The 72,089-nt window shown below is 41.2% G+C and overlaps 2 long non-coding RNA genes across 2 annotated transcripts; both read right to left on the reverse strand.

The window, feature by feature from the left end:
* Positions 1 to 4,195: 4,195 nt before the first annotated feature.
* LOC119705795 lies at positions 4,196 to 32,255 on the reverse strand. Its single transcript, XR_005258329.1, has 3 exons — positions 31,958 to 32,255; positions 8,124 to 8,317; positions 4,196 to 4,389 (listed from the first exon to the last, which is right to left on the reverse strand). It is a non-coding gene; the product is annotated as an uncharacterized LOC119705795 (long non-coding RNA).
* Positions 32,256 to 39,629: 7,374 nt separating this feature from the next.
* LOC119705792 lies at positions 39,630 to 48,109 on the reverse strand. Its single transcript, XR_005258327.1, has 3 exons — positions 47,961 to 48,109; positions 43,578 to 43,706; positions 39,630 to 43,104 (listed from the first exon to the last, which is right to left on the reverse strand). It is a non-coding gene; the product is annotated as an uncharacterized LOC119705792 (long non-coding RNA).
* Between the last annotated feature and the right edge of the window lie 23,980 nt (positions 48,110 to 72,089).

Consider the following 72,089-nt stretch of genomic DNA (forward strand, 5'->3'; position numbering starts at 1 on the left):
ACCTGGAGGTGCTGGGGACACGGAGCTGTCCCTGAGCCAGCAGAGTGTCCTGGAGGTGCTGGGGACACGGAGCTGTCCCTGAGCCAGCAGAGTGTCCTGGGGGTGCTGGGGTTCATGGAGCTGTCCCTGAGCCAGCAGAGTGTCCTGGGGCCAAGGAGGCCAAGGGTGCCCAGGGGGCATGGGGAAGAGCCTTGGCAGCAGGTCAGGGGTGATCCTGCCCCTGTGCCCAGCCCTGGAGGCACCTCTGGGTGCTGTGTCCAGCTCTGGATCCTCAGCACAGCAGGGGCAGGAGCTCCTGGAGCTGAGCAAGGGCCTGGAGCATCTCGGTGCCCAGGCAAGGCTGAGGGAGCTGGGGCTGCTCCGGCTGGAGAGGAGCCCCAGCTGAGAGGGGCCCTCAGCCCTGGGTGTCCCTGGGTGCAGGGAGGGGCAGAGCAGGGCCCAGGCTCTGCTCCAGGCCCAGCGATGGCGCCAGAGCCACGGGCAGGGCCTGAGCCCAGGAGCTGCCCCTGCCCAGGAGGCAGAACTGCTGCCCTGGGCAGTGCCCAGCCCTGAGCAGATGGTGCAGAGAGGCTGTGCAGTCTCCTCCCTGGGGATATTGCAGAGCCACACGGACACACTGCTGTGCCCTGTGCTCTGGGATGGCCCTGCTGGAGCAGGGAGGTGGCACCAGAGCAGCCCCTGTGGGCCCCTCCAGCCTGACCCAACCTGGGGCTCTGTGAGTTCCTGTGGGGCAGTTTAGACTCCCCATGTGGAGAGAGAACAGGCAGGATTAAGTTACATCTGATTTTGCCCAGGATGTCTCGTCTAAAAGCATGGCCTGCTCTAGGTGAAGACATGTTAAAGTACAAATCCCATTGTGTACAGTATTCCCTACACAAAGGTGTGAAAAGGGAGCAAACATCTCTCCATATGGTGGACTAAGTGGATTTGTTACCAAAATGTCCTGACTGGGCAGCCTTTCCTTGGTGAAGGGTCTGCTCTGGGAATGGGCTCCATGCTGTTGAAGTCCCTGCTCAGAGCACTGTTCATTGAAGGCACTGAGGGAAAAAATAATGTTTGGCACACAAAGCTGGGTTTAGGTGCAAAATAAGATATTTTAATACCTATGACCTGGCACCCATTTACTGTTTGGGCTTCAGAGTGACTCCAAAGTCCTGCAATGTTGGTACAGTGTAGTTCTCACAAAAGCTAGAAATAAAAATATATGTACCACACTCCCTTTAGTGTTTGTTTTCCTGGCTGTTGTCACATGAGGAGAGTGGCAGCTCTTGTGACCTCAAAAAAAAAAAAAATCGAACCTAGTGAAGTAGTGGAAAACCTCATTGTTGTTTCAGGCTAAAATTTTCATCCTTGATCATGACATGTGAAATGAGGACCTGCAGCTGTGGTGTTCTTCCAGCCTCCCAGTAACTCACCACTGTCCCTGCTCAGCAGTGGGAACATCCAAGAGTGCAACAAGTGATGACATCAGCCTGGAAGATCCATATTCTGATTTTTCACAGATTTTTAATGTTGTACTTTTCTTGGTTTTTTGGGCTTTTTTTGGTTTGTTGGTGGTTTTTTTTGTTTGTTTGTTTAACAATAAGAGAGATTACAAAATGAAGATTTTTTGTTCCATCTCTCTGGAGCAGGGATCAGCATTTTGGATCAGCTCAAGACCTCATACTTGTCTTGTTTTAGAGAACTTTGACATCTGGACTGAAATAGGTATTTTACAGGATAATACCAAGTATGTAACTGCAGAATAATTAATGTCTCTTCAGCTATATTTTCTGACTCCTCTGAGCTGATATCCAGATGATGCGTGAAGTCAATTAACCTGGCATATAGTATATTCAAGGCACTGTAATGATTCTTCAGACACCTTTCTATTTGCTTGGTTTTATATACACTTCTTAATGATTGCCAAGCCCCAAAAGACTATGGGCATAAATTGCCTAGGAAATGGATGAAAATAATTGTTTTTGTTAATGTGCTTTTTTTATTTGATGATCTATTCAAGTTATTTTAAGAGCTTGTGGAATTCATAGGATAGGCTTGAAGTGCAACATATTTTGTAACCTTTCTGTGGACAACAAACTGTACAAAATTGCTTGTAAAGTATTTTTAACAATTCAAGTGTTATTAGGAACAAAAAAGTACTGATTTTATATTTGTGGGCACAATAAGCGTTTCCTATAAAATAATAGGCAAAGGAGGAAAAAGAAAAGTGTTTCTTTTTGTTAAAAGGGCATTTCAGAAGGATCTACTAAAGCATATATGAAATTTATTCAATCCAGAGGATTTTCATTTCTTTTTTGAGAAGAATTAGGAAGAAGAAAAATGTGCCATTTATTTTCTGTCAAGGGGAGAAAAAGCCATTTTCCAACAAATTCCAAACAATTCTAGATCTGAGAAAAACAAGATACCTTTTGATCCATGGAATCAAAGAGAGACATCTCAGCAAAGCAGCAGGTAAGGCTGTAATGGCAGAGCAGTTATTTCATCTGTTTACTTCCTGTCTCATCTGCACTGAGCTATAAATTCCCACAGTTTTGTGGACTCAGAGTGAGATGGGAAGCAATATTTTACCTCTCTCTAGGATGAGTGAGAGCAAACTGGAGGAACGTGTCCTGTCTGGGGCAATGCACTTCAAGGAGGAAAAGTAGTTGTGGCCGATTCGAAGAAATCTCCCAAAACAGCTTCAAAAGATATCAGAGCAGCTTTTGAATAAAAATATAAATGAATTAAGGTTGTTTAGCCTAAGGGGAAGAGCACTAAACACAGAAGAGTTTCAGTTTTATTATTCAACAACTTCTTTGTAAAAGAGCAGGTGTGTGTTCGTTACTCTATCACATCCACCCTGGAGATGATGGGAATAATGCAGTTACAAGTACAGCTTAGGTCAGACACAAAGAGAAAACTGCTCTAATGGCTGGGCAGGCTGTCACTGGGAGAGAATCCCCAGGGACCTATGGAGTCTCCAAATTTAGGAACAGTTCACCACAAAGCTGACAACTGTCTCCTAGGAAAGATGTAACTGTGGGCTGTTTGGGGAGATAGTAGAGGATTAATGCATGTCTTGTGCTCCTATCCAACCTCTGTCACCATGATATTTCATGAAAATCTCTTTGCCAGGATTTTTTCTCCTGAGAAGCTGAGAAGCCTCAGAGGAAAAGAAAAACAATAATTATTTGCTGCTGTGGAATGCAACAGGTACATCTTTGATTGGTCCATGTAAGTTGTTTCTACTTAATGACCAATCATTGGTCCAGCTGTGTTGAGGCTCTGAGCAGTCATGAGCTTTTGTTCTCATTCCTTTCTATTCTTGTCTAGCTTCCTGATGTATCCTTTCCCTCTGTTCTTTTAGTATAGTTTTAGTATAGCAGTTTCAATATAATATATATCATAATATAATAAATCGGCCTTCTGAAACATGGAGTCAAGATTCTCATCTCTTCCCTCATCCTGGGGACCCTTGAACACAGCCACACTGTTAGGGTTTTTTCCTCGTTCTACAGATTCTGATTTTGTTCCCAGAACTTCATGTCCCTTTTGAGTGCAGAATTCAAAATGCATTTGAGAGAAAGGAGGGATGAAATGGAAACCCAGATTTATTCCTTGAAAATTGTATCCACCAATATTATGGGACAGAGCTTGCAAGTGGCCTGTCTGACTTGAACATGGGGCAGCTGAATTTCATAATGGATGGAATTTTATAATTTTATTACCATCATCATCACTATCTCTTTTAGAGAAAAGAAATTAACCTGTTCTGGAGACCTGCTGAAATGAATTTCATATTCTGTAGAAAGTTTACTACTAAGAAATAACCCGATGGTGCTCTTTTAAATAATTTAAACTTCAAAGCCATTCATGAGTGAGGCAAGTGTTTCTCATAACTTATAATTGTTGTATGACACAAATAAGTTCTCAAGAGATATGAGAAAGGTTCACACAAAATGAAGCAATGGAGGGACTGAAATACCACTGGAGCTGAGCTAATGGGACAGTGCCTTCTTTGGGCAAGAAGACATCTACTTGCTCATGATGTAATGAAAAATAACATGTTCTGTCAGTCAAACCGTAGACAAAATCCAGCTGAGAATTTTGGACATGCCTTTCTGTGGGCAAAATTGGGAATGTTTTCCTATGACATAATTTGATTTTTGCAAGCATCTACAAGGTAACCATATCACACATCATTTCAGGCAGAACAAAATCAGCTTTTATTATTGTGTATGTGTCTTGTAACAGTGTGGAAATGTTTTTGCATCATTCCTCCTGGACTGAAAAGCCAGCTACTTAGTTTTCCCTAGGGTGTGTGGAAAACTGTGCGCTGCAGTCCTTCTGGTGTCACCTTGAATTTCAGTGCACTCTGCAGCTTTCTCTTCATAGTATTTGCAACACCTGAAAATGAAGGTTTCCATTTAGTGATAGCATAATGATTTGGCAAACTGCTTCTAAAATGTTGAAAGCACAGTCTTGGCTGCTCAACGGCAGAGGCATGAGGAGACAAATGGTCACAGTTCTTGATGCTGCAGTTTTTTATACAGCAGGAATTGGCCTTTGAGGAACGAGTTGGCCACAAATTCCTTTCTCATTCGGGGCAGTTGTTGAATCGCTTGACTTGTTTTCTTATTGACATCTGTAGCAATACCTGTTCCCAGGAGACCCTGAACTAAGTGAAAATGCAAATATTTGGGGAATGTCATATCAGCCACACTGAGAATTCCTGAGTGCTGCTCTGTGTTGAAATGCAATATCTTCCAGCACCTTCTGCTCACAGGGCAACTGATGTCCCCAGTGCTTGGCCTCGAGGGTTGTGATTCTGAGATTGTGTTCCTGCATGTTTTTTAACTGAGCACATGGATTTTTTTCAGGACTAATATTAATGTGGGTGCTCAAAAAGGGAGGTATCCTGGAAAATATAGTTCAAACAATTAATCTGCTTGAAGGCTTGGGAAGGGGAGGAGGGAGGGAAGGGCACAGCTGATTGTCTGTGCAGCCAGAGAAGTAAAGGGATCCCTTCCCTGAAATAAAGGAGTGCAGGTCTTGCCTACTGCACCACCTGTAGCAAAATAAAACTCATGGAATATTTCCTGGAGTTTCTACTGGATTTATAGGACACTGGGAAATAAAAGGTGCAAATTGTAGTTATTTATTTTTTCTAATGAGTGATGAGACCAGGATAGACTGATTTTGCTTTCTATTCTGGAGCATTCAGCTGTTCAGTTTTGCTGCTATTGTGAGCAGAGAAATCACAGAAAATGGCTGTTTAATTGTCTCATATTCTGAGATTACAGTCCTGTGAGCTTTCTTATGAAACAGGTGTATTTTCTGTCTTAATTTCATTGGACAAGTTATCTTATAGGCAAAATAGGAAATATATTCTGCAAAGAATTAATTATTCTACTGGGGTTCATATAGTAATTGTGGAGATAAAACTTTAAGTTTATCTCTGTACGTAAATCAGTGAAGTTGACTTTATTTTTGGTTTTAATTCAGAGGTTTGGGAGGGTCCTTGACATGTTATAGATTCATCTAATAGTCTGGCTTTATGGATATATCCACATTCATATGAACAATCAGAACCTGCTCTCTTTGTAACGCACTGAAGGAAACAGTTGAAACTTAACATTACTCAAGTAGCATTGGATTTTAATTAATAAACACATGGAACAACTGTTCAGATAGGAATGCTACTTTTTCTAGTGAAATAAGTAAAATAAAGTGCATTGTGTGAATGATCACTAAGACTTTCTCCTGGACTGTGCAAGATAAATATTCATTAAGTGAGCTCAGCAGTTGCAAGCAGAAGATAGGCTTAATCAATATGGAAGGTTTTGTGATAAAGAATTGTTGTATTGATAGCTTGATGTGACACCTGAGAGCCTAGAACTGCTGTAAGGAACGACTGGGAGTCAGAGCAATTCCTGGCTGGATTCACTTGGATCTGTCTTCATTTGTCGTGCACTGAACAATTGTGCTTTGCTGCTGTTGGTCCTGCATCAGACAGAGCAAGAGTCCTCCTCTGCCTCCCCTCTTTAATGCCATGGCTGATGACACTGATTTCCACTCACAGAACTTTTCCATGCTCCCTCTTATCCCTGTGCGACCCCCTGTCAGAATGACTGAGAATGTTTGCGAATAACCACGGGGTTATTAGGAAAACTCATGCAGAATTTGCCAAGGAAGCAACAAGAAATAAACTTATTTATGTGTTACACTTGCAGGAATAGAGGAAGAGTCTGGACATAGATCTGAATCCTGGTTTATGAACTTTTTCCACCTAGATCTCAAGGTAAGGAGTAATGATTTTTAAATAATAGATGTAATACAAGAAAGAAGCAAAGAATTTCCCTTCCAAGCTGTCACACATATGGTCAGGCAGTGACAGATGAGGAAGGGAACAACTGGTACCTTTTCATTTCTAATTTTGATTTTATATTAAAACACAGAACATGATCTGAATCTCACCTGGAGATCTGTACTAAAGGATGAGCCAGGGACAGAATCACACAGAATCACAGAATAATGAGGTTGGAAGAGACTTCTAAGATCATCAAGTCCAACCTATGTCCTAACACCTCAACTAGACTATAGCACCAAGTGTTTATCTCAATATCTGCAAGCGGAATTAACTGTTGTACAGATTATTCATTCAGAAAAGCACACACAGCATTACAGTATTCTTCACTTCATAAGGATACCATATGTAATTTAGTGAGTAATTAAGACTCCAAGTGATCAAAACAAAAAATTTGTCAGGATGCAATTTTCCCACCAATGTAATTGATATCTTTGACCTTAATTTCAGATGGAAAGGAAAGGAAGGAAGGCAGATGCCTGTATCATGTACAAACTTGCCACTTTCCTTCACTAATCACCTAATTTCACGGTAACTACATCTCCTATTATTAACTCTCTTTATACGGAATTTCTCATTGTAGCACATTACTCCAGGGAAGTGACTCCACCTTGTTCCGAAGTACCATCCCTGATACACTGTGGATAGGCCAAATTTGACTAAAATATTCTGGTTTTCTCAAATTGCGAATGTGTTTCTAGTTTCTTTGCAGAGGAGTGGGTCAGGATGGGTCTAAAATATCCTTTGCAATGCTCTGGTGCTTCCAGTCCCATCATGGGGCATGACAGTTGTCATTTTCTTACTTTTGATTAAAGTTTTTTTTTCTGTTTCAGACATTACTGTTGTCAAATTGGAATTAAACAAGGCACATCCTTAAGTGAATATGCCTGTTATTGGAGAGATTTTCTGGGGAAAGACTGTTACAGAATTCAAAGCTGGGATCTCCATGAAGTGCAATTTAAAAATTAGTTTTAAGTGCACTTCACATCACTTTGCTCACAGTGAGAAATATTTCCTTGGTTTCACACTGGAAAAAGCAAAATGGACAGGCTTGTGTCATGGAGAGTGCAGCAGCAGGATCTCCACTCTGTGTTCAGCCACACTGAGACCATAGAAATTTAAAGAAGTAACACACAAATAAAATACTTATAAACCACATGTATTAGATTTTGATCCTTACATTTAGCTCTGGCTGGGATCCTAAATCTAAGATTGCTTTACACTTGATTTGCAAATAGAGAAGTTTGCAGAATTTGCCAGAATTCAGCCAGAATACCCAACTTCCCACAAAGTTTCCAACGTTCAATTTGGATGATGTGCTACAAGATCAACTGCTTTCTAACTTCATTTCTCCATTATTTGCAGCAGAAATGTTATTAGATATGGATTTCAGTAATGTGATTACCAGTGAGTGGTAATTTTGAAGGATCTGTGTGGGAACTGCTGGAGGAATTATTGTGCTGCTGAAATCAAACTGTCATTCACATTTAACCTAATCTTACACTAAGCTATTCTGAATATTATCAATGCCTTTCCATTCCTTCTGAAAAAAAAAAGAAGGAGGTAAAATGTTTTAAGTGATGGTTTGTTCCCTTGTTTTGTGTCCATGACAAAATAAAACAATATAATTCAATTTTCTATAATTAGAAACAAAGGAATCAAAACTTCCTAAGCATTTTGAAGAAATATTAGGAAAAAAAGCCATTGATCAAAGTTCAGGAACTACTCTTGATATGGTGGCCAGGTTTTATTTAATATTTAGAACCTTGTATACCTGAGAACTTCCTGTGGAGAATGTGTATCATCTCTGTGTTCCTGCAGCCCATCTTCGTGGGGATGTTTTCCAAACTGCTGCTGGTCTCAGATGACTGAAATGATGGCTTTAAGAACTTCTCTGTGGTAAATATTGGAGTTTGTTTGTGTTTGCTGTGCTGGTATTTTCTTCCATTTAACTGTGCCCTGTAATAGCTGCTAAACAACAGTTTATTTAAGGTTCAGTTGGGAAATTCAGCCCCAAGCTCAGGGTGAATTAATCTGTAAAAACAGCAAAGCCCCAGCAAGGCGAACCCTGATGCACTTCAGATCTTTCACTGTTGCAGTGCAGGAGTTTCCAGATCACTCCCCATTCCCTGTGCTTTGGGGTTTTCCTGCTTTATGACTTGCAGTGCCTTCCTGTCCCTGTCCCTGAAAGCAGGGATTGCAGTGCTCTGTCTTTGGCCAGATTTGTTTCACAGCCAGGACTCCCAATATTTCTTGTTTCCTCATCTGTTTGTGGTTCTGGGATTACTCCTGAGCACCTCCACCTCCTACTCCCCAAACCCCAGAGCAGGACCCACTGGTGCACCCACTGGTGCATCCCTGTGGAGCATCCCTTGGTTCATCACTAGACTGGATATGGGGGCTAGTAACAAGTTGGCACAGTTAAATTTAGATACTGAGCCTCCACTTCAGTCCTCAAGCAGAACAAATTCTGTATTTGCCTCCATTTATCTGTGTTGCTTGATCTTTCACTAGGACAAGTAATAATTCCCCAAGGATTGGAGTCCATGGTGCTCCTCTTCCAAGGAATTTTAAAATGTGACCTTGCAGAAAATTGTCACTTTTCTTCAAATTTTTCTCAGGTCGCTACAGCTTACTGAATTACTAGAACTGACCATAAAGAATGAGTCTTTTGCAGGGAGAAGTCTGCAATAGCTGGGGTTTTGGAGGTTTTTTTCCTTAGCTAGGGTCAGATTTTGGCTGTAATTCCAAGTGTCATCAGCCATCCCACTGACAGCAGAAAACCATAACAACTGCATCAACACAGCTAAACCAGTCTTGTTTCCACATCTGGCAGCTTTACTTCAAATACAGAACAAACAGCAAGAACTGAAATTTCCACAGTAATTTCTTACTTGATAGAAACTTGAAAACTTTTACATTTATGTTGCAGCTCTTTGCTAGGGAAAAAAAATCATATTTATCTTGTTCAGCTGACAGGTTTTGCAAGATAATGGCATTGTGGTAATGTTTCAGGTTTCCTGTTAATATACATTTATTGCTTCAGAATCACACCTCGAGCCCTGTCTGGTGATAAATGTTAGGTGATAACAAGAGCAGATGACTCAGTTTATAAACATGCTGCTGTACAAGGTATCTGCTGTGTGTTTTTTTAATAAATGAATAAGATAATGAATTAAGTTACTGAAACATGTTTTGAGGTGTTGGGGTCTTTGGTTTTTTTAAATTCTGTAGCTTAAAAAGTAATTTTGAAAAAATGGGAAGTGAGGAGTTTTGTGATGTTTGGAATATATTTTCTCTATCAAATAGTCTTATTAACATTTGAACTGGTTTTTTTTAACAGTTTCCTTCTAACCTGACCAGAAAAGAAAAGCCCTGATTTATGGTGTCCCATAAGGATTTGAAATGTTGTCTTACAGGATTTAGATTGTTTGGGGGTTTTTGTTAGCTTAATTATAGCACTTTGTCCTAAAATATTGGATTCTGATTTGCTTGAATAACTTGACAAACTGGTTTTTTTTCCTACTGAATTTGTGCAAAAGCCACACTGATGGCCAAATTATTTGGGCTCTTTATAAAAGGGGAATGGATGTGCTCCTTTTGCTGTGATTCATGAGCTGGGAATCGTCGAGTCAGCTCTTGGCTCTGGGACACTTTGGGTGGAGCAGAACATCATGAAGTGGGATGGGAGGTCTTGTAGTTCAGGGGATACTCATGAACAATTTGCAAACATCTGTCAGTCCTCAGGAAAAATATTCCAAAGCTGGTGTAGCCCTTGAACTAGAGGATGAGTAAGGTTGTCTAAAAATTGGAACCTTAGACTTCTTGTACCTCAGCTGCAGTTCATGCACTACATGAAGATAGAGGTGCTACCCTCTGGGTGAGTTCTTTTAAAAATGTAACAATTGTAAATGTTTCATAAACGGGAGCCATTGGAACACCTGAGCTAGAAGCCCTGAAATTACAAAAAAAGCAAAAATATGAAAGAATATGATCTGACATATATCTGTCCAATGAGGTGTGTGTTGTTCCCAGCATCCATGCAAACCTGGATAGGAAGGGTATAGACTAAAGCACTGAAAGAAGGGGGACAGTGTTGGAAATCTGCTGTAAAATAAAAAAAGTTTAATATCAAACAGCTTATTTTTAAATAGTAACTGCTCCTGTGTTATCTTGGGCATCCATTTACTACTATTGGCAGTCAAATCCTGAGGGTGAGCTTATAATTTAATGCTTTACATTAAAGAACTATTCTCATCTAGCACATTTGCCTTGTAGCCTCTGCAAATAAATAACAACTGTGCCATGAATCACAGGTCCGTGAGCGCCACGGCCAAATGGCTAAAACTGCCCGGGCCATTTTTTGTAGCAGACGAATAGGAAACATTTATTACAGCCATTACAGACAGCCAAGTGATTTAAGAGCCAAAGAGGTGACATTTATATAATGTTAAAATTCTTTTAACTCTGGGAAATAAAATAAGCAAGGATCCAAATGGCTCTACAGCTGCACTGCAGCCCCACAAACCTGGGCATTGCTATAAACCCAGACCATCAAGTGGAGCTGAATTTTACAGCTGCACATTTCAGTGCTTTATCTTGTTGTCTGACTTCAATATCCTCAAACTTTATGCTGTTTGAAGCACCAATAGAGATAAAATTTCTTTCCTTGCACCTTGCTTCCTTTGGAAGTTAGAAAAAAAACTTGGTAAGTGACAGAAAACCCTTCAAAAACCCTCCACTGTATCACTGCAAAACTGTTTCAGAAATGATAATATTGATAACTGGTCACAGCTGCTTCCTTGGGCATTTGTCGTCATATCAGACATTGTTCATGCTGGTGCCAGGAGTATGGTCTGGAGGGGAAGCAAAGATTTATTACTAATAGTGCTCATTCTTCTGTTGTCACAGAATCACTGGGATTTGCTCTTTGAACTGGGCTCTACAGAAAGAAAGCCACAGATATTGAACTTCAAAGCAAGAGATAACTGAGAGAAATAAATGTTCCAAATGGTGGAGTGTATTCTGGTAAGCACTTGGGAGACCAGCCTTAGTGAGAGACTGGAACAGAGACTGCACTGAAGTGAAATAATTGCTCAAGGGTTTGATGTATTTTCTGCAGGCACTCACACGTCACCAGAGTTCTCTGGAAATGGTTTGAATCGCTTGTCTTCCACACATTTGGCAGAAATCACCAGGGGATGTGGGGGTGTTACATCTGTTCATGGCTAAGGATGGCCTTCAGAAGAAGATTTTTACTTGCCTTCTCAAAATCATTTAGAGTTACATCTGCTTCTTTGCAAGGTATCAACTTCCTTACCAGGAACTGCTTCATGGTTTTTAATGTTGTTGAGTTTTCACTTTGTATTTCATTGTAGGTTTAGAAAACTACATCCTATTCTTCGTGTGCTCTGTAAAGGAGCCTGTTCAGTGTCTGAACATGGGAAACTTGCTGAATTTCCCCAGGGCTGATGATCTTATTACTTTCTATTAGTTGAATTAATCCTCCTGGGAACCCTTCAATTTTTTTACCCCTTAAAACTTTCAGAGCTCCACATTATTATGAAAGGTTTTACTGAGCTAAAGTTGTTAGGACAGGGTTTAATTTTGCAGCCCTCATATTTACAGCCTCATGAGGCTGCCTGGTTTGCCCTCCAGTGCATAAAATATGAGACTCTGAATCATTCACCTCCAGGAAGCACTTTTCAAAACTGGGGAGAAAATTTCATAGCAGCAGAATGTGAATTGATGTGTCAGTGAATGCCTCTCCCTCCTTATCTGTTGCGTTATCTCTTCCCAGCCTCCTTTCGAATGATCCCAGGACCTGCTGCTCCAACTGTAACTCTCAGCAATGGCTGAATTCCACTTTTCAGCAGTAACTGTCTCACTCTTTTCCTTGCAGCTCGAGCAGGATCCTTTTCAGCTTGCAGATGGGTTCCTGGCTAAGAGGAAATTGTTTTTCCACTGCCATGTGGGTCTCTCATCCACAGTGTGCAGCACTTCTGCTTCATAATCTTTCTTGTGAGGGAGTAATTTGGTTTAACTCTCTTTGCCCCTCTTTCCAATGCCAGGGCTGTGCTGTGTGATAACACAGGACCTACAGCACAAATTCCTTCATCAGTGGTTTCTGTGGCTCCAGACAGATCTTTCACAAAACTGTCTTTATTCAGGCAGAATCTGGGCTATTTGGTGGGCTCTGTGTGCAGTAGTTTCATGCCAAGGTGTAAATCAGATTAAGACAATTGAATGCTGTGGGAGATTTGATGGGATAAGGAATGAAAGCCCTTGCTCTGAGAGGAATAGTGGTGTCCGTTTGTGTGTTCAGGACTCTACCTCAAACTGTACCTATTCCAACACTGAATTCCATTGTAGGATATGGAATGTGTTTCTGACACAATAGGGGTGTATTTCTAAAATTGATCTGGAATGTAGATTAATAATATACTCAGTACAGATTTCTCTGTACATTTATTATACATCTCTTCATTTTCTGCAGGAGCAGAAATCTCTGCTGTAATTCCAGCTCTAGGAAGCTGACAGGGCTCAGAAACGATAATCTGATTGCTGCACTTGCAAAGCATCCCCCCTTCTAGGACCAAAGTCAAGGACAACAAAAATGCCAAAGGAATTACTATAAATTACATCCTTCATACTCTACACATCCAGGGGTAGTGTTTGTCCTCAGTTGTGATCTCTCATCATTCAGTGAATGTGCTGGTCCTGCAAATGCTTTAACCCATGCAGGACTCTTAAGGAATATTCCCAGTAAATACCATAATGGATCACATCAGTTACCAGACTGAAACCACTCTTGATTTCCAAATTTTTGACAGGCTGACACCATTGAGGCTGTTCAGCCTGGGGAAGAAAAGGTTAAGTGGAGACCTGATGGCAGCTTTCCAGTATCAGAAGGGGCTACAGGGAAGATGGAGAGGGACAATTCTTCAGGAGCTGCAGTGACAGGACAAGGCAGAATGGGTTCAAACTGCCAGAGGGGAAAATTAAATGGGATATTGGGAAGGAATTGTTCCCTGGGAGGGTGGGGAGGCCCTGACACAGAGTGCCCAGAGAAGCTGTAGCTGTCCCTGGATCCCTGGCCAAGGCCCTGGCTCCCTGGATCCAAGGCCAGGTTGGACAATGGGGCTTGGAGCAGCCTAGGATAGTGGAAAGTGTCCCTAGCCATGGCAGGAGATGGAACTAAATGATCTTCAATGTCCTTTTCAACCAAAACCATTCTATGATTCTAAACCTCAGCCGATTTGAATGGTCCTGCTTTTTTTCAGTCATAGTTTTAACTCAAATATTCATGGTTTTTTAAAATGTGTGCTTGATGCATCCAGATAATATAATGGGCAATGATTGTACTTCCCCATCATCCTGAGAATATGAATTTCCGCTCCATCAAACCTCTGCTGATGCTTCTTTAATCCACTTTAACATATGAAAAACAACTTGAGAAGGTTGTTCAGTCCTAAAAATGTCTTCTTCATAAACTTTTCTTTATTAATATCGGAGCAGTGTGACTGATGCAGAGATTTCTGAGGGATGCAGGCAGAAGACACGTATCAGCTGGGGGCGCTGCAGTCAAATTTGTGGTGTTGCACTGGAACTCTCCAGTCCCGTTTGAAAGTGTCACTCACTGAGTGCTGTTGTCACCAGCACCTGGAGCCCCTCAGACCTTGGCTCTCTGAAGCTGTGATAAGCTCAGCTGGATTTTAGTGTCTGACAGAGTTGCCATTCCATTACGTCATTGCGTATCCAAGTCTCACATCTGTCTGCTCTGGAGGGCAGTCTTCAACTTATAACACTTCAGAAAAGAATTTTTTGACTGTGGAAATCGATAGAAAATGCATCACTTTTTATTCAGAGCACACCCCTGCACTGAAACGCAGAAAATGCAACTTGTGGAGTTAAATGTTTGCTCTGGGGTGCTGGAATTGCTATTTCTTTGTCACCAAAGACTTGAGTTCTGTCCTTCATTTAGTTAAAATACTGTTTTCTGATATATTTGAAAGCTATTGATAATCTGTCCTTAAATTACAGATTAAAAGACTGTCCCAGACTTACAGACTATCCCAAATACATCTCCTGCTCTCAAGCAGATAAAAGGAACTACCTTTTCCACAGCATGTTGTTAAGTTTAATTTATTGCTATGAGAGTCTGTGGAGCCTGGAAGTGTAAATGGGTTCTAAAAAGGGTTTAGCTAAATCTGTTGGTTGCTACTAAACAGGGTGATCTACAAGCAAGTGCCAGCTCTGAGAATTCCTGAACTTGTCATCAAAGATGAGAAATACCCTGCAGAAGGATTGGTTTCTTGGGGTGGTGTGAAGAAAAGTGTCTTCCCTCACGCAGAGAGATGTTCCACAAACAGGTCTGGTATTGGTTTTCCTTGGGTATGGCAAGAAGTGAGTAAAAAACCAGCATGTGAGTATTACAGCACCAGGTGTAAAGCTCCATTCCTGAGGTAGTCCCACAGAAAGTGAAACCATTTCATTTTAACCAAACCATTTTTACAACTTGAAAGAATATCAAGTAAATAAGCAGATGATACTAGATTGGAAGGAGTTGTTGACTGGAAGGCAGGGAGGCCCTGAAGAGAGATGCTGACAAATGAGAAGGCTCTGAATCACCAGCAGTGTGATGTTCAACAAGGGAAAGTGCTGGATTCTGCCCCTTGGATGGGGCACCCTGGATGTACAGGCAGACTGGGGATGGAGAGGCTGGGGAGTAGCCATGGAAGGGACCTGCGGGCCCTGGTGGATGGTCAGGTGCACCTGAGTCAGCAGTGCCCTGGAGCCAGGAGGAACATCCCTGTCCTGGGGGCTAAGGCCCAGCAGCACTGGCCAGCTCAGGGGAGGGATCGTCCCTCTGGGCTGGGGTGGCCTCACCTTGAGTGCTGGGGCAACTCTCAGCACCACAAGGTGAAAAAAACCACATGAAACCATTAGAGAGTTTAGAAAAGAGGCCATGAGGATGGTGAAGGGCCTGGAGGGGCCACCCAAGGAGAGGCTGAGAGCAATGGGGCAGCTCCAAGCTCCTCTTCAAGCCACTCCACCCAGGAGTGGCTGGAGCTGGGCCAGGGCAGGCTCAGGCTGCAGAGCAGGGAAAGGTTCTGCTTCCCGCAGAGGGTGCTGGGCACTGCCCAGGCTCCCCAGGGAATGGGCACGGCCCCGAGGCTGCCGGGGCTCCAGGAGCCTTTGGACACCAGGGATGGACAGGGGGGATTGCTGGGGGGTCTGGGCAGGGCCAGGGGCTGGATCCATGATCCTGGGGGGATTGTTGGGGGGTCTGGGCAGGGTCAGGGGCTGGATCCATGATCCTGGGGGGATTGTTGGGGGGTCTGGGCAGGGTCAGGGGCTGGATCCATGATCCTGGGGGGATTGTTGGGGGGTCTGGGCAGGGCCAGGGGCTGGATCCATGATCCTGGGGGGATTGTTGAGGGGTCTGGGCAGGGCCAGGGCCTGGATCCATGATCCTGGGGGGTCCCTTTCCTCTCAGGATATGAGATGAGAATATCCATCTCTGTGATTCTCTCATTCCATGACACAAACAGTTGTGCTTTTTCAATAAGAATGGCAGTAGCACATTGAGGGGCATTGTTCCTCTTATTCCCAAGGCAGGCAGAAATGGATATTTGCACAAAAATAAGATAATTCTGGTCTTTATAAAAGAATAAAATGAACTCTTAACAATTTTTAATCAAATGGCAAATAGCAGTATCTTATTAGCTAATAAATTCACCGAGAATTTAGGGAATTTAATTCATTAATCTTAAATCTCTGCATAGACAGGAGGTCATTGAGATAATGAGTCACCTGAGGCAATAAAACTCAGTAGAAATCAAGCAGCCAATTTTTGTCAGAGCCTGTGAATATTTCTTGCAGGAATCCTATCTTTCTTTTGAGAAAAATATTAGCACCTTCTGGACTCTTTTCATGTCAGAATGCTGGAGAAACCACATGCAGGACTGGGTCTCTGTGCTCTTTCAGGCATTCATGTCTTTTTTTGATGCTGAATAATTCATGAAGAGCATTTGCTAATAGAAACATTTCAAACAAACATTCCATCTAAATTTGGCTGTTTGTTTTAACATTTAAATTCCTCAGCAATTTGAAGCGTGGCTTTTTGTGCATTTATCTTCTTCCAGTACTGCTTTTCCCACTGGAAGAAACATCCATTTCTTCTTATTTTTTTCTTTTCAATCTAATCTTCAAATAATTGCATCAAATAAGCTTTTTTTTTTTTTTTCTTAGCATATTTGGCTTTTCGAATTTTCAGTTCCTACACAAGAGTTTGGAATCAAATTACTAAATTGTGATGTATTAGAGTGTGCATGTGGTGGGGTGATGTGATGGAATTCAGGAATACCAGCAGGGAAAAATCAATGTTTATCATGATCTTTTCTCAGTGTGAAATGGACTGAGAAAGGATGTTATGTAGCATGAAATCATGTAGAATGACCTTGAAAGAATTTAGAAGGTAATCAGGAGCATTCTGTCTGAGCCTGCAGATTTATTGTAGCACAAAGATGCTATGAGTTCACCTACTATACTCCTAAGTAAACAGAAGATTTATAATGGACATCTGTGTGATTAAAAGCTCAGTCCCCAGAAAAAAGAGAACACCTCATAATTTACAAACTGAAAAATAGCAACTGAGATGTCAGAGACATTCCTCATTCTTGGAATTAATTTCATATTAAGGGCATTTAGAATGGGGCTTCTTTCTCCACGTTGGAGGGAGTGATTAAATCTTTGTTTACTCTGCTTTTTTTTTTCTTTCTGATTCTGAATCTATGTATGTGATTATTATGGAATCTTTGCATGCAAAAGAGACTTGGGAAGATATCCTGCCATTTTAGAGTCTATGTGATCATCAGGAATTTGTTCTTGGTCCAACCACCACAAGACAAATGTTTGTCATCCAGTTATCCTCAGTCTGGTCACAATTCCTACATCTCCTTAACTTCCCTTCTGTGCCTTTATCCATAAAATACAGTATTTCTTAAGAATTCAATGGGAAGATAATGAGCATCACTACTAAATAAACATCATGTGAGCAGGAGATTTGCCTGTGGATAGAAATAATTCTGAAAAATATAATAAACTGGCTATGTTCACAGTGATGCTACAGAACAGAATGTCCAAATCCATTCCATTCTGGAATATTTTCAAGATGCCTTGGAAAACTGCAATTGACCCATATAACCTCATGTTTTGAAAATGTCTGAACATGCTGTTCTTCTGTATTTGAAAAAAAAATTTATTCTGGAAAATCTGTTCTTGCTCTTTTCATTAGTTTAAAAGTAATTCAGAAGCTCTTCTGCTTCTGCAGGTTCATTTCTCTGTCACTTAATTTTTGTTTCTTTTTATTAATTGGTGTCAGCCAGGTGATTTTCAGCTGCCATCATTCTCCCATCTGCCTGCATGGCCTCCTCTGCACGTCTTGTCTTAATGTTATTTTTTGATGTGATTCTTCATGTCCTCCACTTATCCAAACCCAACTGCTAAATGAGTGATACAGTATTTCTAACATTTTCATAGTGGTTATAGATGTAATTAACTCACAGTTGTCTCAAGGAATGTTCATAACATCATGTAGCATTTTTGTCTGTATTTTTATAACAAAAATCTAAATTCAATTCTTCCTATCCACCACTCACCATCAACTCTCAGGCACGACAGTCTATTTATTGTATGAGCTGGAACAGCTTTGAAGTAGAGGGTTATTTTTTTTCAAGATGTGCATATTAAAATATTTCATGTATTTGAACATTCTTCTACTAAACAGGAAGAACATTTTCAAGGTATGCACTTAAAATGGAAGCATTAAGAACATTGGTTTGCAATGGTAAATCTTGATTACATATAGATTCTTCCTTTTCTCTGTCAGCTGTAATGATGTTATAGATGTGTATTAGGGAAAGCACATTATTTTCCATTCAATTGTGTGAGTCAAAATAGATTTCTGTCTTTTCTCATCAAAGAATAGCTTGACTAATTTTCTTAGGCAATATTTTATGGAAGAGGTTTAGCTTTGAACTTTTTTCCATACTGGAGATTTTTTTTTTCCTAAGCTGAGAGCTTTACCTATGTTTGCATTGCAGAAAGTGTGAGAATGAAATGTTGGTCCTTTCACCTGTCATAGATTAACATTTTTAGGCTGCTCTTCATTGCAGTAAGAGGAAAAAAATAGTCGCTCTTATTTCCATCTAGGATGCTAATCTTTTCAGATGGTGGCTTCGAAAAGGCCCAGACTGAATCACCCAGGCCACTTTTTAATAATCCCTTACATTGATGTGCTGCATTTATGTTCTGCTTCAGTAGCCTGAATTGCAGGGGATCAGAATGTCAGCTCTGGGGTGTGAGTGGGTTGGAGACAAAGAGGCCATTCACCTTGATGTTCAGGTGGCAACAGACAGCATTTATTCTGAAGTCCTTCTTTAGAAAGGGCATTTGAAAAACCTGGTCTGGATACTTTCATTGGTCTGATCTCTAAGGCCCTTCAGGTTCTGGCTGGTGAAATGCCTGCAGCCTTGGGAGAGATGTGACTGGGCAAGGCCCCTGTCAGTCAAACCAGGGGCTGGTTAGTTTGCCTGGCACAAACCAGTTTGTATGTGGCAACATTGGACGTTTGTGAAAAGTTGTGCCTAAACACCCGCTCCAGTGTCCAAGAAAAGTTGTTAACAGCATTTTAATGTGGAGGGGGTGGAAAGGGAGGTGACTTAACTGTGAGCTCAAAAATCATAAGGAGCAGCCCCTGAATAAGAATCATCTTCTGAAGCCATTGCTTCCCCTCCCATGATGAACTGTGGAATCATCACCTTTAGTAACTAAATGTAAATATCTCTCTTTTTCCTCTGTACTGACTTGTGATGCTCACCTGTGCCTAGCTGAATGTTTTCTCCTTCTTGTCCTGGCTGTTCTGCTGGGCAGAATGATGGCATTTCCATGACATTCCCAATCTTCCTCAGCCCCATGATTTCAATTCAAGTGATTTCGTTTTTCCATGTCAGAGAACTACAGGACTATGCAGCTTTTATGCAGGTGAAATTTGCATTACCCACAAGCATTCCTCATAAAGTACACATTTCAATTAAAGTTTCTGCTTCCTTATCTTAAGAAGGAAAAAAGTCTTGTATTCAGACCCTTAGTGGAATCTCCAACAGGTAATTCTGCTACAGATCCACTATATCCTTAAAAATTATCTACCCTTCACTGTGAAAAAACTCCCCCAGCAGAGCAGCACAGACATAGAAATAACTATCTTCTAAATTTTCTATCAATGAATATTGTTTTCTGTCATCACAATTGCACCATGAAATATGAAAGTTCAATTTCCTCTTCATTTCCTTTTAATAAAACTTCTGCTCATTTCATTTTTGAAGAGAGATTGGATCTAAATTACTTTGACTTCTTCTGGCCCAACTTTGGTGAATGTTTCAAGAGAGAATCTGAAACCCTTTTAAAACCCACCAAAGAGATCAAGGGCTGTGTTCTGGGGATTTAGTACTCACATTCTCATCTCTCTTTCAATACAAGTCTTTTGCTTTTAGAAGTGGCAGTATTGATTCCAAGACAAGGTTTCAAGAAGTATAAATATTGCACCCACTGATGCAGCTGCTGTTCAAAACTTAACAAACAGCAATTTTCCGTTAAAACGGTAGGAAAGGGAATTAACTACAGGGAAATATGAGCAAGATTACTTATCAGCAGAGCCATTTGATGTTGTAGACCTTATTAATCGTTCCCAGTTTCCAAAGAGAGAATTTGGGTGGATGAGATCTGTATGATCTTTACAATTGTACCTACCCGTGATCAAGTAAATGGAATTAAACCAAAGGGAAAAATAAATAGGATAAATCAAATGCAGATTTCACAGGTTGGCTCTTCATGCAAGTTCTGGTTTTTTCCTTTTGGTTTTCTTAGATAAACATGGGAGTTTTTACTAAAATTACATCAACAATTCAGAGTAAATTCAGTTAATGCATTAATAACTTGAGCTTCTGGGTCATGGATGTGCCTGAAGTTAAAGGTTTCTGGGCCGAAGAACACAGAACCATGGAATGGTTTGGGCAGGAAGGGGCCTAAAAGCCCTTCAGTGCCACCCCTGCCATGGGCAGGGACACCTTCCACTGTCCCAGGCTGCTCCAAGCCCCAGTGTCCAACCTGGCCTTGGGCACTGCCAGGGATCCAGGGGCAGCCCCAGCTGCTCTGGGCACCCTGTGCCAAGGCCTGCCCACCCTGCCAGGGAACAATTCCTCATTCCCAAGATCCCATCCAGCCCTGCCCTCTGGCATTGGGAGCCATTTCCCTGTGTCTTGTCCCTCCCTCCCATTCTCTCTTCATCTTCCTTGTCAGCTCCTTCCCAGCACAACAGAAGCCTGGCCCTTCCCATTACAATGTGGATGTTTCACATTGTTAATTCACTTCAGCTAAAAAGTACGTAGTGAATGCTGTGGAATTGATGGAATTTCTGCTAAACCTCTCTGACAGAAATTTGGTATTTCCACTATTTTCAAAGATATATTGGGACTGTCAAAGCAGCAGTTCTCTCAGGGTGCATAACTTCCTGCACATGTGTCTGCATTAGTGAGGCAATGTTTGTACTCAAGAAAGCAGATTTTTTTTTTCAGCCTTTGTTGTGGGATCAAGGAAGAGGCACTGTATGTTCCAGCCATTCTGGAAATGATCTTTCATCCCTGGATTGTATGGTATGTCTGACAATGAGTCCCTGGTTATAATTACTCTTTGGGCAAATCACAGCCCTCTAATTTTTTGTGACACATAAATCCAGGCAGGAGATGTGTTTCTGTCTGTGCAGAAGCTCAGTATTTGCAGAACTAGCTTTTGTGTGTGCGTCCATCAAGGAGCACTGTAGACCACAGATCTTTAGGAGTTGCTTCAGCATAGCCAAGGCTGGTATGTTATGGGTGAAGCTCTGTGTGCCCATGAGGCTGCACCTGTGAGTGACACCAAACATCCTTTCCTGCAGTCCATCATCTCCATTTACAGCAGTGCCCCAAGTCACATGTTTAGAATTTATAATCCAAGGTAAATATGTGAACACAAGATTTTGCTAAAGGCTGTTTCCCATTAAATTGATAATGAGTTTGAATTCTCCAGAAATCATATAAGACAGTCCACTGGCTCCACAGCGATGTGATCACAACTGTGTTAAACTATTCCAACAACTCTCTTGTGCCCATGAAGTCAGACAAGTTTGGAACAATATTTTATTTCATTTTCAATGTATAATTGAGAAATGTGCTCTTAATTTTATTTTTTCTTTGTTGGCAAACTATTACAGAAAACCCTTCATTTGATAGTCTTGGATTGGCGGAGGGAGAAAAGAGAAGCAGGACCTCAGACCTCAATTTCCCTTAATATCATAAATCAATTTCATACTCATTTGTGTTCAATCTCCATTGGAAATTTGCATTATCCAATCAAAACTGAACAGGTCTTTCAGGGACGATCAAGTGTCATGTAAAAATTCAACAGGAAATTGATGCAATAAATCAGTAAAAGTACAACTCATATATGGAGATTTTAAACCCATCTAAATTCTATTAAAAACCTGTAATTCCTATTTTACACAAGAAGGAAACTCGGGAACTGTAACACCTCTAAGAGGCTTCTCAAAATGCACAAACTAATATTTAATCATTTATCCTTTTTGTATGTCCCAAATTAAGTAGTTTAACTGAAGTGAGTACGGCCTTCATTTCTACTTCGGATGAGGAGTAGTTCACAGAGACAGCATTATCTCATCATCATCTTCTAATATTTAGTTGGTAAAAATATATTCTGTAACTTTTTATTCTGTTGGATTACATTTTGAAATATATTTAATAGAAGAAGGGTTTCTGTGAGTCACAGTGGATCCAGACACAGATCAGGACACTTGGGCATGTGTTTATATGTGCTCTTTGAAAAAAAAGAGAGGCAGCAGGAGGGATGGAAAAGCAGGAGGAAGCAGACAAATGGCAATGGAGAAAGGCAAAGCTGTCTGCAGTGAAGGAATTAGTAAATTCCAGGTGATGAACTCTACATTTTCTGCTTTGAAATGAGAAAAAGATGTGAAGTAAGGGTGTGCTTCTTCCTGTTCAGCAGAGGCAAAAGGGAAAAGAGAGTATTAGGTCTGAATGATCGATTGATTGATTGATTGATTGATTAAAAAATCAACAGTTAATGCAGAAACAAGAGTCAGTGAGGCACCTCCAGTCCTATCCAGCTCCAGTTCAGGGGCACAACTGCTCTGAAATAATTTGCTGTCCTAACTGCTGCATTTGATCTTCCGGATTTCTAGGATGTTCCTCATCTGGTGGAAGAATTCCTGCTGAAGCAAGAGACAGAAGCCTGGAATATTTATTTAATATCAAGAAGTAATGCTGGAAAAATTCCACTGAGGAAAGAGTCTTCAGAGACATTTGAAGCACTGTATGTACTTCATATTTAATTATATTTGAGTGATACACTTGCAGTTGGTGTCTGTGATAAAGCAGTTCCTTAAAGCTCTAAATGTAGTGTTGAAACAAGGCGGGAGAATCAACCAGAAACCCACTGTATCTAAGTGATTGCATAATAAATGTCTTGCTTTGAAAAATTACATAAAATCTCCAATATTTATATATTTTAGAAGGGCTGAGCTAAAATTTAAAATTATATTAGAAGACAAACTTTTGGTTGTAACATATTATTTGAACTAATTTAAACTAGTTTTGTTTGAAGGTCGACCTTAACTTTAGGTATAATTGACCTCTTGGTCTCTGTGTATTTGCATCCCTGAGTTTCAAGAACTTGTGAACGAGTTTCATTTTCACTTTAAAAGAAGTTGTTCTAGGGGAGGCTCATTGTAACTGGCACATTGCTGCTGCCCACATTTCTCTGATATTTCCTCAAAACATGACTCATACTTAATCAGAATAGGCAGGGTATCTTTATTACTTTGGATTGTTTTAGGGAAAGAAACAGATGGTGGTATTTGAGCTGTCCAGATATAGAAAACATGGCCTTGCACCATCAGGCTGTCTTTGCATCTTGTTTGCCTTTTTACAGACATAATTCAAAATAATTAGGCAAGTATTTAAGGTCCTGCCTAAGTAGCAAAGTGGAGCAATAACATGTGCTTGAAGTTATCCATCTGGTTGGAAGCTTCCCAAAGTTAATAATTATATGGATGAACCTTTCCACTTTTGACAGAAGATGAGTCTTTGTCTTCTGCATCTGTTTAAATCTGTCAGCAGTTAGCACCAGGCAGGACTAACACTTTACTTATTTAGGGAAGGAAATTTAAGCTTTAGAAAGTTCTACTCTGAGGAAATGAAAGCTGTCTCATTCTCATTAATACATATTCCATTTCCTTTTTTTCTCTGCTATTGCTCTTATTTCCCTTTAAAATTTCTGTGAAGAAAAGAAAATTAAAAAACCAGATATTCTTGCTTATGACAACAGGAAAACTGTGTCAAATATTCTTGGGTTTGGGGAAGTTTCTTGGCTGATAAAAGGTGCTCACATTAATCAGATCTGTTATACAGTGTGAGGGTGTAGAGGTAGGTAGGAAGTAGATCGTAATTCTACTTTATGTTTATGCAGATGAATTGGACCAAAGCAGAAATTGTAGAGGAACACAAATTAATACTTCATTTGTTATTATATCACTCTTGTAACAAGCTGACGTGAGAGATCAGAATAGCACAATTCAGACTTATTTACAGTCTCCTCACTTTATCACTCGGTAATGCAATAAATAGAATTGGTGTGTGTGTGGGGGGGGTGTTTAAACCACACTTTTAAACACTTATAATAAAGCTCCTTTTTTCTTATCTCGTGCTGTGAATGAAAGTCTGCCAAGATAAGAAAGTTCTGTTAATCAGAATCTGTTGACACAGTATTTTTTAAAAAGTGTAGTCATGGATAAGAGTCATGGGAGTTTTGGTTTGGTGCTGATTATATTTCATACAAATAAATAATCTGTGGTGGCATTTTAGAATTGGTAATATTCCTTTCTCAATAAAAATACTTCTTAACCTTTTTCTTAGGGGTTTTAGCAAAAACTCCCTGTTTTCTGTGTACATATAGAAGTACACTGGGGGAAAATAGGAAAAGCACAGCTCACTATGAAAGAATGCTGGGGTAATATCTTTTCAATACTTGCTGGCTTTATAAATCCTCTAATAAATTACAAAGTAATTTAGTCATACTCCATAATTGCATGCTCTTGAAAGAATAAGACTTTAGATCCAGGCTATCTCCTGCTCAGAATGCAATGATGTTGTGTATCACACACACAAATTGCACACAAGCAAAATAACGGACCTGAGGCTGCCAAGCAGTAATAAATAAGGAGTACATGCTTACGACAAAGGGCACATTTTATCAGAGATTGAGAAATGTAATTTGACTCCAGCACACAGAAAAGTTGAATGGTGATTTTTCAAAATTTTTTGGGACAGGTTGAAATAACTTGTTTTGAAGTTTTGTTATCGTCACCAAAATTAACTCATTTGGGATTGACTTCTTAATTCCAGTTGATAAGAGCGGCAAAAATGAATTTTCTAAACCTTGCTGCTTCAAGATAACTCAGTTAGGTATGGAGAATCCTGGGAGGGGTGGCTATTTGTGGAGTCTCAGCAGCCCAGAGCCCAAGTCTGGTCTGGGTGAAGGGTGTAGAGTGTGCTTAATAATCCAGTCTTTAACTAAACTAAAGCAATGACCAAAGCACTGTTTATTTGCTTGAATTACCAGGACTGGGGATGAACAGTTTTCTTTTAATGTGCACCAGATGTTGTTGCTCTTTCAAGTCCCTGACAGCCATTCTGATGTGAAATACTTGATCAGGGCTGGATCTCTTTCTCTACCAATATGTTCTCCCCAACCTCAAGATTTCTACTGTGGCTTTATGTCATTCCTAAAGAAAGTTTTGGGTTTAGTCAAATAGGTTTGGGGGACAAAAGAAATTTCTAAAGTTTACATTGCTTTAAAAGAATGCACTAAATTGCTTGAGCCCCAAATTTGGTTATTTGGTGTGACTTTTTCATATTGGCAGAAATAGACACACAGATACAAAATAATTCCTATATATGGAGCCAAAATTGCTTTTTATGCCACCACAAACCCCGTTTTAGAGCACACATTCAACATGGGAGACAATAAATCATTGTATTACATGAATAAAATCCTCTTGGCAATTCACTGGGATTTTATGCATGTAAAAATATTTGATCATCTGTGCTCATTTTCATTTTAAAAATGGAGTTCTTGTGGAGATGAGAAAATTTCTAAAATAATCAGCTTGCTGTCCTCTAAAGCTCCTCTCAAGCCGACTACTATGTTGCCTGATTAATGTTGAACTTTCATAGTTCTATAAGGCCAAGAGACATCTTGTGGAATGGGAGTCACTTTTCAACCATCTGAGCTGGAAGAAATGAAAAGAACTTGTTTTTTTGTGAGACATTCAGATTTGCCATCTTTTCATCTCAGAAAGCAAGGCATAATTCCATCTTCCCAAAAGTTTTCAAATTGATTCATTAGAAGGACAGGCTTTAATTAATTTAAAACATATTTCATATTTGCTCAGCTGTTAAATCCGAGATATTCTGAAGACTGTGGGAAAATGCCCACTTAAGACTAAAATTAGCTGGTGTCACTCTTTGTTCCATCTGTGTTCTATTTGACTGCCAGAATGGGGAAAGAAAATAGAGGTAGAAGGTTAGGAGTGAAAGCACTTATAAAAAGCAGTAATTATTGATCTTGGTGGTGTGTCAACAGCATGTTCAGCTGCTCCTGAGAAGAACCAAACGTTCGGGACGACTTCAACCAACTCCTGTGCTGTTCCCACCTCGGCAGGGAAATCACAGAGTGAGCACTGGCAGAGGGATCCCAGCACTCCTTTGGATGTTATCTGGTTGTGCTGCTACTCAGAACTTCTTCTGGGCCTCATTTGCAGACAGTGCTGCACTAAAGGCATCTCCAGTGCAAATGGTCTGGCATGGCTCGTCCTTCACACTTCTGGAGAGCGCTGTGTGACCTCGGATGTGCTGGCAGTGACAGCAAAGCATGTTCTGTTCAGCACTGGCTCTGTGGTTGAAGGCCAGGCTACTCTGCCTCCTCCAGAGCAGCCCTGTGACCACACACACTGCCCCTGAACCGTTTGGCACACAGAGCTCCACAAAAACAGGAGGTTTATAAAATCACTCGTATTTGTTCACATTGTAACTCATTAGTTTACCCACCTCAATGTCATTAAACCAATCTAAGTTTATAAGTTTAAGGGTTTTTAAACTAATGCTAGTTTATAAGTTAAAGCTTAGAAGTATATAAGTTTGTAATATTTATAATCAATAGAAGTGTAAAAGGCATTTGAAGGGAGGTGTCAGAGGATGGACCAGGCTCTGCTCTCTGGTCCCCAGAAATGGGACAAAAGGCCACGGGCAGGGTCTGAGCCCAGGAGCTGCCCCTGCCCAGGAGGCAGAACTGCTGCCCTGGGCAGTGCCCAGCCCTGAGCAGATGGTGCAGAGAGGCTGTGCAGTCTCCTCCCTGGGGATATTGCAGAGCCACACGGACACACTGCTGTGCCCTGTGCTCTGGGATGGCCCTGCTGGAGCAGGGAGGTGGCACCAGAGCAGCCTCTGTGGGCCCCTCCAGCCTGATCCACTCTGGGTTTCTGTAGAATCAACCTTCACTTTTCTCTTACACATCATAAAGTAAGACTAGTCTCCTTTAATGCTGTTCCCTATTTCAGATGGAATTTGCTTCACAATATATAGACTAACATGGTTATATTTTGGTATTCCTGAAGTTGGAGTTGTGCTAACTTTCAGTCTTGATATTTTTCTTCTGCTTCACTAATTCCTACACATTTCTCATGAATTCTTAATTAATCCTTATCTTTCTCTTTTACTGATCATCTTTGATTTAATATGGTCCAAGTCTGGCATAGTCCAGGATCTGAGGAACTGCCTGCTGTGATATGACTATGGATGTCTTAGGCCTGACCTATACAAAATCTGCATCTCTTCTGGGACATTCCACATAAATTTGGTTGTCTACAGAACAACTTCAGACAAAGCAGTTTACATATAATTTTAATCCTATTTTAAATCCCATTGCATCTGTTTCATTTTTTTAGCAGTAGAAAGAAGTAGGGCTAAAGCTCTCCATGCTTTGCTTCTTGCTGTTGTCCTAGAAGGGACCATTACAGATCATGGAACCATGGAATATCCTGAGTTGGAAGGGATCCCCAAGGAACATGAATCCAGCTGTTGTCCCTGCTCAGACCCCCCAGCAATCCCCCCTGTCCATCCCTGGTGTCCAAACGCTCCTGGAGCTCCAGCAGCCTCGGGGCCGTGCCCATTCCCTGGGGAGCCTGGGCAGTGCCCAGCACCCTCTGGGGGAAGCAGAGCCTTTCCCTGCTCTGCAGCCTGACCCTAAAAGGTTTTGGGTGGAAACCGGCCCCGGGAAGAACTGGAGGGCTGGTGGTAGCTGTGGCTGGAACCTCAGTCCTGAGGGATATTTGTCAGGAAAAGGTTTTTTCCTCATACCCAAAAGATCATGGAGGTGGATTGCCACAAGAAATCTAAATGTGCTTTTATAAGGAGAGGGGGTGTTTAGGTTGGGTTTTAGCTGTGAAGCTGAAGAGGTTCACTAGCTCAGGAAAGGCGCAAGGCAATCTGAAGCTTTCTAAAGTTAAACCTCTCTTGTGTCTTGCTAATTCCTACACATTCCTCATCCCACCATTTAGCACAGAAAGTGGCTTCCTTCCAACATTGACTTTCCAGGTTTAGACAAACTTATTCATGTTTGGAGTGTTCATTTTCTACATTTTACATTAATACCCCTCATATTCTCTTTTTCTTTGGGAATAGAGCAGGAGAGAATCCTGCCCTGCCTTTCTTGGCTTGGGACCACAAAAGTGCTGTGAAAGCTGATCAGAGGATTGTTCGGTTGTTTCCAAATCACATCAACTAGCACACTTGGAGAAAACAGGTTAGAGATAAATGTAGCATTCTCAGGGAAATTAATATGTTCAGCCTCTCTAGAAAATGTATTACTTTGTTTGCTTTCATTTTAGATGAATATAAAAGGACCTTAAGACATTATACATATGCATATTTAGTGTGTGTGAAATTTATGTTTCTCCATTACATGGCATTCTGTTTCATATTTTAACCTCGAGAGTCTCTGCTATAAAGGTGGAGTTAATTTCCAATGCTGGTAATTTCACTGGGTTCGATTATCTATTGCATTATATCATAAAATTTTCTGTGATCTCAGCTACCTATTAAATAGGGACCTGGGTGAGTGAGAAAAAGTTCTCAGGTGGTATCATTATCAAGGTAGATTCCAGCTGTACTGATATAAAATAGAACATATTCTTTGTGGAAAATGTCAAACAAATAGCTGCAGGCTGGAAAGCATTTTCTTACTATTTCTGATGTTTATAAAGAAATATGACCAAATATTTGGAAAGCCACAGTTCTTTATGGCTTTTTCCCTGAGGTGACATGTTATAACACCAGGCCTACGTGGTGCTTCCTGCAGCAAATTACAGCCTGATATCTTAAATTATAGACCAAATTACACGTCAAGTGAAGCTCAAACAATACCATGTCTTTTTCTTTTAAAAATCCACTACCTGGAGCAGGAGAGCTTTACAGATTTAACCTCCTGGAAGATTTTAAAGACATTTAAAAATCATTAAACCTGTACATTACCACACTCCAAGCATTAAGAGTTGTTTACATCAGAATTTTAAATGTGCACCAGCATTTTTTTTTTTGAGGTGCAGGTGAAATTACTTAGTTATTTGTCTTTGTGCTTCCCTGCATGATTTCACTGCATCTGTAATTCCCGACAAGGATGAAGCACTGCAATCAGATCTCGATGACAGAGAATGAAATATATATATACAAGGGGAAAACTCAGGCGGGATGAGGGGGATCACATGGGGAGAGCAATGTCTTTTCCATCATTCTGGTATTTCAGGATATTTTGTTTCCCAATCCAACTGTTGAATGTTCCTCATAAGTATTTAACTTCTGCCTTTGCCCCAGGGTACTATTTTGCAGTCTAACTATACTTTCAAAAAGATGTGTTTCTCCCTGTGAGCTTTTTCCCTGTGAAACATTTCCTGGTACAGTAAAAAACCCTTTTGAAAGCTGTCTTCAGATAAGCTGATCAGAACACCTTCTTTCCTGTCCATTCTTGTAAAAACAATGCTCGACTACGAATTTCCTTAAGAATCTCTAAGCAATTACAGTAACAATTTAAGTAAAAAAGCACTTTTATAGAATGCTGACAGATATGAAAAATGCAATAGAAAGGTAATTTTGAAGTGTCTTATTTTTAAAAAAAACTTTCATTCCTAAATACATGTTTTGTTTAAATTTATATTTTTTTATATTCACAACATAAGTAAAAAATTCTTTCATAGCAGCACAAGAAAAAAAAGGAATTTTGACATAGAAAACTAAATTTAGGCAGTAAAAATGGCACATTTTTGTGAAACAGTTAAAAAACCCTAATCTTTTAAAGGTTATGATGGTATTGATATTTTGATATAGAATTTATAATGGAAGGATTTTCTTCACTGCTTGTGTTTACAGAAGACTGGTGCATATGTTGAGGTGGAGGAATAATTTTAAGAAAAAAAATCAAATCTTCCTACAAAATGCCAAATTTTTGCTTTGACCAATTTTTTGCTACAACAGTCTTTAAAAATTATATTATCGTTTATGAAGTGCTTTTAATTTCATTCAACATTTTCACTTTATGGGAAGGGTAATTTAGTGATCAAGTCTTTTGAGTGTGACCTTAATCCAGTTCTTGACTGAATAAGGGTCTGTAATTGGAAAAGTCTGCTAAACAGAACCCAGATTTTATAATCAACAACCCTATTTACTGAATCACTGATGAGTAGAAGTAATTCAAAGGGTGTCTGCACTATACATTGCTTTCTAGATATGGATATGCTATGGATATGGATATAGATATGCTTTCTGGATGTATAAAATACAAATATGAGGAAATACACTGCATTTTCATTTAGAGAACCAGTTCCCAGCTGTCAAAGCAATCTGGCCTTAAGAGAACTGAGTTTGTTCAGCTCTTGGGGAAGTCAGAGAGAGATGCAAATGGCAGTGCCCTCATTTGATGGTGAAGACACAAGCTCCAGGAACCTTCTGTGTGTTCAGTTTAGAATGTCAGCCCTAATCAGCGCTACTGTTGGCACAGCCCAGAACTGGCTTAGAGATCCTGGGGAATAGGAAGGGAAAAGTACGGCAGAGTGCGCTTGGGTGTGGTTTTGGCCTCTCCTCGTGGTAGTCTGTGGGTGCCACAGCAAATTGCCAGTTCAGCAGCCCTTTGGGCAGGAATAGACCCCACTTCCCTCTGGACTGGGGCTGTAATGCACCAAAAACTCCTGTGAATTCCCTGCAGGGTATTGTGTTTATCACTTAGCCTCTATGGCGGGCTGTTTTCAGTCCAGACTTACTATATTACCAGCTGCAGTCCGATAAACCCCTCTAAATGAACTAATTTGTCCTCTCTGTTTGAACTCTGTTTTACAAAATCTGTTCTTTCTAGTTCTCTTCCTGCACAATTTAATTATTGTTTCTACTGACACTCACTTTACTGTCTTACAAAAGTCTGTGCCTGTTACAGCAAAAACTCTGATATGCCCACAAACACAGACACACGCACATCTCTTCTTATCTCAAATTCACAAGAGTCAGGGCTTGAATTGCTGTGGGGGGGAATTCTTGGAATTCCTTTAATTTGTTTTATAACAGTTAAACACAAATTACCATACTGTAGTTCTTTTGTGTAAAATGCTACACTTGTTGCAAACAAAATCCTAAAATTTCTACAAACACAATCATATAATCCCAAGAATCAAATTACCACAATGCAGGGGAATAACCCCACAAACTCACCAGGAAAGGGGTTATCTCTCTCTCAAAGTGCCCACTTTTTTTCAACACAACACAGCACACAATACTTTATCATTTACTCACGTCAGCTTTCTCTGGTCCTCACACACTCTGAACACAATCAAAATAACAGCACACAGTAAAATTCCAGGGATCAAGTCTAAACTACTAGGGCAGAGGAACTTCCTGAGTTCGTCTAGTCACGGTTAAAATGTGCACAATCTACACAAATCACCACCTTTAAACACTATAAATGTCTTCAGCCAAATGCTTCTCTGTGGAGCACAGCCTGCCCCAGCCAGCGCCTCACGTCTTACTCGGCCACTTCAGTCGCAGGTGGAAACCCCCCCTGCACTGTGGGTATACACTCACTCGCTCGCTTTCTTTTATACACTACGCATTCACACGATTACAAACACACTAACGTTAACGACACAATGCATTAACCGTATAATGTCTGGACACCGCAAACCCACAAACGACACACGGGGTCACTCGACCCACCCGCAGGGTCGCTAGCAGTCGCTCTACCGAGCAGTGAACACCCGTTTCTAGTCCAGTCGCTCTGTTGAGCGCCCTGCCTGCAGGCACAGGCTGAGCACTCAGACGTCTCTGAGTGACTTATTCAGCAGTCCTACCTCTCTGCCCCACCAGGGCCCTTTGATATACACACCGTATCCTTCCGCACTCCAGGTCCTTCTCTGTCTCTGCAGGAGGCAAGCTGATATTAGTGGAGCTCCTCTGGGAAAATCCCGGGGCATGCCTCAGGAGGTCCGTCTCCCCTTCTACCCCTGCGAAGACAGAGACGGTCTCCTGCCTGGCTCGCCAAAGTGATTTGCAGAAATAAGCAAAGTCCACAACCTTTGTGAAAGTTGTAAAGCTGGTATGCTTATTACAGCGCTGGATGCATGTGTGGACCTCTCCCCTCAACAGACACGTGTACTTCTGGGAACTCTAGATCCTTCTTTATGTCTCTTTTAAATACATATGCATGCAATTTTACAGTAGGTTCATACATATTCATTCTACTGATTTTGGTGACACTTGCTGCTAATTCTTCTTTATTAGAAAGAACTCCTGGGTCAGGCTGCTCTGCTCTGTCTGCCCACTTTATCTCTTGTCCTTCGGCTGAAGCAGTCCCTCCGAGCATAGGCCCTCTGCGAGAACAGGCAGTCAGACTAAACAGCAAGCTGCAGACTTAACTCAAAAATCTACATTTCACTTAAATCTAAATGGATTTCTACTCTGGAAAATTTCTACTTTGTCTCACTACAGGGCAGGAGGAGGAATCCATGACTCTGCAGGAATCTCTTTGCTGCTAAATTGATTTTCTTGGCTTGCGTTAACATTTCCACAATAAAAAGTAGATCTGCAGGAAAAGGAAGCCATTTTTAGGGCTTTATTAAATTAGAAAATAGAAAAAAAAATAAAAATAGAAAAAATAGAAAAAATGGATAGAGAAGGGGGAAAAAGAACTTGAACGTGTGTGTCTTTCTGTGTGTGTATTTATTGAAACAACTTTCTTTGTGTCTCATTCTGGAGGTAATGTACAAATTTTTTCTATGGATATCATTTGTGAAAAAATATGTTCCAAATTAGATGGAAGATGTTCCCAATTATTCTGGGAAGGTGGTACAAGATCTGCTTGTTTCCAGAACAAAAGCATCTCTCTGTTTATGGCACAGGTCCCTCAGTGCTTCAGCCCAATAACACTCCAGTGAAGTAATGGGCTGTCTGTGCTAATGATGGAAAAACTCTGAGTGGAAAAAAAAAAGAAAAAACCCAATCCATGCAGGTCCCTAATGATTTCCAAAAAAAGATCCTGGAGCCAGGCACACAAAGTCAGAAGGGCATAAAATAAAATAATTTTATAGCAGTCTCTTGCAGGGAAGGTCAGCTGAAAGGGAGCCCCAGCCTCCTGCTCCCCAGGCTGGTGGGGCAGCTCTTGGACCTCACTGCCTCTGGAAGAGTTTCCCTCTGAACAGCTTTGGAAGTCAGAGCTCTGCACACAGGTATTAAAAGTCAGACTGAACAAGGGCACATGAAACAGGTTTGACTGTTGTGGTTTGTTTGGTTTTTAGTATCAGATGATAGAAACTAAAAATGTCAGGGAAAAGAATTTCTATGAACAAAAAATAGCAAGACATCAAGAAGAGAAGCAGTTGGACAAGCAAGATACAGTAGAAACAAATGAACACAGGCCTGGAAAATATCTGTCTGGGTCAGCCCAGTATCCAGTGCTCATGGGGACTTGAGATCAAAATGCCTAAAACAGAAACAGAATTTTCAGTTTATGATAAAGAAAACCACAGTCTGGAGCAATCAGACCGGAACATCTCGTTTGTAAGTTAAATTCAAGGCATAGCTCCAGAGCATTCCAGGAGAGCCTGTAGATTACTCTAACAAAATTTTAATAGCTCTTTTGACAATGCATGAGGGATTGGAGGAATAGGGTTGCAACCTTTTTTTAAATTCCTGTTTTGAGAGATTCTTAGCAAGCCAGGAATAGAGTCTGAGAAGATTTAATTCTTCTGGAGCACAGATGTTAAGGGTGATAAATAAAGGATGCTATCACCAAGCAGCAGGACACACAGAGTGTATGTCAATAAAATCTACCATGACATTCACCCAAATGGAGTTTGTGGGCATTAGAGAGACTTCTGGAATCATGGACAGTGCCAAACCTAAGGATTCACATCTGCTGAAGTGCATGTGGATGGTGGTGTTCAACTTCGGTGTTCAACAGATCAGTGAGAAGGTTGAAAGTGTTCATCAACACCTGACTAAAAATGTTTAGATGTCTAATATTAAATGTAATTCTGAGCCTGAAACACAAGCAAAAAGTTAAATGTAACAGCCTATACAACTGTATATCATAACTTGAAAGAGAAGGTAAGGATCTTCCTATACCTGAAAGGATTTTTTAACAGCTTTATGCTTATACTTGAGACTGTCTCTGAAAAATCTAAATTTTTAAGGGCTGAAGAGTTTGCCTGATTAGGTCTTTTCAGATGTCTCAAAATTAGATACAAAAAAATTCAAGCAGTCATGACTTTTATGTGTCCCTATAACCCATCTTGGGCAAACACTGATAATTTAATTTTAATGATTCCTATATTCAGTGATGCAGTCATTGCTTTCCTGGTATTGCCATGAGACAAAGATGTTTATTTTTCTGTTGACTTAATTAGGATTTATTTGAACTCCTGTCTCGAAAGATACGATTAAGAGATGTACACTGGGAGTCCTCAATGAGATTGTTCATAAAAATAAAGGCAGATGATTATTAGCCAAGTATTTTAAAAATCCAGAAGAGTGATTACATTTAACTTGGGGTAAAGGTGAGTAGGGCCTCTGTTTTTACATCAGCTGTGCCCTGCACTGAGGGAGCTTCCCTGATTATCCTTGAAAGCCCCTGTGTTTTCTAATGAATTGAAAAATAAATGGATTTGTGTGTTTTTCCAGTGTCTGAATTCAGTAGGGTCACATGTAGGATAAAATTAATGCTGATACCTATTTATCCCTATAATGCCTTTAAAGTACATGAGAAAAAGTAAAACTCCTCTCTATGTACTGATAGCATGCTTGGGGTAATATATTCACATTTTAACTTGGAGCCAGATCTGATGGTTTAAATGACTAAATGTTAAATCTGGTATTTACACTTGGACTGTGCAAAAGTCAAAGGGAACAATTTGTCAGCTCATTCATATTTTGCTTCTGAAGCCAGTTAACTAATCTGTCTAACAGAGAAAGAAGTAAGATAAATGGAGGCTATTCTGTTATGTAGAAAAGTGTACATGAAGATAAATTTTTCACATTTTGCTTCATTTCATCTGCAGTTATCAGGGGTCGTAATTGCTTCTGAGCACTCAAGGTGCTCTTCAGGTTGCTTCTGTAATCTGAAGGGTTCAAGCTCTTTTGGCAGACCACTGGCCAGCAGCCCTGGAATTTTTTGCATTTTTTTTTCTGTATGCTACTTTAGAAAAAAAAGTCTTTGTGCTTTTATTACAGGGAACTTGCCAGATTAACTGTGTAAGACAGCAGTTTTTGGTAGAAACAAACTTGCGTATAGGAAATTCTGAGCAAGCTGCACCTTGCTGCAATTGCTAGTAGAGTTCCCATTGGTGTATATTAAAAATATGCCATAATCTAAGCTCAAATACCTTGCAGTAATTTCTTTTTCTGCCATGGCTTCTCCTGATTTAGGGAATAATGGGGTCATCCCCTTTGCCTCATCAAAAGCCTGCAAGAGGTGCATCCACCATTTTCAGCTCAGGAGAGTCATCAGGTGTTTCTCACTGCAGCTCATGACCAAAATTATGATGTAAAAAGCCCTAAAAGCTATCGGCTAATGTGTGAAAAATCTTATTGCTTTGAAAAGGGAGTAAATAGTTCTGCGTGAAATACGATCTTCACTGTTTTTACATTGCTGCATCATTTACTGCATTGTTGCTACACCATATGCCATTGCCCAGGTGGGCAAGAAGGGCAGTGGCATATGGCATATGTCAAAAATATTGTGACCAGCGGGCACTGGTGAGGCCACACTTCAGGGCCTGTGTCCAGTTCTGGGCTCCTCGATCCAGAACAAGAGACCTTGAGGGACTAAAGCGTGTCCAGGGCAGGGAACAGAGCTGAGGAAGGGGCTGAAGCCCCAGGAGGAGCTGAGGGAGCTGGGAAGGGGCTCAGCCTGGAGCAAAGGAGGCTCAGGGGGCCCTTCTGGCTCTGCACAACTCCTGCCAGGAGGGCACAGCCGGGGGGTCGGGCTGTGCTGCCAGGAACAGGGACAGGAGCCCAGGGAACGGCCTCAGGCTGGGCCAGGGCAGGCTCAGGGTGGACACCAGGAGGAATTTCCCCATGGCCAGGGTGCTCAGGCCTTGGCAGGGGCTGCCCAGGGAGCTCTGCAGTGCCCATCCCTGGCGGTGTCCCAGGAAGGGCTGGAGGTGGCACTCAGGGCTCTGGGCTGGGGACAGGGTGGGCATTGGGCACAGCTGGGACTCCATGGGCTGGGAGGGCTTTTCCAAGATAAAAGATTCTGGGATTCTGTGATCATGTTGTGTTTCTTTATTGAGAACTCTATAAAGCATTAAGAAAAATGCCAGCATTTCTAAAAGAGTCTCTTCCTCTGTTAACACTGAATGATTTTGTTACTAAGTTAATTATGATGGCACAGTTAGCCACATATGTAGAATCCTCATCAGGGTTTGTAATCTGATTCTGTGCACTGTGATTTTTATGATGGATAAGCATCCAAATAGATAAGTAGACCCAGGATAGCTGCATTAAAATTGCTGTAAAAGGTACCCAAGTTTTCTCAGCTAGGTTTTTGCAGTAGTAGATGAGAGATTCTTAAATAGGCATGCTCCTTTTGGCTCCTCCTGTGCACTTTAAAAAGAATTTTAATATAAAAACCCCTCAGCTTTGTGCCAAAGGAATACAGGAGTGGGACTGGTTTTCTTTCTTTTATGGTTTGTCAGAAATTTCATGAAGTTTTATGGCATTACATTTCCAAGCACTCCAGCTGCTGCAGGAAATATATAGCTAAACAATAAGCTCAGAGAGGTAAATGCATGCATGATGTTCTTAAAATACTAATGCCAACTGGGCTTAGCTCAGAATTTCCAAAGCCACATAATTTTTTGAGTTTTAAGGCTCTGCAGCCCTTTTAAAAACCCTAGAAGTTTAAATAAATATATTCTGTTGGCAGCAGATTTCATATTATTAGGCAAAAATGGATGGGTCATCAAATACTTTTATAGTCACACAGTGAATTTAATTAATCATTTATTATAAACATGACATTTTTTTCTTAACTAGCAAATTTAATTCAATTACCAGGAGTTTCATTTCTTCTTCTATACAGTAAATCTGAATAATTTTCAAGCTTGGGGTTTTTTTTCCCTCAAGAAATCCAACCTGGATTCTGCCATCCTGTCCTTTCTATTCCTGTAATTGCAATATTCAGTCAAGTTAGAAAAGTATTATTCTGGAAAATTTGACAGGATAAGAAATAAAGGTTTCCTAGAAAATATTTTGTGATTTGAATTTCTTGCTTCTGGACATTCCTGTTTTCCCCTCAGTTTATCTCCTCTGATGTCTAATGGAAGCTAATAATTGACAGAATGTTCCTGGATTCATTTCCTTCCAACTTTTTTCCAAAATTTTGCCCCAACCCATTTTACTTGTTCCTACTAAAAGGGAAAAAGGTATCTTTTCCTCTCTGTAGCTGATTTTGTTGCTCCTTTCTCTTGCCTTAATGGCAAACAGGAGTCAATGCTGTTCTAACATTAATTCTGAAATTAATATGCACTTCTGCTGAAGATTTGAGGTTAAAAACAATGCATATGCAACAGCAATCAGAAGAATCTTCATAACTGATTTGACCCTATGAATTATATCAAACTGATCTTCTGTCTTGTGCATATTAATATTCAGAGAGAATATATGGCATGCTTTGAAAAGTTTGCTTTTTGGACTGGCATCTTAGTCTGTCAAAAATCATCCCAAAGCTCCTGATGGACTCATGTTCCTTTGGGATGCAGCTATTGCTGCACCCCAAATTATACCAGCAGGTCTAGCTGTCATTTATTGCCCAGGTTTGATAAACAAAATAGTGTGTGAATGCAGAGGAACTGTGCTGCCTTTTCAGTCTCACATTGCTCTGTCCTTGCAGAACACTATTTCATTAATTTCAGTTTCTAAGTGTATATCACTTCTAGGAAAATGGGGGGAAAAGAAATTTAAATAGAGGAATTTGCACTTGAAGTTGAGAAAGCAGGCAAACAGGGTCTGCTTTCCATTTCCCAAGGAATATGGTCTTTTTCAAATAAGTTACATTTTTTCTTTTGTGTCCTTTCACCTACCCCAAGTGGCTTGCAGTATTTATCAACTTTAATCAACATGAGTGACAGGAAACCTGATAATAGAGAATAGCTGTCTCCACTGGTGGGGCAAAATCTTTTGAAATGTCAGTAGTGAATACACTGTATTTACATTTCTTTGGGACTCCTGCTTTTAGAAGATCTTTATCTTTTACACTGTAGGGATGAAAGTAAAGGTTTTTTAACTCTGCATCAGAAATTGTATCTGATGACAGTGTGACAAAATATTCCTTCTTTCAGAAGGGCAGGATGCCTGCTTCTCATCTCTGGGGCAGTTCCAGTGGTGTAGCAGGTTCAGAGCCATTGTTTCTCCTCTAACATTGAAAGCTCTCCATCATCCAATTAATAAGAGTCCTGGAGCTTTCTTTGTAAAACCGTTTTTTGTTTGTTTGTTTGTTTGTTTTGGTTTTTTTTTGTTTTTTTGGTTTGGCCAGCATATTAATTCTTTGCAGAAATTTATGCCATGTAAAATATAAACGATTAAAATTAGTGGTCACTTCCTCCTGGGCTATCATGGGACACAGTGCTCTAGCCACTCAAAGGCTGAGCCTGGATAAAGCCTCTGGAAAAGGCTGAGTCTTCTGTCCTGGATCAGGGGGCCTTGGTCAGATGTCCTCAAGAGCAAAAACCTCTTACAGCTATACTGATCCCAGGTTTCAGTCTGTGAAGCCTGAAAGTGTGGAGAACTTCAGCTGAGTGTTGTCTGTATGGACCAGTGAATTCCTTGGGACTGCCAGAGGTTTCTCCCCTTTCTGTCCTGTTGTGAGTGTGGGACTGCTAAACTGGGGCTGTGAGGGCTTAAAGAATGCCCTTACATGGCTCAAAACCCTGTCTCTCTCTCCCCCTTCCCTTCTCTGCCTTAAATGTACTGTTAAATAAAATCTGTACTATTGACTTTGGCATAAGGTCTCATTTGCACCTTTGGGCAGAGACATCTTCTTCTAATCAGATCCTAACAGGGGCTTGTGTTAATTGTGGCAATCACAGTCTCTTCTGGACATCCCCACTTCCTGGGCATCACTCTGGGGCAGAGCTTCTGTTGCTGTGCCTCTGGGTGCACATGGGTTTAGGCTGGACATCACCTGATTTTAGGCTGGACATCACCTGATTTTAGGTTGGACATCACCTGATTTTAGGCTTGAGATCACCTGGTGCCACTGCTTGGATTGGGAAAGCTGAACTCTGAACTGCAAGACTTGTCTTCATCCTAGGAAAGATTTGAGGAGAGCAGCCAGTGAATTGTCAAATTAAGACAGCTCTGTTTTCTGGTATTTTCTACCTTTGCACTTCTTTTGTGTTCTCCTCTGTGTTTTCTTAGCATTAATCCTCCTTTCCGATATGAAGAAGTTTTAGATTCTCAGCTGTAACTGTGCAGTCCTCAAAAGGCTTTGGAAAAAAGAAAAGTCTGCATAAAAAAACGTGGAACCAAGAGGGAGAGCTGGAAGTGGCTTGTTTCTCAGTGAGAGAGGTTTGCTGGTCCTTGTAGGTCCCTTTTGATTGCTCCATTATCCTACAGAGCTACTGACATCCTCATGGAAACAATTCTGCTACATTTTCAAAAACTATTTTCAATTCAACCTCAAAATACAGTCAGTTTTCCTTTTGACTATAATTGTTAAGGGTATTGGTAAAGGAAATAATTTAAGTTTATTTTGGAAAAAAATCTGTTAAAATATTTCAGAAAAAAAGAAAAATTATATTTTCATGTTAATAATACCTTTAGAAATATGAGAAATTACAACACTGTTTCTCTTCTCTGAAAGAAGGTTAATTTCCCTAGCTTTTCTCTGAGTTTCTAACATTGTGATTTTTTATTAATGAAGAAAAATTCCATTCAATTTGGCAGGGGAATAATCAAGATGTAGAGATCCCTCCAAGGCAAGCCCATTTAAGTGAACATGGAACAACAATAAACACCTAAAATTCCCCAATAATGGTGATTTTCCTCCCTTTTCCTCTGTGCCACCGCTCAGATTCAGAAGGATGTGTGGTGTCCAGGAGCCAGGTTCCCAAGGCTGACACATTCCCAGTCCATCAGGGTGCAGGAGACAGGAAGCATTTCTGGGTGCTGCTGGGGACATCCCATGGGCAGGGTGGGGAGGCTGGGGATGGCTGTGGGGTCCTGAGGGGCTGCAGGAATGAATCCTGAGCTGTCCCAGTCAATGACAGCTCCCAGGAGGGCTCAAACTGGAGGGGAAACCAAAGTGAGGGGAATGCTTTCACTCAAAGTGTCCTCTGGGTTTGTTGGGACAAAGGACTCTCTGCCTTTTAAGTATCACAAATCCATCTCTCTCTTCCTTATACGCCAGAATTCCTCGACTTTTTTTAAGATAAACTGCATCCAGGAGCCCCCCCCTAGCACTTGTGAGACAAAACTTGAGTGTCCAGGATCTGTTCTGCCTCCAAATTGCACAGGGGAGACACTGGGCCCTTGAACAGGAATGAGAGCTGGTTTGTCAGGGAAAGGACAGGAATATGAGTGTGCAGCAGGGCAGAGGAAGGGCTGTGACCCTCTAAGTGCTCTGCATGGAGCAGTTCGGAGTCTCTAGCAGAGGGGAATCACTGCCCTGGTAGTATGAACCAGCAACCAGAAGATTTGGTACCTCCAGAGCTGTTGCACAGACTCAGCTCCATTCCATTTAATCTTCATCAGTGCTTGTGTTTTCCACTGCATCTCCCAACACATTCAAATAAAAACCCCTCAGTGCGTAAGCAGCTAATTCTGAAGCCTGCTGAAAGCATTTTGAACTGGAGCATCCAGCTGTGCTGGGATTGTTGTATTTCCACACGTGCCACTCACACCTCCGAGAGCTCCCACCACCAAAATGGACCAGCAATCCAAAATACCCTCCTGGGTGACCTTCACACAGGAAAAGGCAGAAGGAGAGTTCTGCTGTAATTAAAAATCTTTGGAACAAGGCAGCAGGCTCTTGCTAATACCGCCATGAATGTGCAGCCAGTGATGCTGCTGAAGCGCATTTTGCTGACAGCCCAGGGATTAGACACACGTAAACGCAGTAAATGGAGAGTGCTGCCAACTGCTACTGTGAATTATCTGACTGGAGCTGCCTGTACATTTTCATTGAGCAGTCAGAGCTGCTCATGTTTGCAGCCCTGATTTATTTCTTGTTTCTTGTTTTAGTCCTGCACCCTGAATAGGGCCACCCAGAGTGAGATTTTGTGGCATAGCTATAATTTGTGGCATAGCTTTTTAAATTGGAACAGAGAGTGGGATATCTGGAGTTATTTGCAAGTAATGGACCTGCTGAGCACCATGGTAGGACTTAAAGGGAGCAGCCACTCCCTTCCTCCTTCACAGGAATTTGGGGCTGTTCCAGCTATCAGTCCATGGAGGAAAGAGTGATGACTTCCCAGGCACTGGTGTGGACAGCATCCTCCTGTCAGTGATGGTGAGGGACACTGAAAGGACACAGAACTGACGGAGCAAATCCAGGTGGGGCCTCAGAGATGCTGAGGGGACTGGAGCACCTTCCCTGGGAGCCAGGCTGGGAGAGCTGGGGCTGCTCAGCCTGGACAGGAGGAGGTTGTGTGGAGAGCTCAGAGCTTCTTCCAGGGTCTGAGGGGCTGCAGGGAACCCAGAGAGGGACAATTCCTCAGGAACTGCAGGGACAGGACACAGGGAATGGCTTCAAACTAAATTCAGGTCAGGTACCAGGATGGTATTGTTCCCTGGCAGGGTGGGCAGGCCCTGGCACAGGGTGCCCAGAGCAGCTGGGGCTGCCCCTGGATCTCTGGCAGTGCCCAGGGCCAGGCTGGACACTGGGGCTGGGAGCAGCCTGGGACAGTGGGAGGGGTCCCTGCCATGGCAGGGGTGGCACTGGATGTGCTTTAAGGTCCTTCCCAACCCAAACCAATCTTTGATTCCATGACATAGCTGGGCTGGCTGTGTGTCACCCAAGTGTCATCGCACTGTTACCCTCCAGGAATAACAAATTGGGGGCCACTCATCTTCCTTTAAGAACAAACTTTGGTAGCAAAAAATATTTCTACTTAGAGAAATCCTTCTGTCTTGCTTGTCTGACTTGCAGGCACCCAAGAAAGCTCAGAAATAAGCCAGTATTGACTGATTGGAAGTTTCTGTTCCAAAAAGATGTGTGGCCCATACATGATTCACTCCCAAAAACAGCCTTGATGTTTCACATTATGAGCTGCACAAGGTTCTCTCACAAGGAATCTGACCCAAGAAAACGAAGAAAAAGTGATGTTAACTGGTGCTTGGGGCTCTCTATACACTCAGCACTGAATGGAAGAAATAAGGCTTCAGAACTGCCTTTTCAATCTGCAGCCCTGGTACTCATGTGGGTATTTGCTCTCACAGAAAAACTTCTTGCATTCAGTGCTAATATTAGAAGGCTGAACTAGAACATTGTATAGAAAAAAATACATTCTGGACTTAAAGTAAAGTATATGTTAGTTAAGGACAAGTATTTTGATGTATTTTGAGAGTTACCGTGTAAATATATTTACATAATATAGTTTGGATATTTGGAAGTACTGGAGAGTTTCTCAAAGTGTGTTCTGAAATGTCACAGCCCGTCAAGTGACAGCACCTTTCCACTGGCTTCCTACCTATCACCTGGGGCAGAATGTTTTATTTAAGCAGGAGCAGGCCAGGGGATATTGATGATGGGAAAATGAGAATATATGGAGCCATCAGGAGTTGGAACAATGAGAACAAATGCATTCCAAGGCTGGAGACCACAGAGACTGTGATTCTGTGTTACACATTACCCACGTCTGCAGAGCCCTGCGAATGCTCAGTGAAAAATAATCAACAGAACTGTGAATTCTTTCCTTGGAGAGTGACAAGGGAGGTGAAGTGATTTGCCCAGACCAAAATGATCCCATGATGGAGCTGGCTTAGAGACTTCTGGCTTTTGTCTTTCTTCTGGAGAATGTGGCAATGCATATTCAGCTGATGGGAAAGAGAGAAATGTGGTGCATATTTAAAAGTAGATTTTAGAAGGGTTTGATCTACTTATAAGGGAAACATTCCTTTACAGAAAGGCACATGAATTTCCAGAGAATTATTTTTGTTTGAAGGAACAAATATTGCAAATTTAAAAGCAGCTCAGGAAGGAGTTAAAAGGAATGTCAGTAAGTGCAGCATTAGGGCCATTTTTGTTTATTTTATAAATTACTGACCGAAATTTGCCAGTGACATAGAAATGGGAAAGGATGATAAAGTAAATACAGAGGAACAGAGCAAATAAATTCAATATGATCGGGATAGATTCAGCTTAGAGGCTGGATAAGTAGCTTATTCAGCTCAGTTGTACAGAAGTGTGAAGTAATATGATTAAGAACTAAAAATAATCAAAGAGGATAGAGCCAAAAAAGAAAATACAACAAGTAGCACAGTCCCAGAAGAGTAGACTGAGTACTCACCCCTATTTGTAGGGGAGAAGATGCAAGTTGCTGTGGGCAGAGCAGAGGGGACTTTGCCCTTGACTCGTTTTGACTGACAAATTTTACAAATCATTCCTTAACCAGATTTGTGGTAATTTTCCATTTTGCCTTAGGGAATTTAAAACGAAAAAGAAAAGAAAGGCTTATTAAACCTGAGACTTGAGGAAACAATGCTTACCCATTTATCTTTTTAAATACAAACTTTATTTTGCCCCCATATTATTAGAAAATTGAACACATTCAAGTGGATTCTATAAAGAACAACACAAGCCTTAGATATCTTTTCTCACAAATGATCTTCTACCAAATAATTAAAGACACCATTAGCAGCCACCTTCTGTTCAAAACTGGGCTACTACTTTTTCTTTAAGAGGTACTTTTATTGTGTTGGAGGAATTATACTGGATATTCTCTGTCTAAAATAGCAAAACAACTCTATAATTGCATTCATTCAGATAATGATAACAAGATTTAAAACACAGTTGCAACACAGGAAAACTTAGTGTGAAAAGACTATCCTGTGTCTTCAGCTGTCAACTAAAAGTATATTGAATTTTGCAGAGCAAATTCAAATCAAAGTATGAGATTAAAAGTGATAAAGCAGCAACAGTGAGATCAGAACCTCTCCAAAAATTAGATTAAATCCTCCTCAGGACCATAAAAACCTCATTATCTTGACATGACTAGATCAATCATTGCAAGACAATTATCTTGAGTTAAAGCTGCTTTGATCCAGGAATTTAAGACTCTCATTTTTCCTTCTGCCTTGGTACTAAAATAGGCAGTGCATGGTCCAGGCCTTGCTGAGCAGGAACTGAGACAGACACATCAACACTGTCCCGGTGACAAGTAAGCCATAAATTCTCTCTGTAAACATCAATAAAGGCCCCCTTTGAGCAACAAAAGCTTCCTTTAGATTGACCTGTGAAACAGAACAGCACTAACTCTTGTCATTATATGGTTTATTGGTTGTGCTATGAACTCACTTAACGTTGCTTTTGTCACTTCCAAAGTTGCTCCTGCAGCCCAAATACCAGGTTGCATTGCCCCTGTGGCTGCTGTGGAGAGCTCCATGCCTTACTCTGGAGGTTTGGGATCATTCCATATTTCCAGAGATGGCTGGTGCTATCACAGAGAGATGTACAGCTGAGAATGAGGCAAGAATGGTCCCAAAATACTCAGAACCTGAGCCAAAGAGAGGGAATCCTGGCCTTTTCAGCCTCACTAATGGCAGCATCAGCAGGAATATGATCAGTATTCCAAGGGAAACATGCACTGCTGACTGAGTAGTTTTTTCAACGTTCTCTAAACCTTGTAATTACCATTTTTAATTGGGAATTTCATGTGCCTTTGTTGCTTCTGCTGGAATATTTGAAGGTATTTTGTCCACATTTCATTACTGTGCATCAGCCTTGTGAGCATTCTTGCTCCTTTGGAGTACCACTGACCTAGGCGTGGATCGCGAACCTGCTCCCTGCCTACGCATTTATTTCTAGGGCAAATCAGTGTAGTTCTGTGACAAAGAGTGTGGAAAACATGGGCTTTTATTTCAGATCACAAAAGGCCCTTGGTGAAATCTGAAACAGCAAGTGCTTTAAATTCTTTCCAAATAAAAAAAAAGTAATTTGTATTTTGCATCCTCTGAAAGGTGCATTAAATCCAGATCTACCTTTTAAAAATCCTTAGCTTGTCAGTTTTAGAAACAATTTCCTATTGAATGTACTTCCAGCAGGAAGCAGCTCCTAAAGATGATGGCATGGGATGGAATCAGTGCAACAAGGGATTATAAACATTTCTTCCAACGCAGAAGCTGACAGTGGCTCTGTAGGCTGGGAGAGCTGGGCTTGTTCACCTGCACAGGAGAAGCTCTGGGGTGAGCTCAGGGTGGCCCTGCAGGGCCTGAAGGAGCTGAAGGAAAGATGGAGAGAGAGAATTGCCAAGGGCTGGAGCTACAGGACACAGGGAATGGCTCCCAGTACCAGAGGGCAGGGCTGGATGGGATCTTGGGAATGAGGAATTGTTCCCTGGCAGGGTGGGCAGGCCCTGGCACAGGGTGCCCAGAGCAGCTGGGGCTGCCCCTGGATCCCTGGCAGTGCCCAAGGCCAGGTTGGACACTGGGGCTGGGAGCAGCCTGGGACAGTGGAAGGTGTCCCTGCCATGGCAGGGGTGGCACTGGATGTGCTTCAAGGTCGCTCCACAGCCATTCCATGATTCTCTGACATAAATGGTTTCATGGACCCATGAAGGACAGCTGGGATCAGGCAGCCTTACACAAATAGTAAGTTTAACATTTCATTCTGGTTTAATTCCCACACAGTTTTTCAAATTTTATTAACCCAGACAACTTGTAATAATTATGATAAACAGACATTGTCATCAAAAATCAGCAGAAACTTGATAAGATTAAGTACAATGCAATACATCTTCCTTGCTCACAGAGCCTGGATAATAAATTACTTTGAGGCTCCAGAATGAGGCATTGTATAATTGAGCAAAACATCAATTTTTAAGGATGCTTATTTAAATGAAAACCATATTTTTTGAGAATGGTAAATTTGATTAAAATCCCTCTTTAAGTGCAAATCACAAACAACAATACCTAATACTCACAGACCATAACCATCCTATTAATAATACAATTTATTGTTCAGATATAATTGTAAGATCTTAATGATGTGGCACCTGTAATCTACTTTAAAAATTAGAAACTATGAACTCCAGTGTTCCAACGTGGCTCAAACACACACCACGGCTCAGTGATTTGCATTTGGTTACTGCAATACTTTGCACCAGATTAAATGATCAGCCCTTGGCTGTTTGTCACACATAATTTTCCCAATCTTTAACAGTGTGCTCCATAAATTATACTGTTTTGGCTATGGTGTGGATGTTAAAATCAGATCCAGACATGACTGAATAGGAATTTAGCCATCTCAGTCCTGGATACTTTTAAAATTGGTTCAATCTTCACATGCTGGCAATACTCGGTTACTTAATTTTTTAAAAAACTTTCTGGATAGGTGCAGTTGTGGTTTTGCATAGCAACAGCATTTCAGATTTGAGATGTCTGGATAGGCTATCTCATGATGTAAATAAAACTGAATTAAACCCCCTGGTTGTTCCAACTTTATTTTCACTAAGGGGCTGATTCAAATGGGAATTCTTGGGAAGGAGGTGCCATAGTCCTGTGAAACAGCTCTTCCCTGGCAGCAGGAACAGCTGCCACTTTCTTTAAGGGTGTGAGTGGGGCTGTGCCTCCTCTCACACCTTCACACCTTTCTCAGCACTGTCAGGCGATTAGTGCTCAACGCTAATTTAGGCTGTTTTTCAGAAGCTTATTTGCTTTTGTTGGAGCACATGGGAGCTTCCGTCTCCTAGAGAAGGAGGCTGAATCCATCCTGGGTGCTCCAGTGCTCCTCAGGCATCTACATCCATAGCAAAGGACAGCAGTGCCTTGTATTCATAAGTGACATGAATATTGCTGTGCACAGGGTTGCCTGTTTTCTAAAGACCATGACAGACTTTGGGAAGGCAAAATTTCACTCAAAGCACATCTAAAATTTGTGCACCATTCTTTTTGAATTTTACTTTTCAGACAGTCTCAAAATTACACAGAAGAAGAGCAACTTCTCAAAGAGAAAGAGTGAAAGCTCTTTACTTTCAGTTGCAGTTTTGCAGTCAGCATCTGTGAACTGTTTTCTTTCATCACTGTATCAAACTCCAATAAAGTTTCTGCTTGGAGCAGAAGCAGGACTTTCCACCAAAATCCCTTTATGCTGTAAAAGAAGACTGGAAAATGAGACATCTGATCTTTGAAACAGCCTTAAACTTTGGTGAGACATGAGCATTGTAAGTGGGATATTTATGACTTTAATAACATCCATTAGTGCAATGTTAATAGCCATTTTTAGCAGCAATAAACTACTTATTAGTAACTCCATGACTGTGCAGTTGAATTGTGAAAAAATGAGCACTGACTTAGCCATGTTAATGCCCTCAGGCATTAATATTAGATTCCTACACATGTAATCCAGGTTTGGGAGCTGAGGTATTTTCACTCTACACTCAGTCTTCTCTGAAAGTCTTGCAAACAGTGTCTGGTATTTATTACAGCCCTGGCAGCACAAAACAGGGCTCTGTGTTTTAAGTGAGTCCGTGGTGCTGGAGCCTGTTTCACTGGGAGTCAGATCTGGGAATAGAGCTGAGTGGACCCTGCTGTGATGCATGCCAGGCTGGGAGCAGCCAGTCCCCTCTGCCCAGAGCTGTCCCCACTGCTCAGAGTTTTCCCCTCTGCCCAGGGCTGATCCCTTTGCTCAGGGGTGTCCCCTCTGCCCAGAGCTGACCCCATGGCCCTGGACTTACCCCTCTGCTGCAAGGTGGCCACAGGAGAGTTCACCCTGCACGGAGTCCAGCCTGATCAAGAAAAGGAACTCAGCTGCTGGCTGTTGCAGGGACAGCAGAGTGACAAGGCCAGCAGGGAGGTGCCTGACAAAGTCTGTTTTGCAGGACTGGTCACCTCTTCCAGGTAACTGGACACTGTGGGATTGAAGTGTAATATTTTAGCAATAATTAGTGACTATTTAGCTGTATGGTTAAATGATTGTAGATTGATCCACTTGAGCAAGAACAAGCTTCTCCTGTCTTCTAGAAGCACAGCCTTTGAGTTGCATCCGCCTCTTCCTCACTGTGCTCTCCCCTTGCCATGTGCCCTGTCTTACTTTGTGCAGCATTGACAGTAATGAACATCATCTATTAGCTAACCCAAGGGAAGTTAACATGAGCCCAAACTGGGCATGGAACACTGCTAAGGAACAAGAGGCTGGATTTTGAAACACTGGTCATTAAGCCGTCTGCTTCAGATTCTGCTTCCACAGCCCATATATTTCCTACATTAAAACTGATTGCTGCCAGGGAACATCAGCTAGTGTAGTATTGTGCATTTATATGTTGTAATACTTTGTAATCACATGATTTTATATTCCCTTATAGTTCCCAAACAGTTTACCCCAGAGTGTGCCCCTTCCCTTTTGCCTGTCTAGGCATTTCTTTTTGCTGAGATCATCCCCAAACCCCCCTCCCTGGTTTCCTTGTCCATCTCTTGGTATCCCGTCCCCTATAGCCAGAACTTTTGGACAAAAGTCATCAAGTGATTTGTCAGGGGCCAGGGGTCAGCCCCTCAACTACTGTCCTATACAACTACTGTCCTATACTTTATCTCAAGCGTCCATTCGCCATGGCCTCATGCCTGGGGGATCTTTATTGGTCAAGCAATGTATATACTTTCCATTTCCTCCCATCCTTAAAACTGACCTCCACATTCCTTTGGGCGCTGTGAGCTAGAGGCCCCCACCTGAGGCAACAGGGGTCCCTCTGGGGGCCCTGAATAAACCTTGGTTTGGCCTCCAGTTGAGAGTCAGCCTTTGCATCTACCACTGTCTCCAGAAGTCTCTCTGCTGTGAAGGCAAATAGCCTGACAGCCACCAGCACCCCCGGGCACGAGTGTCCCCCTGCTGTCAGTCTGCTTTGGGGGCTGCCCCCCCGCTGTGTGCCAGCCGGGGTTTGCTGAGAAGGCTCCCAGATAGAGACGGAGACAAGCCAGCTTAGTTATTAATAGGTAAAAAAATTCTGTCTGCATCATGATGTTGCTTCATCCCCAGTAATCTTGAGCTTGGGATTCATGTCCCTGAAAATGCTTGGAATGCCTGCTGACTCCTGTCCTGGAGAAACATGAATCAGAGACTGTTATCCCTGTCCCATAGCAGCATTCCTTGGAAGCCTGCCAAGGCCATCTACTTGTCTGGGCTGTTCTAAGTGTGAAATCTCTGTGTCTGCATGTGCACATGCCAAATCCAGTATTTTGTGTGGTTTTCAATGCTTTTTTCCTGGTGTGTGTTCACCCTGACAGACAGACAGCTGTGGGCACTTGAGACTCAGGCTGCAGAGCAGGGAAAGGCTCTGCTTCCCCCAGAGGGTGCTGGGCACTGCCCAGGCTCCCCAGGGAATGGGCACGGCCCCGAGGCTGCCGGGGCTCCAGGAGCCTTTGGACACCAGGGATGGACAGGGGGGATTGCTGGGGGGTCTGGGCAGGGCCAGGGGCTGGATCCATGATCCTAGGGGGTCCCTTACAACTCAGCATCCTCAATGATTCTCTGATCTTTGATTTGAAAATGCTACAAAAAGTCATTTTTCTGTAAGTGTTTGCTGAATCAATTAATCATTTTGTTTTACAGTAGCACCCAAAATGTGTTTGGTGGGAACATCCAACAATAAATCCTGATATTGTCAGTTTAGATGTGAAAGGAGAGGAGCAGAATAAAATGCCATCTACATTTCAGTATTTTTATATTACTTGTATTGGAGAGAAACTTATAGGAACACAATGAACCAATTTCATGGAGCTGACTCCATGTACCAAAAAATTATGCAAAGATAAAATAAATGAGAGGAACTGAAGCTGAAGGCAGGTCTGACTTTGAAATGAGAAGAGGCAGAAAACTTAAGTAGTAAAGTGCAAATTTATGAAGATTTTTGAGCAAATAACTGTAATTTTGACTTGGGTAAGGCAGAAAGGAGATGTCCAACATCTCAGGTGACCTGGGTCAGAAAATGAGCAGTTCAGTAACCATGGTTTTGCTATGAGACAAAGATAAATGAGTTTGCTGAAAAAACTAGAGAAACGAAAGTTCCAGCAGTCAATGTATGAGATGTCTAATGAAGGATTTTGGTTAAAATTTCATTTAAAAATAAATTTAATTTCATGCAGATCAGAGGATGGCTTTCTAATGTAGGAAGGCACAGAATTGCACTGCTCTGAGCCTGCAAACTCCTATTAACAGAGCAAGTAATTAAAATATTCAGATTAGTGTCAGACAGGGATTACAATAGGAAACTTTAAAACTAGGACCAACTTTGACAAACAGTTGAAGGTTTATCAATTTTTTTTATGAGCTTGAGGCTGACTTCAGTTTCCAGTGTCGTTTCTCTCATGTGAGGTTCAAGGTGGAAATCAAACTAAGATATTATCCCTCAAAGTATTCATTTACAATTGAAGTTTGCATCCAGAAATGGAAACACAAATAATAGCAAAGTCAGAAAACTCTTGATTATATATTTGCAGGTAATTTGTAATGTATATGGGATTTCTGTAATCCTTTAGGCTGAATCTGGCTAAACCTGACTGTCCCAACTTGTGTGAAGCTGAACACTTGCCAAGACAGGTTTGGCCTTTGTTGTCTTGGATGTTCCATTTGTGATTTTAACCCATTCTCTCTAAAATGTTCTTCATGCCACTTACCTTATGCAAAACACCAATATCGAAATATAGTCCAAGCAAAACTATTCTATTTTATTTCTAAAAAAAGATAATAATTCTATTTGATTTTCCCAATTTTAATGATGAATACTCAGTTCAGGATCTTGAGCTTAAAATACTTTGGGAAAAATAAATATATTTGTGCCTTGTTTGATGAATCACTGTTTGAAGGAAATACCACATCAAAAGCTACACTTAGGTAATATGCTTCATTAGGCTTCTTCTAAAAAGAGATATGAATATTCAAAATTAATGTGGAAAATCCATATAAGGAAAAAATGACTTGTCAGACTTATTATAGATTTTTAGACCATCCTTTGAATTAGAAGTTTAAAGTAATGTAATATCTTGCATATATATATATATAACTTATATTTCATTCCATTTGTAATTTCCATTGAAGTGTGTCATTAATTCAGCTTAAAAAAATCTCTGTGGGTCATATATATAATGTATGTGGGATGGGTGAAATATATACTGAGTGTTCCTGGGTCTAAAAGTTATAACTTTAGCTACAATGTTGGTATGGGAATGATGTGCTTTACCTATTTCCTGAGATGATACATGAGCTCTAAAGAGGATATTTTCCTTGTGCACACTATATTAAATAACAAGTTATGCAAAGTAAATGCTTAGTTTATTAATTTGAAGCAGTGTGAGTTTACAACATACATTTTATTATGAAAGCACAGCTGATTAGCAGGGTTATGTGCTCTATTCTCACAGGATAATAGTTCATGAGTAGTAAATCAAATATAACCATATGTAAGAGCTGTCTTTTATAGATCTGCCCTCCAAACATGCCTTGGGTGAGTGTGACACAACAAAATGTATCAGTTCTCCCCAACGGCTGGCCTGGGCTCTGCCTTTATAAGATATTTTTCTGGCTGGGCAACAAATGGGATGGAGATACCTCTGGAAATAAAATATGCAGGAGGTTGCTCAACCACACACTCCTGTTTATTCTCAATAAATATGTCATGAGACTTCTTTAGAGCAATAAAACAATAAAACTCAGACTAGGACATAGGGGAGAACTTCACATCCTCAAAATCCTTCCTGGATTTCACATCACACTTTACAAGAACTTAGGACTTCTTGCCAAAGTATTGACAACTGGCAGGCCTGTTGTGGGTGATTAATTTCTAACACCTAATTAGTTTATAAAACAAAAAGGTGCTGCCTCGTTTAATCACACGAAACATTGAAGGGAGGAAAAAGGCCAGTGGCATGGAAATGTGATAGCCACAGAAAGTGCCTAATTACAAGCAGGCTGGCCAGAGAAAGAGCCAGGCTAAACAGCTCCTGGCACTGCTGGGTAGCCTGAGGGCTCTGCTGGCAGCAGCTCTCCTCCAAGCGAGGCAGGGTCAGGGCAGCTCTTGGCACCCTCTGCTCCTGGTTAGACCAGAAATTTTGCTGGGCTTGTCCCCACTTCTTTCTGGACTGGAATTTATCTCTACATTGCCTTTTCCATTTTCTATAGGAAATTAAGTATATAAAAATCCTCCTGAAATCCTCATGTTTCCAGGAGGTGCCTTGCTTTGATATTTGAAAGGTAATATGAGACCTGTCAGAAATCTGCCCTTGACAGACAATAAATGCTGGCAATAAGCACCTAAATAAATAATGCAGGTAAGAACCAGACCATGACATAAGTGAAGTGGCAAAATGCTCATTAGAAGCTTCACTTCAGGTCTTTCAGTTGATGATCCCCGGCAGAACAGAGCAGAGATGAGAATGGACACTCCAGATTTTGGAGTTAAAGAATCGTAAAGTTTGGAAAAAAACTGTAAGATCAGCAAGTCCAGCCATTTACGCCTCATTTGGGCTGCAAAACCTGCTGGGAGGCAGCTCCTGACTTGGCCTGGGCTGGTTTGGGGTCAGATCTCCAGCAGATGATGATTTTGGCTTAGATACTGATTTAATACTTATCACCTTATTTCCACCTCATCAGGATGAGAGGAAATTGCCTCAAGTTTTGTTAGAGAGGTGTAGATTCTTTATTAGGAAACATTTCTTCACTGAAGGGTCGTCAGGCATTGGAACAGGCTGCCTAGAGCAGTGGTGGAGTCACCACCCACCCCTGGAAGAGATTTGACTGAACTTCCGAGCTTCCCTATTTTCCTTGTAACTTATGGAATGCATTAATATGAAATATTTATATTGGCCACCCGTATAATCCTGCTGTTTGGCCTCCATAAAACATCACTGTAGTGTAGAGATATTGCGGTAGTCTTCAGGGCAGTCAGGACTTGGTGAAGCGAAGGAGAGATCTTGACTACATTTCAGAAGGCTGGTTTATTATATTATGGTATATATTACATTTAAAAAGACCACACTATAACTATACTACTAAGAACAGAGAGAAAGAATCATCAGAAGGTGAGACAGGAATAGAAAGGTATGAATAACAAAGTTCTGTGACTCCTAGAGAGTCTGAGAGCTGCTGCCTCCTCGATTGGCCACCAAGTAGAAACATCCCACATTGACCAATTGAGAAAGCACCTGCTGCATTCCACAGTAGCAGATCACAAATTGTTTACACTTGAAGCTGAGGCCTTCTCAGCTTCTCAGGAGAAGAAAATCCTAGCAAAGGGATTTTCATAAAATATCATACCTACATAGAGAATACTGCAAATATTCTCTTTTATTGATCAGCCTAGACCTGTGGAGTTTGAGGAATGCTCTTTCTTACAGTGGTGATTCTGTACCATGTACCCATGCAAGTATCAGTGGCATTGGTGTCACATCCATGTATTGCTTTGAATGATTAATTATCCTTATTTCCTTGGATTTTTTAAGTAATGGCAAACTGTACAGAAACACTGCTCAGAACCCTTGATCCCACTTCTGGTCACTGCAGTGCCCTCCACTGAAAGTGTAAAAATACAATTCCTGAGCATTCCATTATCACACAGACAGGTAACTAATAGTCTTTATATCTATCAATGTCCCAAATTGCAAATTTCATGTCATGAAGTTTCCTGTACAAAAAGGTTTGCAAATTATATGATCATTACTAAAAATTAAAAGTAAATCTGCAAAGGTGCTACTTAGAAGTGAGCAGGAGAGAAATCAGCTCCTCCTCTCTCATTTGCTGAAATTAAGTTAATGCCCTCCCATTATCAGTATTTTAGATACTTGCTTTTACTTGTCATGCTCCACACCATGATCTAACCTTTGTTTGGGCCTCTCCAGTGAGGTAATTACCCAAATCTCATTTCATCTATATGAACTGTGGATGGTATCAAAATGTCTCTACTCATTTTTAAGGTCAGTGTTGATAATCTTGAAGATTTATTAATATTGATAAAGTAAGATTTTCCCTTGCATAGCCCATCATTGCTGTTAATTACTTTTTTGCTTTAGCAAGTGGCAAAAATGGTCTATGTTAAGGGGATTGATAAGAGCATTGGCACAAGGTTTATTAATTATTATTTTAATTGGTAATTATTCACTTTTGTGGGTTATTTTTCTCTGGTACCCTGGAAATGCAGTGACTACTTGAAATGGGACTTTGTCTTGGTGGCTGTGGCCCATTTTTGCCCATGAGCCATCCCCAAAAGTTTAGAATCTCTCTATATACCAGTGGATTCTAATTATCCATATGATTTTCATGAAAAGTCATTAAAATTCAGGTCTATACAGAATTGTTGCCAGCCACCTTATTTTTTAAAGAAGCAATTGGTAATGAATCCTGGAATCCCTATTCTATATGAGATTTGCCTTCTATTGGATACACAGATGCTCCAAGTATTATAGGAGAAAATAAAAAGCCACTGTTTTATCCTTCAAAAGATCCTGATCTCTCATGCTTTTATCTAATCTGAATACTGGTGAGCAAACCAAATCAGATTAAAGGGAGAATATTTGTCTCTTATGCCTTAGACTTGGTGAAATCTGGGTTTATCTGCTGAGTGTCAGCTATATTTGTGCTTCAAATTCCAAACATCTGTTTTCAAGCAGTGCTTTGATTTTTTATTAACCTCCATCACAGCCCAGCATCTGGGCAGGGATTCTGGGTCAGAATTCTAAAAACCTTCAACACACAACATGTTGAAGAATGGCAGAGTTGTATGGGCACCTCTGAGTGGGAAGGGGAAATCCAGGTACAGCAAGTACAGCTTAGTGCAAAATTCATTTCTAGTACCTTTTATTTCCCTGCAGGCTCTTTCATTTCTAGTGGAAACTTGTCCTCCTGACATCTTCATGAGGAATTATGGCTGAATCATCATGGTACCATGGACATTCTGTTATTTTTATGGAGAAACAGTAATTCAGGTGAACATGAAATGATAAACAGTCTCTTAAACTGCAGCATCCATGGGGGTAAATACTACCTGTAAAAACCAATTTAATTTCTGAGATTATGTAATATTTATTTCTGAAGGAGAAGATGCCCAAAACACAAACCAAAGCAAACAATATTGTTTACCTGAATTAACTGGGTTTGAAATACAACCAGCACTGAAGCGGAAGTAAAGTTTGTAAGTTTATCTTCAATGGCAGTAACAGATAAAATCAAATGTTCTCTTTATTTAACTACATATTGCTTTGCTCAAAAATTGTAGCTTATATTGCCACATATTAATTATGAGCAATTATTAATTTAAATTATCAATATAATAATTTTAATTAAAATATTACCATTTTAAAATTTGTTTTTTAATTGAATAATTACCAATATTACTGATAGGATGTGCCTTGGCTTGCTTGGCCCTGCGTCTGAGCCAAACAGCGGCAACTGAGGTGTTTCACCCCAGAGACACTGTTGGCTAGCTAGATGTTTTAGCAGAGCAAGTGAGGACAAGTCCAAGCATGCTGGAGCCCCAGGTAGCGGCGGGATGGAGTTTTCCTCTGGCAGAGGGTCTGCTCTTCAGGTTCTTACTGATGGAGATGCTTTAAGGCGATGGTGAAGGAAGGAGTTGGTTCTGATAGAGGGTTTTAATCCAGAGTTTTTATTCTGGGTTGTATGGCCCCTGAATCTAGCAACAGCTCTAACAGAACTTCCAAACCACATGGTTGCTGTTCCTTTTAACCCTGGGGAGAGGGGGAGGGAAGGGGTAGGGATCCCACCAGCCAGGCACAGGGCGGGCAGGTCTCAGGTGAAAGGGACACCTGGATGGGCGAACGACCCCCAGGGGTGGAAGGCATCTTTTGAACTCTGCCAATCACTCGATGCCTTTCTGGAAAGCCAGGACTGACAGACAGCACTCAGCAGAGGTCAGGGTGGGAGGAAAGGAAAGATGATTGGCACCTGGGGAAGGACCAGGATAACTGAGGCAAGCTATGACATCACACTGCAACAGTTTTTAGGAAGGAAATTTTCTTTTTTTTTTTCAAGTTAGAACAATGAACATATTTATGAGCTCTTCCTTCTTAGTATTCTAAAGAATTATATTATAATCCTTGATGGCACTTTGTGGTGTGGTATAGTGGGCCCGGTGGTAATCAGTCAAAGGTTGGACTTGATGAATTTGGAGATATTTTCCAAACTTAATGACTCTAATATTATGCAGAAGTAGCTGCTTTATTACTTGTGGTATTCAGGATGCACTTTGCATGTTTTCTGCTGTTCGCAATGTCAGTAATTCTATGCTCAGTGTATTTCAGCTGTTGAAATAGTGTTTCTAAATGGCTTCACACTATGATGCCAGTCTGTCAGTGTGGTTTCCAGTCCAGGAAGTATCATACAGAAGTATCTTCTCCAAACTTCAGGTGGTCACTGACTTTTATGGTCAGATCCATCTTTAGGTAAACAATGTAAATTCTCAGGGTGCCCAGAGCAGCTGTGGCTGCCCCTGGATCCCTGGCAGTGACCAAGGCCAGGCTGGACACTGGGGCATGGAGCAGCCTGGGACAGTGGAAGGCGCTCCTGCCCATGGCAGGGGGTGGTCCTGGATACCTTTAATGTCCCTTCCAACCCAAATAATTCTGGGATTCTAAAATCCAAATTTAGCTGGGAAAATCAAAACCTCAATATCTTTTTAACTCCTTTGTTGTTTGGGGGTTTTTCTTCATTGAACAGTGTGTGCTGGACCAGAAAATCTCCAACTGCTGTCCCTTGGTGACTCATGGCTATTTAACTTATTGAATACTATTGCTCAGTTCTCTTGTTTCAAGGTATTGTTTCAAGGTATTAAATCAAACTAAGGCTGGGGGGCATTCATGGTCTTTTGCATCTTACACCATTAAACAAAAAGAGAAGAAGGTATTTCATACAACACACCTGTGTGATGCTGACATGCGAAATACCATCCAGTGTTGATGCCTTTTCAAAACTGCAACTAAAAAATTTTAATAAAATAATTTTACATAAAAACCGTGCAGTTCTGCTATAGACTTAAGAGACTTTCGCATAGCTTTATTTGCTCAATATAGTTTAACAATCAATCTGAAGCTGTAATCAAATGCCATTCGCAGGATTGCTGTTCTTTCCTGTCCATCTTTAGTAGCAGGACTTGGAAACATTTGTGGTGGGATCAGAGAGATTTCCAGATCCTTAAGCCTTACCTGTTAACCAGTGAAGGAAATCCCTTCATTCTTAACTGCTTTAAATGATGTCCTGTGTCACTGAAAGTGCTTGAACAATGCAGTCGTTAAGGGCAGTCACCGGGATCACTGCAGCTCCAGGCAGCTTTATACTGTGCTTTCCAAAATTGTCTGAGTTGTGTTTTTATTTCTAAGGAATATCTTGTCAGAGAATGTATCTGAAAGAAGGCAATATTTTGGTGCAGTAGAATCACAGAGTGTCCTGAGGGGGAAGGGACCCTCAAGGATCATGGATCCAGCTCCTGTCCCTGCCCAACAATCCCCCCTGTGCATCCCTGAGAGAGCTGTCCAAACGCTCCTGGAACTCTGGCAACCTCTGGGCTGTGCCCATTCCCTGGGGAGCCTGTTCTGCTGCCTCAGATGCACCTGACCATCCACCAGGGCCTGCAGGTCCCTTCCATGGCCACTCCCCAGCCTCTCATCCCCAGTCTGCCTGTACATCCAGGGTGCCCCATCCAAGGGGCAGAATCCAGCACTTTCCCTTGTTGAACATCACACTACCCCTGATTCACAGCCCTCTCATTTGTCAAGGTCTTTCTGTTTGACACAATTTGGTGAAGAGAGGAATTGTGACACCGAATTTTAACAGAGCTTTTGCCCCTAAGCATCTCTGCAGTGAGAGCTCTGGGAATTCCTTGCTGTATTAGCAGATATTGCATTTGCATTGCTCATGCAGCACCAGCCCAAATAAGCTGTCTCTGATTCCTACAGTGAACCCTGTTGTTATCTTAACGTAAAAGTTCCATACTGTTGTCTCCTTATCACAAAAGTTTCATACCTTTTCAGTGTTTTCTTGTGGGCTGCTCCTCAGAGCACAGACTCTTTCCTCTTCCCACAGTAACCAACTGACTCCAATTCCTTTCTCAACCACCCAACCCACTCTTTTATAGTACTCTTCTCATTGGTCACAGCTGTGGCCTGTTAAAGTCAGGCCTGTTCCTAATTTTGGATAATTGACTCAGCTGCAACTCCTCAGGGGTAAGATTACTTTCTACACTACCTTTCTTTTCTTATATTCTATCCCCCCACAGAACCCAAACCTTCTTATTGCTTCATCTGGGGGATGGATGTGCCAGCAGTGCCTCTGCTGCTGTTAGTGATTTGTGAGAGAACTTACTGTGGTCACCAGTGCCAGTGAGTTTGAAAACAGTTCCTTGTGAAGTAGCAGAGAATAAATACAGTGTACAAAATCCCTCAGAATGCTTATGCAGCAGGTACAAACACCAGGTGCCACATCTCCCAGCTGTGGTCAAGATGGACTGAAGTGCTGCTGTGGAAGCCCATGAGCCTACTGGGGAAAAGGCAATGGCAATGCCCTGGAGGGATGCACTGTAGGCTCTGGGCATTACGCCCAAGTTAAGGTGAAAAAGGCTTTCCCCATGGTGCTCCACAGCACCTACCCCACCTTTGTCCTTCCCCTTGGCCGTCCCTACCCCTTTTTACCCTTATGCGTTCATACTCTGGTAAGTTCTCCCTTCCCTGTTTTCCCATTGGTTTGTGTAACCCCACCTATCCAGCCTGGCATTCCCTATTGGTTCCTGCCCCTTGTACCGCCCCCATGCCCTCATCCCATTGCCCTGATGTTCTTCTCCACCCCCTCTTTCCCTGTATTTAACCCTGGACTCTGCGATGTATCGGATTTTCTGTGTCTGGCTGCCAGTGGTGTTGGATGCTGAGAAGCGCTCTTGGAGCCCCCACAGAAGGCCCTCCTGTGTTTGCTCGTGGCCAGCTCTCCGTGGCGTGCCTGGCTGCTGGGCTGGGTGTGTGTGGTGAGCCTGGCGCTCTGCCCGCGGATGCTGCCAGGGCAGGCAGCGGCATTGAGCGCCTTGCCTCGCCGCCGCAATGCCATGCGTCAGTGGCTTTATCAGGGCAGCGTCACAGGGAAGGAGAAGTGAATAAAACACCTGCTTCATTACTTCATATATTGTGTAATTTTGTCTACTTACTTTTCATTATTTTGCTCCTATCACAAATGGGTGAGATTTGATCAGTGTCACTCCATCCAGCACTTCACTTTTTAGTCCATGAACAGTGGAATAAAGTTACCCTGCACAGGATCCAGCATAGTTATAACATGTGCCAGTACTTGAAGTTTGTATGTGCAAGTCTTTGCTTGAATTAAGTCACACAAAATATTCAATGTTATAATCTTGGCTTCTTTGGCTCAGAATCACCTCAGTGACAGAGTGTCCATGCAATGACTTTCACTGTGTGTTAGCCACAGAGTATGGTTATCCCCCAGGATTCCCATGAAGGCCCAATGTGTACTTTGCATTTCAAATTGAGACAATGCTTTTATTTGGAGTGGGGAGAGAGTGGAGTTGTGGTTTGTTTGTTTTTGTTTTTTTTTTCTTTTTCATGCCTGTTTCTTTTTCATGCCTGTAAGTACCTGAAGAGAAGTCAGACATTTGAGTTGTTATATATGCATGGAAGTTTTTAGAATGTTTTTGCTTGTTTAGATCCTCAGTGTCATTTAAAAGTAGTCGAATAGTTTCTGCAGTGTTAAACCAGGGGTGCTTCTGACAAACCCATCACACGCCATACTTCAGTCTTCAGGTATAAGAAAGATAGGTGTTTAAAGGGTCATATCTTACTTCTACCTGCTGTTACAAAAGCAATCCCTTCCTTTAAAGCTGAGACACATCAGATGATGTGTCTGCACCATTATTTCAGCCCCCAGTGGAATGTGCCAGCCCTGCTGCAGTGAATGGAGCCCCACACTGCACTTCCCTCACAGAAATTGCACAGAGGGGGATGTGTCTCAGAGAGCAGCTCCCAAAGAGCCACAGCACATTTTCCAGGCTGGAGCAGGTGCCACAGTCAGGTTATTACGTAACTGTGGCTGCAGAAGAAGTGCTTCCTGACATTTTTATGCCATATGAGACCTGAAGTCTGCGGAACAAGTTACACAGTGTGTTAATTCTTGTTATATCAGGTTAGAAGAGCATTAACCTGAAAGCACTTTTTGCTGTCTTCATACATAGGAATAACTGCAAAAATAACTTGTTCCTGGAACTGGGGAAACATCCTTGGGGAACTGAAGCCTACGGTGCCTGTCCGAACCAGCAAGGGCAGAGCATCTCAGCATGGCAGTGTCCAGGGAGCATGTGCAGCTTGGAAGGGTTGAGAAGTGGCATTTTAAATTAGAGAGGCCCCAGCCAGAGTTACAATGACAGCATGGGAATAGCTGAAGAATCCCTGGTTCCCTGGGGAGCATTGCGCAGCCCTCTCACAGCACTGGGATCAGAGCAGATTCTCATCTGCATGCCCAGGATGTGATGCACAAACTGGAGATCAAACATCACATTGTTTCACAACTGCACACAGTTTTGTTCCTTTTATTTCAGGGGAGTTAATGCCAATGAAGATGCAGGTGAAGGGTTTGACTGTAAATTATTGACATCATCCCTGGCAGATGCCCCTCATTCTCTCCCTTGTCCTCTGCCCCTCCAAGCAAGCATGCTGATGATTATTTTTTTCAGAAACATTATTTGGTTTGCAAATTGAAGTCAAAACTCTGAAAAGTTTGGGGATAGCAAACAAGTGGCTTCAGACTGGTCAGTAGTAGGACAATAAAACAATATTCCAAAGCAGCCTTTGTATTGGCTCATCCAAGGTATATTTGCTTTTTAATGTCTCTTCAAAATAATGGCATTATTTATGAAAAGAAAGAAAGACCTGGCCCCTAGTGCCATAAAACTTTGATCCTTGTATAAAAAAATGAAGTCATGAAGAGAATTGGACATTTTAAAAGAAGCTATGAAAGGAGGAGTTTTTACATTTTAATGTGAAAATCATGTGACATACCTTTCATTTGGCTGAATACTCTCCACAGTAAACTTCATTATTGTTATCCAGCTTCTAGTTTGTTACCTCTAATCAGGCACCTTTATTTTATATTTTTTACATGCTCAATAACTCTTCAAATTGCTCTTACCAAATGAAGGATGTCATGCCCTTTAAGACATTCCTTCTGTGGAGAAGAGCCATTTCTTGATCGAGTTTCCCAAAGTTGTGAAAGCCTCCTGATAGCAGTAATTTTAAAGAATTTTGAAGTAATTTATCTATTTTAAAGATAGCAGTAATTTTAAATGGCACTATAGGTGGAATATTCCTGTATTTTTCAATTTCTTTTTAGCCATGTGTTATGTAATGTCTTTTTAATATATTTGGTTCTTTCATTTTTGAGACTAACTGTATATGAAACCCTGGGCTTCTCAAGCTCCTTCTGCCATTTGGAGTCAAAGTGAAGCAATTTTTCCAGCATCATTTTTCCTTTGTTATCTTGTCTTTCCATTAGCTTCTCCATTAGCTCAATTATAGGCCTGCTACAATTTTTACTGCTGCTATTATGTGTGGAATATGGAATCATTTGCTATTCTCCAAAACATATTTGTGCATAAAGGTCTAATTTTGAAAGGTTGAAAGCTCACCTCAGCATTATCACACTGGTAATCAACAAAATAATTACATAAAATAATCCAGAATAAGATGCACAGTAATTCAGCTTTGGGATGCAATCTATTTGTGGTTATAGAAGACATTGTTTGTTTATATGGTTGGTTATTCTTCTCCCTATGATTACCTTGAGAGTTTCAGTATGGAAATCAAAGAGCTCAGGGCAGACTATGAGACAGTGCTGTAAAATCCCCATTGTTTTGTCCATTGGGTGATTTAATTGATGTGTTTTAATAAATTGTGCAGTGGCCAAGTGAGGAGAGTCTGAGCTGTGCCCCCAGTGCAGTCTGTCACCGAGTCAAGGGGTGGTGACAAATGGGGGAGTGCTCCAGCTGCGTCCCCAGGCAGAGTGACCTGGATGTGTGTGGATTCAGCACTCAGTCCCCGCCACAGCAGCTTCCAGGTGTCCAAAGGAACCTCTGGAGGCTGGAATTTCCTCAACTTATCCCTTTCCCTGACATCTGTTGCAGGGAGTTCCTGGATGTGTGTGCTGCTGCAATCTGTCAGGTGCTGCAGCTCTGCCAAAGGCTTGTGCAAACACCAGGGGATATCATTAGCATGGGAGGATTAATTGCTTTGGTGGGGACACCTACAGCACTGTGGAGTGTTTTGTTCTCCCAATAAAGATGTGGAGTGGGTGAAATTATCTGTTTGTAAGAAGAAAACCAATGAGGTCCAAATTTCTTAAAGAGATAGGAAGTTATGAGAGAGATTTGAGTCAAGGGGATGCACAGAATGAGTAGTTCCAGTTGTGCTCATCAGGTAAAAGACAGGAAGTTTCCAGGATGTAGGAACCACTGTAAAACTGGAGATAAGGTGGTTCTGGATTTGCATGATTCATTGCAATATTCATTGCAAACATCAAGTGGTGTCATTTAGTTAATTTCCTCCGTTTGGTTTTTTTTTTTTTGGTTTTTTTTTTTTTTTTTTTTTTTTTTTTTTTTTTTGTTTTGTTTTGTTTTGTTTTTTTTTTTTCCCCAGTTCAGTTCAGCTCTCAGGCACAGAGTGGGATTGTTGGAGTGATTGTGTCAAGTTCAGGGCTTGGACTTGACCCCTTCCAACTTGGAATATTCTGTGATTCTCTGATTCTGACCCTTCCATCCCAAGCCATTCCATAACTCTATGATAGTTTTTGACTGACCCCTATGTCTGTTATTTCAGTGTATTTCCCAGAGGCTTCCCTGACAATTACAGACTTTCCACACCATTTTCACCCATAGAAAATAAAACTCTATACACATCCAAGAATAGAATTTGACTATGTTTTACACAGTCTTTATATATTAAATAATTGTGCCCTGTATAAACACAGGGGAAAAAAATGGCAGAATGTCTGATTTTAAAACTGAAGTATAAGAATTTCTTTAGCATTTTTCCAACTTAAAAATTGTATAATTTCTACATGTAAGAGCCCAGTTATTTCAGAATCAGTGATCATCTGAGCAGTTGGGGCACATAGCTCTGCAGACATATGTTTTGTTCCTCGTGTATATAAGACGTAATAGCTGGTCTTCTCCTTTACTGGATGACTTAAGTAAAATTTATAGAAGGCATTAAGCCACTAAACACTGGTTGATGAGCTCATTGTTTTATTTGTGATGATATAACAAGTATAAACACCCTCTACAGCTGAAGATATATTACCTTGAATTATATCTAACAGCTTGGTTTAAAACAATACATTATATCTTCCCACCTCTTAGGGACAATGTTTATATTCCATTAAAATCTATGCTTTCATTTTCATGGTGTTACAAAGTATTGACTTCAGAGCTGCAATGCTTCTGCTCTTGGCTACTCCTCAGCACACAGGCATATGCCTATGCAGATAAACAGTTTTTTTAATTTGAGGTGCAGGAATGAAATCTGAGCATCACGTTATCATTTCATGGGTTCACAGAATGGCCTGGGTAGGAAGGGACCTTAAAGCCCATCCAGTGCCACCCCTGCCATGGCAGGGACATCTTCCACTGTCCCAGGCTGCTCCAAGCCCCAGTGTCCAGCCTGGCCTTGGGCACTGCCAGGGATCCAGGGGCAGCCCCAGCTGCTCTGGGCACCCTGTGCCAGGGCCTGCTCACCCTGCCAGGGAACAATGAAGGATCAGAAATAGCTGCTCAGTGTCAATATATGTTAGGTTAAAACATAAATGCAGCTTCCCTGCTTATAAACCTGCAGGTGTTGCAGTCTTCCATTGCATAATCCTGAATCCATACCTCAAGGGTGAAATTCTGTCCTTTATGCCATTGATTTTTCTGGGCTTGTAGTTTCTCCAAAGATGGATAATGCTGAAACAAAATGGTAGTGTTAAGCAGTAAAGTATCATCACTAAGAGGGTTTGCTCATAAAGGTCAAGTGAGAATGTCACCCCTTTTTGATTAATAGCTCGTGGTGTTAGTAGATATTGATTGCATTTAAGAGCCTGTGGGTAAGAGACAATTTAAGTTACCTTCAACATCTTCACAAGAAAGAAGGTTCCTGTGAAAGCAGATCCCAACAGGGGCTGTTGCTGTGGTTCCAGTCTGAAGAAGGGGAAATAGCAAATGAGATTTACCCATTTAAGTACAAACCAAACTGGTACAGGCATCAGTTGCCTCCAACCTGCTCTGCCCAGCCTCTGGTATCAATTCCAGCACTGGGACTGTCGCACATTTTTCCTTTTTGCCACTCAGTTTCCAGTCAGAGTGTGGTCCTCAGCTTTTGGCGTCTCGATGCACAATATTTTCTTCAAGTATTATAGGACAAAGTAACCAAAATACACCACTTTAACAAACACTTTTTCAAAGTCTTCTGGGCAATTCATCACTCATTTATGTTTTATTTATGGTAATTAAAATGTACCATTCTGGAGCTGAGGTACAAGAATGATCTGCACTCATCAGATTTTGTCTTATTCATTAAACTGTAACAGCTTCAAATTTAGGATTTCCCTAGTGCAAATTTTGCAGACTTCAGGAAATTTTATGTTGCATAATCGAGTAGGGAGACCCCAGATCTTTGCCTCCAGAAGGCAAAGCTGTGCTGAGAAAACAGTGGTGAAGGATTTTCTCCCCATTTTAACCACTTCTCTTTGCAATTCCATGCTGGGAAGTGCATTACTCAAGGGGAAAGCTATTTTTGTCTGGGTTGTGGGGAAGTCAGGCACTTTCAACACTCACTTTTCTTTGCATAAAATAATCTAAAATCTGCTCTTCTGTCAATATGGATAGATCTGTTGGGTGTAAAAGGGTGAATACAGAATTATAAGCTAATAATTGTCTTTTAATGAAGATATGCATTTTCCAGTGTTCATTTTCATGAAGAACCAAACATGGTCACTACAGTTTTTGAAAGAAAACTCTCACAGTGTTTCTGGTTTATAACCATCTGTGTTAATTAGTTAATGCTGTGTTAGGTGAGACAATAAATTAGAGTAAAATTTTTAGAAATGATTCTGAGAAATCTAACACCTGTCAGAGGTTCTGAGTCAAAGTTTCAGCGAAAGCTGGCACAGATCTGCCCTTCAGGCAGAAGATACGTGGGGTTTTTTAATTTTTGTTTAAGAATATCCTGGACGGGTATCCTAAGGTATCCTAAACCCACTTATTTCACAGCTGCAGTACAGGTGTGTTGGGCATCACTGTTTGGAAGGTGTTTTCAAGATAAACCAAAGTTCTTGGGGAGGAAATTGGGGGTTTTCTGAATGGAAGGAGCAAATGTGAAGAGGGAAACTCCCCAGGCATGGCACATGCGCATGTCACTTCTGCATCTGCATGTCATTATGCGACAGCACTGGTTTTGAAGTATTAAGTATATTAAAATTCAGCTTTAATGCCAGTAATTTCATGTTCGTGGTCAGAATCAGCTTGTTTAATTGGCTTGAGCTCTCCCATCCCAGAAAAACATTCACATGAGCAGATGCAGTAAGATACTTCCCAGTATTTTCTCAGCCTGGCTAGTTCAATTTGAGAGGTTAAAGTTTATTTCTGATGTTTGGGAGATATCAATGCCTGCATGCAGATACCATTTCCCTGATGTTTTAAGATAATATTTGGGAAAGGAAATCTCACTTTGCATCCTGCTTCAGTAATAAATGTCCTATCTCATGTAGAGTTCCTGACATGGCCAAAATTGTGCCCTGTAAACTGATTTCATGGCAGTAAGTTTGGTGCTAAGACCACAATGAAAACTTTGCAGTGCTTTATTCTGTCACACCAACAGCTGAACTCCTACTCAGTTTTGTCAAATATATCAACCAAGATGTGCCCACAAGCAAAAAAGCCCTCTAATAAAAGTGACGCAGAAGCTGGATGCATTTTGAGGTTTTATAAATGTAATACAAATGTGTCCACACCCAAACAAAACAAAGGAATGTACATCATCCCTCTGTCCTGGCGCAGCCCAGGATCATTTATTTGAACCAACGACAGGGCATTGGTCTGAAAGCCAGCAACTTTTGGAAAGCAGATTAATTCCACCAAAAAACGGCACAAGTTTGAAAGTGCAGCCACATCCTCATGCCTTCAGAAAAAGTACAAGCTCATGAATTATTTTGTGTGCTATGTGTTTTAAATATTCCTGGATCCAGCTGAGAAAAACAGCAACTCCCAGCAATAATCTGATAAGACATTGAATTTCTATTAATTACTGCAACTGTTTTCTATGTTTATCTCATGAATTAAGCATTCTTGCTTAGATTCTGATTATTTTCCACCTTTCATTACTAAGGTACTATCAAATCATTGTCAAAAAAAGCAAGACTGATAAACATTTAACATAAAGGAGGTGTATTTATTTATTTATGAATTTTTAAGCACAAAGGTAATGAGAGTACTGACAAATTTCATGTTTCATTGACAAGTTACTTTGAATTTCAGAATATACAAGTATTTAAAATAACAATTTACTCCCAAGTGTTTTGGTATGCCAAAGACAAATGAATCATGCATAAGTACTAATAAGGTTTCTAATCTGTCAGTTCTGCTTTCTCTGCTGCTCCCATGACTTAAGTTTGGATTGATTGGATTTGTTTTAATTTTTAGCTATTTCCTTTGAAGTGATGAATCACAGCCACAGGTACCAATACCTGTTTACAGGTGGTGCTCAGGGGTATGCCCTGAACAACCTGGGCTGGTGGGAGCTGCCCCTGCCCAGGGATGGGCTTGGGACAAGAGGATTTTTGGAGGTCCCTTCCAGCCCAGGCCATTCCAGGATTCTGTAACCCATCCCACGATAAAGCCTTGGAGTGATATTTACCTAGGGAATCCTTACTAGGCAGTGGCACAGATTGGCTTTTCCAGAGCCATTTCATGAGCTGGAGATGATGGTGGTGATTTTCTAATCCAAACCAGTTTGCCCAATCAATAGTATCCCATAATCTCACTGAAAAAAATATGTGCAAATGTCAACAGAATTATGGATTCTTTGATTAATAGCAACCGGATGAATTCCATTGAGAATTTCATTTTGTGCATATAACTCATTGAATAATTCAGAAGTTTCTCAGGAAAGATCACTCCACTTAAAAAGCCCTGGAATGATCCAAAAGAGAAGCAGAGATTATCCTGATGGATAATTATACATTTCACGCAAGAAAATTAATATTCCAAAGCATAGACGAGGGCAGTAGTTAGCGAAGCAACTGGAATTTGTTGGAGTCATGTGAGAGCTGTTATCTTATGTGGATCTCTCATATGCAAAACCCAGAAGTTTAATTGTTATAGATAGTAATCTTCAGAACTGTATTGTTATTAATACAAAATGTGAATTCTCCTCTGACAGTGGGTGGTGGTTGATTGCATCTGTTTCCTGGTGAGATTGGCCAAATATGACTGGAACATGTATATATAGACTTTGAGAATATTGAAAATCAGGATTTGGGTAGCTCTGGTCTAACACAGCAGGACAGTTCGATATTTCAGCTCCTCATTTGCACTGTGGGTAACAACAGAAAATAATGGGAAGTATTCTGGGGAGTTCACAACAAGGAAAAACACTGAGTTCAAAATAATTTTGGATTTTCATTTTATTAATTTAATTATGCCTCCTCTCTCTCCACCCTCAAATGAAGATACTGCAGAAAACTTTATTTATTTTCTACATGTGCAGTGTCAGGGTCATATCCAGACCTAGTTTCTCCAGAGGAAGAAAGAGATTATTGCAAAGGACAAGCAATTTTTTCCCACCAAAATAATTTACATTGCAAATAGTCACAGATGATGTTTAAAAATAGCAAGTGTGGTGTCAGGCATTTTTTATTCCAATCTGAAAGTGGGAAGGATCACAGGGGGGACAATTCTGATTTGTTCTCCACAGATGAGGGCCCCAGTTCCTAGGAGGTGCCACAGGGCTGTAAGGAGATGCTGTTGTGGGAGTTGCTTCAGCTGCCTCTTTCCATGGTTGGGGTGTATTTCAGAAGAAAGCCCCGTGATAAAAAAAAAAAAAAAAAAAAAAAAAAAAAAAAAAAGCCAAGGCTGCATATTTTTTAGATCAAAGAACAAACACAAATGCTCAATTCCTTAAATGCTTCTAAACCTGCAAAGCTGATACAAGTTTAGGGATGGGAGACTGAGCTTTCTAAGTAGTTTGGTTTTCTCTTGTTACGTACTTTAGCAGGGCGTTTTCTCTAAATTCTGCCAAACAAAGCAGTTTGGGGGAAGAGATGTCTCATCTGCAGACAGGTGTTGACATATCAACTACAGATGTGCACAGAAATACACTTAACAGTGCATTTGTGATGGGAATTTGTTACATTTAGTTTGTTTTCACATAAAAATACTCTGATAAGTATAAATTCTCACATTAGGATTGTGAAAGACCCATTACCCCCCATTTCCAAACCTTCTTCCAGAGTGCTTGATTTCTTTGCTATTTTAACCTACCCTTTCAATGGCACAGAATTTTCCCAACTTCTAAATTCTAATTTTGTCTCCTTCTGACGTCACCTCCTCCTGAAAAAAAATTGAAACTTCTTAGAGGCACAAGGTTACCAGTAGCTTTGATGTGTGTATTCCAAGCCCTCTTGTCTGAAGACAGTCTGCCAGCAGAGTCTAAGGATGACAGTGTTTCATTACAAGGCCTTTGAAGTTCCTGAGGTACCACAAATGGCCGTTATTGAGAATTTGCCTTGATTATTATTTTTCCTGCCAGACTTTTAAGCCATACAATATCAGCTTTCTTTCGACTTTGCTGCTTAATTCCTTTTATGGTAAAGTTTAATACAGTGACCATATGGAGCAGCTGAAAGGCTGCCAAGTGTTTAAACGACAAGGTTATAAATACAGAGACAGCATGAGAGTTTTTTCCCTCCTTAATGTATAGTCCTATTGGCTTGAGCCAAAGCAGACAATAAATCAGAATGTATAACTTATTTTGCCACTCACTTCATAGGCTTTTTATATGTTGAGGGTATTTTAGTGCAGTAGAGGGAAATACATGCAGTTTGGGGAGGGAATGTTCCATAGAGGACACCTGTGGGAGCCAAAGGAAAAGTTAGACTTTGAGTTTTACAGCAAGCTCCTACCAAAACTCAGTGGCAAAGGGACATCCCTTCTTCCTTGGCTTTGGTCCTAGCCTTAGGCTGTCCTCAGCCCTGACCTGCTCCTCTGGGTGGAGAGGATTTCATGGCTCGTATCTCCCAAGAAGCAACCTCTGCTTGCTCTGATCTATGTTCTCCTGCAGCTCTTGTTGCTCTCCCAGAGCAGTTGAGGAGAGAGGGCTCATTCCTGTCACTGTCTAGACACTCAAGCACTTTGGGTTGGTAGGAATTAAATTGTTTGTGTGAGTATCAGAGAGAGGAAAGCAGAGAAGGTACCTTGCATGTGAAGGGAAAGGGATGCTGCTTATGAAAGCTGTTTTTCTTCTGCAGTAATTACAGCAGGAGAGATTTCAACCTTTGAAAGCAAAAGCATCACATGCTCAGATCTGTGTGTGTCATCTGCACCTCTGCTCTCTTAATGTTAATGCACTGTGATATTTTTTGTTATCCAGACTTTATGGTTCTGTTTAATAGAAAACTTGTGGATGTAAAGGTCTGGTGTTGTATCAGTAGGATGAATTAGAAGTATATAAAGTTGTGGTGGGGTTTTTTTTGTTTGTTTGTTTTTTTGTTGTTTTTTTTTCCCCAGAAGGAATTGTTTTTTCTTAGCTACCTACTGTTGGAGGAGAGCTGCCCTGCCCCAGAAACACACCTAAGGCAGAACCAGCTCTCCTAAAAGTAATAATTTGGATTATTTGCGAACAGATGGCCAGAAACACAAACGCTTTGCCTTACAATCATCACTTATCCCTTTGGCTGCCAATACTCCACTGCACACGTCTTTGCTGCTCTATGCTAATAACATCCGCTGAAAGGACTTGGAATGTCAGCCCTTACCTGCTGCACTCCACGAGTGAGCTGCCAGCTGGGCTGTTTGAGGGAAGCTTTGTGCTTCAAGCCCTAGGTCTGGGCTCTGGAGACTTGTGTTCCTACCAGGGTTCTGCCTTAGATTTCCTGTGTGACCTTGAACAAATAACACTCACACAACCTCAGCTGCCCATCTGTTAACACAGGCATGGTAATTATGATGGGAATGAATTTCACTTTGTAACAGTTCTTAAGGTTGAAGACACTTCATCAGAAGTGCAGTTCAAACTGTGGCCCTGGAGACAGATTCCATCTGAGAAAGGAATCTCCTGTGGTGGTGGAGGACAAGGGGCTTTCCATGGTGATTGCTGAACTGCTAAAGAGTGACAGGAATGCAGGAACGTTAAAGCTGAACTCAAACCATTCTGCTATTTTATTTTTATTTTTCAGAAGTCCCACACTGGCCATGCCTGTCCCATCTCTTGACTTGACCATTGTACTGCTGCTTCCCCTGAAGACCCAGCATCGCTTTTCTTCAGTAAGTTCATGCCAGCTGTTATATCACCACTTTTCCCTCTGGTCTTTCTTTGCTTCTGGGTGACTCTGAAAATTGCCTATTTCTATAGCTGCAGCTCTTTACATCACAAAAAGGTTTTTTTAGCTGTTTAGTGCATCTGAGTACTTTGGGGGATGTGCAGCCTTTGTTACAGGAGCTCCTGCCTCATGGGACCAGGAGGACCATGGAGACAGAGCAAAGGAGCTCAGAGCTGACAGGTGAATGCTACACACACAGAGCAAACACACCTGAAAATGTTAATTACCCTGCACACCCAGCTGTTAACCTTCCTGAACTGAACAGTCGCTGGCCAGATGTTCTTTTTAGTGAGAGCCAGGCTCTTCTGTCCTTGCCCTCATCCCAGGGGGAACCTGCCTTGCACAGATTAGTGCTGTGCTGCCCAAGTGTTCACCCTCATCACCTCCTGCACGCACTGGCCAGTGCATCCTGACTCACCTGACTGTGTGTAGCTGCCATGCAGTGAAAACAGCCACAATGCAAGTATTTCCAGTTTCCTATTAATTGCTTTCACTATAAACATTGTTTTTGTTTTCTAAGGAGAGCTTTGGCAGTGTTGCAGCCTTTTTTGTCTGTGTTTATCACTGAGGTTTTTCCCTTTTATCACTATGGAAGTCACAGGCCTAGCAGCCACAGATGGAAGGCCCAGAAAGGTCAGCAAGCCCCTCGCCCAAAATTTTTTTTTAAATGGATTGTCTTGGAGAAGGATGAAGAAGGGAGGTGGACAGTACAGTGGTTCTGGAAATGTTCTGAGTCCACAGGTGAAGTCACAGCTTAGATGATATAAATTCGTTAAATTTAGTTTGTCTCTAGCCATTCTACAGTACTCTGGTGGGTGTAAATTATCTCACTTGGATTGTGGAAGACCCAATGCTGTCCATTTCCAAACTCTTCCAGAGCAGTAGAGATGTTCAAGGAGATGATGTGTCACCCTCTATCAAAATGTATTGTATGGAGGATGGAGACTCTCTCATTGTTCTCTGAAAGTGCTTTTGCGTGGTTGGTGCTGTGCTGCCATTTTCTCTCACCTTTTTTGTGTGTAAGGGAATAAAAAGCTGTTTCCTGCTAGATTTTAAATAGACTGGAGTTCAACTGGGTTTTGGTTCACAAGTCAGTTAGCACTTCAGGGGGAAACTGTCTGCATATGTTTGCATCTCCTGAGTTTTGCACAGAGTTTCAGATTCAAACAAAACTGAGAGCCCAAAGGAGAGCCCAGCTTGAACTGGCAGCACACTTTGACTTGGGTTTGGAACTATGCAAAATCTCTATATATAG

The sequence above is a fragment of the Motacilla alba genome, chromosome 11, assembly GCF_015832195.1.
Source record: "Motacilla alba alba isolate MOTALB_02 chromosome 11, Motacilla_alba_V1.0_pri, whole genome shotgun sequence".
NCBI lineage: Eukaryota > Metazoa > Chordata > Aves > Passeriformes > Motacillidae > Motacilla > Motacilla alba.